Below are 68,435 nucleotides of genomic sequence, written 5' to 3' on the forward strand. Positions count from 1 at the left end.
GGAGCATGAAGCACTGCCCCAAAATGCCTGTTCTGGCCCCCTGCCACCACAATGTCCCTGTGTCGCCTTCCTCAAATACAAGCCTCTCCTCCATCCGGACCAGGTCAAGAGGAACTGGAAGAAGCACGGGGCCTCCACTGTCTGCCCAGCGGCCTCTGGACCACCATGCTCCTGCCCTCAGCCTGTCCATTTCCACAGGCCCGAGGCCACGTTCATGCCTCAGGAGCTGCAGCACCGCGGGGACCAGCTCGGCCCGGAGCGCCCATGCCAGCGAGCAGTGCCCTGGGAGGAGGGTGGCTGGGCAGCCCCAAGGGCTCACACACACTACACCAAGAACGGCTGGTGTAGCCACAGCATGGACACAGCTCCCAAGGGTGAAATTCTGAGGACGCCCTATGGGTTGCCGAATGCGTGGGCAGGACAAGAGCCCACCGCAGTCTACCCAGCCCTCAGGCCCGTGATCCAAACTACAAGCCTGAGGCGTGAGCACCGTCGGAAGCACCGCAGACACTTTGTGGGACCAGCCGCAGGAGCCCCACAAGGCCACTGGGGCAGCAGCAGCGAGCAGACCCAATGCTCTGACAGCAGCTTCCACCTCCGGGCTGCGGCTGTCCCTCAGAAAGGAAACACCAGTGCGGAGGTGAGCACGGCGTCTGAAACATCTGGGGCTGAGGCAGGCACCAGGGGACCTAAGTGGTGGCCTTGGAGGAAGAAGTGCCCTGGCAACGTCGAGAGCTCCCCAGATCGCGGGGCCTGCTCCCAGGGCACCGACAGCCAACAAAAGTGGACAGGCAGCAACCTCCCTCGGGGAAATGCACGGGCCAGGCCAGCTCCCAGCTTGGCCTCCACAAGAGCCCAGGAGCCCCATGGCTACTCCAGCTCGTCGTCTTCAGAGCACTGCAGTGCCCCCATCACCAGATACCTGTGCTCGTGTCACTTGCGCCAAACCTGTGGCACCCAGGGCACTGCAGCGGAACCAAATGGCAACAGCATCCGCTCGGTCTGGGATAGGATTTGCTGTCGGCAGCAGAAGATGTCTGCATCGCCGCAGAGCTCTACATCTGAGCACTGCTGCCATGCAGGCTACAGGAGAGGCAGGGCCAGCGTCCATGGAGCTTGTGATTTTCAAAAGCTCCAATATTGAAAATAAATAAACTTATTTGTGTAAATAAACTTATAGGTATGGGAGCCTTCCTGCATAGTGGGTGTTGGGATGAAGAGGGAAGGTGGGCTCAGGGATACCAGGGAAGGTGTGCTGTCCCACCAGAGGACAACCAGCTTTGGCGGGGAAGGGCATAAAACAGGGCTCACCAGAGAAGAGCCTGGGGGAACAATGCTGAAGCTGGGGGTGAGGCAGATGTCTCATCTGATGTGCATCTACACCAATGCACGCAGCACGGGCAACAAACCGGAGGAGCTGGAAGCGACTGTGTGACAGGCTGACTACGGCCTAGTTGCCATAACTGAAACATGGTGGGATCACTGCCACGGCTGGAGTACTGCGATGGATGGCTACAAGCTCTTCAGAAGGGAGAGGCAAGTTGGTGATGGCAAAGTTGAGAGCCTCTGGGTAAGGATTAGGGGACGAACAAATAAAGGGGATGTTGTTGCGGGAGTCTATTACAGACCACCTGGCCAGGATGACAATGCTGATGAATTAGTTTATGGAACTAAGAGATGCCTCGAGATTAACTCCCCTTGTCCTTATGGGGGAGTTCAACTTGCCAGAAGTCAACTGGGATCACCACACGGCTGACACGAGCAAGTCCAGGAGGTTCATAAAGCACCTAGATGATAACTTCTCGGTGCAGGTGCTAAGGGAGCCAACTAGGAAAGGTGCCCTCCTGATCTGTTGCTGGAGAACAGAGAGGGTCCTGTGGGGGACGTGGTCATTGGTGGCCGTCTCGGCCATAGAGACCATGAAGTGGTTGAGTTTAAAATTTTTGACGACAGAAGGAAAACTGTCACCAAAACTTCAGCCCTGGATATGGGGAAAGCAGACTTCAGGCTGCTCAGGGAACTAGTCAGCAAGGTCCCCTGGGAAACTGCTTTTGAAGGCATTGGCGTCCATCAGCGCTGGTCAGTCTTTAAGCACTGCCTCCTAAAAGCACAAGATCAGGCGATTCCCAAATATCGGAAGTCAAGCAGGCGGGGCAGAAGGCTGGCCTGGCTGATCTCCTACTGGAGCTTAGGCGAAAAAAGAAAACATACGGCTGCTGGAAGGAGGGTCAGGCAACGTGGAAGGAATACAGGGACACTGTTCGCGTCTGAAGGGAGAAAATTTGTGTAGCTAAAGCCCAACTAGAGTTGAAGCTGGCCAAGTCTGTGGGAGACAATAAAAACGTTTTTTTTAGATATGTGAACAGAAAAAGGAGGACCAAAGGAAACATAGGTCCGCTACTGGATGGGGAAGGTCACCTCACAGACAAGGACTTAGGTAAAGCAGAGACGTTTAACGCCTTCTTTGCCTCTGTCTTCAACAGTGATGATGGGCTTTGGGACCCAGGGTACCCTGAGCTGGAGGACCATGACAGTGGGAATGATAAACTCCCAACCGACCCTGAACGTGTGCGGGATTTGCTGCTCCACCTGGATCCATACAAGTCCATGGGTCCGGATGGGATTCATCCCAGGGTGCTTAAGGAGCTGGCTGACGTCATCGCGGGACCTCTTTCAATTATTTTTCAACGGTCTTGGGAATCTGGAGAGGTCCCAGCAGACTGGAAGCTGGCAAATGTTGAGCCAATTTTCAAGAAGGGCAAAAAAGAAGACCCTAGCAATTACAGGCCTGTCAGTCTCACGTCAGTGCCTGGTAAAATCATGGAGAAGATGATCCTTGAAGTTACTGAAGCGCACCTGGAGGACAATGCAGTCATTGGTCCCAGCCAACATGGGCTCACGAGGGGTAGGTCCTGCCTAACAAATTTGATTTCATTTTATGATAAGATCACCCATCTAGTCAATCAAGGGAAACCAGCTGATGTGATCTTTTTGGACTTCAGCAAAGCTTTTGACACGGTTTCCCACTGGACAAAATGTCCAGCATACAGCTAAACAAAAACATCATACGATGGGCGAGCAATTGGCTGACGGGCAGGGCTCAAAGGGTTGTGGTAAATGGGGCCACATCTGGCTGGCGGATGATCACTAGTGGGGTCCCCCAAGGCTCCATTTTAGGGCCAGTCCTCTTCAATGTTTTTATAAATGATCTGGATGTAGGACTAGAAGGTGTTTTGAGGAAATTTGCTGACGACACCAAACTTGGAGGAGCTGCGGACTCGGACGAGGGTGGAAAGGCCTTGCAGAGAGATCTGGACAGATTGGAGAGCTGGGCAATCACCAACCGCATGAAGTTTAACAAGAGCAAGTGCCGGGTCCTGCACCTGGGACGGGGCAACCCTGGCTATACGTACAGACTGGGCGACGAGACGCCGGAGAGCAGCCCCGCAGAGAGGGATCTGGGGGTTGTGGTTGACAGCAAGCTGAATATGAGCCAGCAGTGTGCCTTGGCAGCCAGGAGGGCCAACCGTATCCTGGGGTGCATCAAGCACGGCATTGCTAGTCATTCGAGGGAAGTGATTGTCCCACTCTGCTCTGCGCTGGTGCAGCCTCACCTCGAGTACTGTGTGCAGTTCTGGGCACCACAGTACAAAAAGGGTGTAAAACTGTTGGAGAGTGTCCAGAGGAGGGTGACGAAGATGGAGAAGGGCCTAGAGGGGAAGACATAGGAAGAGCGGCTGAGGTCACTGGGCCTGTTCAGCCTGGAGGAGGCTGAGGGGGGACCTCATCGCAGTCTACAACTTCCTTGCGAGGGGGAGTGGAGAGGCAGGTGACCTATTCTCCGGTATCACCAGAGATAGGACCTGTGGGAATGGTGTCAAGCTGAGGCGGGGGAGGTTTAGGCTGGACATCAGGAAGAGGTTCTTCACGGAGAGGGTGGTCGCACACTGGAACAGGCTCCCCAGGGAAGCAGACACTGCACCAAGCCTGTCTGAATTTAAGAAGCATTTGGACTGTGCACTTTGTCACATGGTCTAAAATTTTAGTCAGACCTGTGCGGTGCCAGGAGTTGGACTGGATGATCCTTATGGGTCCCTTCCAACTCGGGATATTCTATGATTCTATAATTCTAGGAAGGGTGGTGGTGGGGGCTCTTCATATTAAAGAGTGTTTTGATGTTGAAGAGCTTGGGGTTGGGAATGATAAAGTTGAATGTCTATGGAGAAGGATCGGGAGAGGGCCTGTAGGGCTGACATTTGGTGGGGGTCTGTTATAGACCACCTCATCAGGATGAAGATATGGATAAGGCATTCTGCGAGCAGCTCGCAGAAGTTACACGATCACCAGCACTCGTTCTCATGGGAGACTTCAACTTCCCTGATACATGCTGGAAATACAATACTGCGCAGAGGAAGCAGTCCTGGAAGTTTCCAGAGTGCGTGGAAGACAGCTTCCTGACACAGCTGGTTCAAGAGCCTACCCGGGGAGGTGCCCCACTAGACCTGCTCTTCACTGACAGAGGAGGACTGGTGGGAGGTGTGAAAGCTGGGGACTGTCCTGGGCAGAGTGACCATGAAATTGTAGAGTTTTCTATCCTTGGTGATGTCAGAAGGGATACTAACAAAACTGCTCTCCTGAACTTCCAGAGGGCGGACTTTGACCTGTTCAGGCTTTTTTTGCAGGGGTCCCTTGGTATCTCAGGGTACTTTACGCCCTGACCTGGAAGTCCCCTGTGATTGAGGTAGAGACTCACCCTCTGCGATCCAGAAAGAGACAGTCAGAGACCTGCTCCTCCATCTGGAATGTCACAAGTCCATGGGACCAGATGGGCTCCACTCTAGGGTGCTGAGGGAGCTGGCGGAGGTGATTGCCAAGCTGCTTTCCACCATCTACCAGTGTTCACGGTTGTCTGGAGAGGTCCCAGAGGACTGGGGGCTTGCCGATGTGACTCCCATCTACAAGAAGGGCCATAAGGAGGACCCAGGGAACTACAGTCCTGTCAGCCTGACCTCGGTTCCAGGGAAAGTTATGGTGCAAATCATCTTGGGTGGGATCACACGGCACACGTGTGGCATCCAGGGGATCAGGCCCACCCAGCACGGGTTCATTAAAGGCAGGTCGTGCTTGTCCAACCTCATCTCCTTCTATGACCGTGTGACCAGACTAGTAGATGAGGGAAAGGCTGTTGACGTAGTCTACTTAGACTTCTGCAAAGCCTTTGACATGGTCTCCCCCAGTATTCTCCTGGGGAAACTGGCTGCCTGTGGCCTGGACAGGTACACTCTTCTCTGGGTCAAGAACTGGCTGGAGGGCCGTGCCCAGCAGGTAGCGGTTAATGGAGTGAAGTCCAGCTGGCGTCCTGTTACAAGTGGTGCCCCCAGGGGTCGGTACTGGAGCCTATCTTGTTTAATATCTTTATTGATGACCTGGATGAGGGGATTGAGTGTACCCTCAGTAAGTTTGCAGGCGACACCAAGCTGGGAGGTAGTGTCGATCTGCCCGAGGGTAGGGTGGCCCTTCAGAGGGATCTGGATAGGCTGGACTCCAGGGCTGAGGCGAATGGGATGACGGTCAACAAGGCCAAGTGCCAGGTTCTGCACTTTGGCCACAATAACCCCATGCAGCACTATAGGCTTGGGGCACAGTCGCTAGAAGACTGTGAAGAGGAAAGGGACCTGGGAGTGTTGATTGATGCTCGGCTGAACATGAGCCAGCAGTGTGCCCAGGTGGCCAAGAAGGCCAATGGCATCCTGGCCTGTATCAGGAATAGTGCAGCCAGCAGGAGCGGGGAGCTGATCATCCCCCTGTACTCACCTTTGGTGAGGCCGCACCTTGAGTACTGTGTTCAGTTTTTGGCCCCCTCACTACAAGAAAGACATCAAGGCCCTGGAGCATGTCCAGAGAAGGGCAACAAAACTGGTGAGGGGTCTGGAGCACGAGACTTAGGAGGAGTGGCTGAGGGAGCTGGGGTTCTTTAATCTGGAGAAGAGGAGGCTCAAGGGAGACCTCATTGCACTCCACACCTTCCTGAAGGGTGGTTGTGATGAGGAGGGGGTCGGCCTCTTCTCTCAGATAACTAATGATAGGACTCGAGGAAATGGCCACAAGTTTTGACTGGGGAGATTTCAATTAGATATGAGGAAAAACATTTTCTCTCAAAGAGTGTGGTCAGGCACTGGAACAGCCTGCCCAGGGAGGTGGTGGAGTCATCGTCCCTCGCAGTGTTCAAGAAGCGCCTGGATGAGGTGCTAAGAGATATGATTTAATAGCTTAGTGGGTAGTATTGGTGACAGGAGGACGGTTGGACTTGATGACCTTGTAGGGCCTTCCCAACCCTGTGTTTCTGTGTTTCTATGATTCTAGGACAAGGTGATGAGGATAAGCCAGGGCAAGCCGGCTGCTCCTCCTGGAGCTCCTCCTCAGCCCTGCCCTGGCTGATGGCACCCATTGTCCTCCCTGGATGGGCAGTCCCCAAGCTCTCCCTTGGACTGGCCACATAGCACACGAGTGAAGAATTTGCGTCTCCTCTGTTTTTGCTGAAGCAGCCTCAAACTCGCAGTTATTTGGCAGGAGACATCTGTATCGCCGCAGAGCTCTACATCTGAGCACTGCTGCCATGCAGGCCACAGGAGAGGCAGGGCCAGCATCCATGGAACCTGTGATTTTCAAAAGCTCCAATACTGAAAATAAATAAACTTATTTGTGTAAATAAACTTATAGGTATGGGAGCCTTCCTGCATAGTGGGTGTTGGGATGAAGAGGGAAGGTGGGCTCAGGGATACCAGGGAAGGTGTGCTGTCCCACCAGAGGACAACCAGCTTTGGCGGGGAAGGGCATAAAACAGGGCTCACCAGAGAAGAGCCTGGGGGAACAATGCTGAAGCTGGGGGTGAGGCAGATGTCTCATGTGAAGTGCATCTACACCAATGCACGCAGCACGGGCAACAAACCGGAGGAGCTGGAAGCGACTGTGTGACAGGCTGACTACGGCCTAGTTGCCATAACTGAAACATGGTGGGATCACTGCCACGGCTGGAGTACTGCGATGGACGGCTACAAGCTCTTCAGAAGGGAGAGGCAAGGAAGGCAGGGTGGTGGTGTGGCTCTTCATATTAAAGAGTGTTTTGATGTTGAAGAGCTTGGGGTTGGGAATGATAAAGTTGAATGTCTATGGAGAAGGATCGGGGGAGGGCCTGTAGGGCTGACATTTGGTGGGGGTCTGTTATAGACCACCTCATCAGGATGGAGAGATGGATGAGGTCATGGCAGGCGTCCTGCAAGCGTCCTGCAAGCAGGAGCGCACAGTAACAGTTCATCATCACCTTACATTCCCTACTGCCCGACAACTGATTCCTCCCCTGTTTCCTCACTGGCTGAGTACTGCAGGTTCACAAACTTCTCAACGCCTTTCTATACCACATACGTACAATTTTATTTGACCAAATGTTAGTTTATCCTTTTTTTTTTTTTCTTTTTCCTTCTTCTCTCATGACTATAGATCCTGTGATTTGTGTTTTTACCGATTTCACACTGCTCGTCCTGTTTTTCCTAGCTATCCTCCTTATTTTGGGACGCCGGGACCTTCCTCTTCTCTGCTTAACAAACTCCCCACTGCTGTGCTGCTGTCGTGCCTGCACAATCCCTTTAGAATATGCAAGGTTAGTGGATTTCCCACCACAAAAACACCTTCTGTTGCAAAAGCACAGCTTTGTTTCTCACACCGGTGTCTGCGAGCACCGAGTGGATGCGCTGAGGACGGGAAGCAGCCCCGTGCTGCAGTGCCTGTCGGCATCTCAAACTGCAGGGCCCTTCGTGAAGTCATAGCGCCCTTTCATAAGCCAGGTGGTTGTGCTGGGAGCTCCGCCGTCACGCGGGACCAAAAGCAATGAAGAGTTCCTTCCCAGCTGTGACAGCGAATCTGTGTAGTGTGGCAGACTAAGGAGCTTGGGGTGGGGGACAGGAGAGGCTGTCGGACACAGCTGGAGCTGGGCAGTGGGCTGTGACCCTGGCCCCGAGCGAGGAGCCCGGCGGAGCCATCCTGGTCCCCCGCCTCCCCACAGGATGCAGCACAGGGGCACCGGCCTGCTTCAGCGTGGGCTGGGGGCTGTGACCTCACAGAGGCGTTGCCGTGTGCTGTCTGTGACCTCAGGGCCGTGTCCCTATAAAGCACCGGCCAGCACCCCACGTCTGCCAGTGCGGTCGTACCTGGCTGTGAGCGATGGTTGACGACAGCAGCGTTTTCCTTGTCCCCGGCCTCCTGCTTGTGGTGACCGGGCTCTCCCTGCTCTCCAGGGGCCGGCGCCAAAAGGTACATGGGGCTTGAGGGTGGGGGGACATGAGGCTGGGATTCCGGGGGCAGGGGGTGTCGGCAGTGGCCCCACGGATCCCTCCCCAGGTTGGTGACTGTGCTGTGCTCCTGTGCCCACAGGGTGACGGTCTGTGCTGGCGAAAGTGGGGATGGCGGCTACAAGCAGCAGCAGCGGAGCCTGGTGAGTCCCCTTTGGGTTGGCCTCAGGACCGAGCAGCCCATCCCGATGGGCCCGAGGTGGCCCTGGTGCCTCTGTCCCACCGCAACTCAGACTCCCTCCCTGTTTTGCAGGCACCAAGCAGCTGTGCGGGTCAGGGCGCTGCTGCCCTGGCTGTACGGCGTGCATCAAGGCCAAGCAGGAGCTGCAGCAGCTGGTGCTGTCGGCACTGCCCAGGTGTGAGGCTGATGGGCTGAGGCCTGACTTCTGGCAAGCGGCATCGAAGGACCTGGAGGGGCTGATGAAGCGGGGCAGCCTGTCCTGCTGTGGCTGCGACATCCCCAGGATCAAGAGCTGTCCTCGGAGCTGGAGCAACACCTCTCTGGAGCACGATGGAGGAGCCCCCACAGAGCCAGAGCCTCCGTGCCACGCAGCGCCCAGGAAGGAGACACATCCCGCAGACATCCCTGCAGAAGACCAACATCTGGACTCTGCCCTGAGCAAAACCAGCAGTGCGGAGGAGGCTGATGAGCTTCCTGGGAAGAGGCAGTGCCTAGAGATTCTGACAGCCCCCAGGAGCCCCAGGCTTGGGAAGCAGGCCTCCAAGCCAGGCAGCGGAGATGAAGAGCCACCAGCTGAGGTCTCCTCCTCCATGCAGCCACCAGAAACGGGGACGATCGTGCGTGAGAGTTTCCTTCGCCCAGATGAGGGGCGACAGCAGTGGGTGGAGGTGTCCCAGCAACCTCTCGGCTTGTCCGTGGACCTCTCAGCACTTCCCAGCCCAGCCAACACAGTGTTACGAAAAGACCAAGGCTGCCAAACCGACTTCGTCATCATCCTGAGACCACTGGGGGCTGATGATGGTAATGGGAACCAGCCCCAAACTGCAGCGCCTGTCGACATCTCAGAGCTGCAGCTGAGGCTTGAGCAGCACAGCAAGGCCTGCATGCAGACAGCAAGCGAAGAAAACCTAGAAAGCTCCTCTGGGACAGTGCAGCAGTCAACTGAAGAGGAGCATGAAGCACTGCCCCAAAATGCCTGTTCTGGCCCCCTGCCACCACAATGTCCCTGTGTCGCCTTCCTCAAATACAAGCCTCTCCTCCATCCGGACCAGGTCAAGAGGAACTGGAAGAAGCACGGGGCCTCCACTGTCTGCCCAGCGGCCTCTGGACCACCATGCTCCTGCCCTCAGCCTGTCCATTTCCACAGGCCCGAGGCCACGTTCATGCCTCAGGAGCTGCAGCACCACGGGGACCAGCTCGGCCCGGAGCGCCCATGCCAGCGAGCAGTGCCCTGGGAGGAGGGTGGCTGGGCAGCCCCAAGGGCTCACACACACTACACCAAGAACGGCTGGTGTAGCCACAGCATGGACACAGCTCCCAAGGGTGAAATTCTGAGGACGCCCTATGGGTTGCCGAATGCGTGGGCAGGACAAGAGCCCACCGCAGTCTACCCAGCCCTCAGGCCCGTGATCCAAACTACAAGCCTGAGGCGTGAGCACCGTCGGAAGCACCGCAGACACTTTGTGGGACCAGCCGCAGGAGCCCCACAAGGCCAGTGGGGCAGCAGCAGCGAGCAGACCCAATGCTCTGACAGCAGCTTCCACCTCCGGGCTGCGGCTGTCCCTCAGAAAGGAAACACCAGTGCGGAGGTGACCACGGCGTCTGAAACATCTGGGGCTGAGGCAGGCACCGGGGGACCTAAGTGGTGGCCTTGGAGGAAGAAGTGCCCTGGCAACGTCGAGAGCTCCCCAGATCGCGGGGCCTGCTCCCAGGGCACCGACAGCCAAGAAAAGTGGACAGGCAGCAACCTCCCTCGGGGAAATGCACGGGCCAGGCCAGCTCCCAGCTCAGCCTCCACAAGAGCCCAGGAGCCCCATGGCTACTCCAGCTCGTCATCTTCAGAGCACTGCAGTGCCCCTATCACCAGATACCCGTGCTCGTGTCACTTGCGCCAAACCTGTGGCACCCAGGGCACTGCAGCGGAACCGAACGGCAACAGCATCCGCTCGGTCTGGGATAGGATTTGCTGTCGGCAGCAGAAGATGTCTGCATCGCCGCAGAGCTCTACATCTGAGCACTGCTGCCATGCAGGCTACAGGAGAGGCAGGGCCAGCGTCCATGGAGCTTGTGATTTTCAAAAGCTCCAATACTGAAAATAAATAAACTTATTTGTGTAAATAAACTTATAGGTATGGGAGCCTTCCTGCATAGTGGGTGTTGGGATGAAGAGGGAAGGTGGGCTCAGGGATACCAGGGAAGGTGTGCTGTCCCACCAGAGGACAACCAGCTTTGGCGGGGAAGGGCATAAAACAGGGCTCACCAGAGAAGAGCCTGGGGGAACAATGCTGAAGCTGGGGGTGAGGCAGATGTCTCATCTGAAGTGCATCTACACCAATGCACGCAGCACGGGCAACAAACCGGAGGAGCTGGAAGTGACTGTGTGACAGGCTGACTACGGCCTAGTTGCCATAACTGAAACATGGTGGGATCACTGCCACGGCTGGAGTACTGCGATGGACGGCTACAAGCTCTTCAGAAGGGAGAGGCAAGTTGGTGATGGCAAAGTTGAGAGCCTCTGGGTAAGGATTAGGGGACGAACAAATAAAGGGGATGTTGTTGCGGGAGTCTATTACAGACCACCTGGCCAGGATGACAATGCTGATGAATTAGTTTATGGAACTAAGAGATGCCTCGAGATTAACTCCCCTTGTCCTTATGGGGGAGTTCAACTTGCCAGAAGTCAACTGGGATCACCACACGGCTGACACGAGCAAGTCCAGGAGGTTCATAAAGCACCTAGATGATAACTTCTCGGTGCAGGTGCTAAGGGAACCAACTAGGAAAGGTGCCCTCCTGATCTGTTGCTGGAGAACAGAGAGGGTCTTGTGGGGGACGTGGTCATTGGTGGCCGTCTCGGCCATAGAGACCATGAAGTGGTTGAGTTTAAAATTTTTGACGACAGAAGGAAAACTGTCACCAAAACTTCAGCCCTGGATATGGGGAAAGCAGACTTCAGGCTGCTCAGGGAACTAGTCAGCAAGGTCCCCTGGGAAACTGCTTTTGAAGGCATTGGCGTCCATCAGCGCTGGTCAGTCTTTAAGCACTGCCTCCTAAAAGCACAAGATCAGGCGATTCCCAAATATCGGAAGTCAAGCAGGCGGGGCAGAAGGCTGGCCTGGCTGATCTCCTACTGGAGCTTAGGCGAAAAAAGAAAACATACGGCTGCTGGAAGGAGGGTCAGGCAACGTGGAAGGAATACAGGGACACTGTTCGCGTCTGAAGGGAGAAAATTTGTGTAGCTAAAGCCCAACTAGAGTTGAAGCTGGCCAAGTCTGTGGGAGACAATAAAAACGTTTTTTTTAGATATGTGAACAGAAAAAGGAGGACCAAAGGAAACATAGGTCCGCTACTGGATGGGGAAGGTCACCTCACAGACAAGGACTTAGGTAAAGCAGAGACGTTTAACGCCTTCTTTGCCTCTGTCTTCAACAGTGATGACGGGCTTCGGGACCCAGGGTACCCTGAGCTGGAGGACCATGACAGTGGGAATGATAAACTCCCAACCGACCCTGAACGTGTGCGGGATTTGCTGCTCCACCTGGATCCATACAAGTCCATGGGTCCGGATGGGATTCATCCCAGGGTGCTTAAGGAGCTGGCTGACGTCATCGCGGGACCTCTTTCAATTATTTTTCAATGGTCTTGGGAATCTGGAGAGGTCCCAGCAGACTGGAAGCTGGCAAATGTTGAGCCAATTTTCAAGAAGGGCAAAAAAGAAGACCCTAGCAATTACAGGCCTGTCAGTCTCACGTCAGTGCCTGGTAAAATCATGGAGAAGATGATCCTTGAAGTTACTGAAGCGCACCTGGAGGACAATGCAGTCATTGGTCCCAGCCAACATGGGTTCACGAGGGGTAGGTCCTGCCTAACAAATTTGATTTCATTTTATGATAAGATCACCCATCTAGTCGATCAAGGGAAACCAGCTGATGTGATCTTTTTGGACTTCAGCAAAGCTTTTGACATGGTTTCCCACTGGACAAAATGTCCAGCATACAGCTAAACAAAAACATCATACGATGGGCGAGCAATTGGCTGACGGGCAGGGCTCAAAGGGTTGTGGTAAATGGGGCCACATCTGGCTGGCGGATGATCACTAGTGGGGTCCCCCAAGGCTCCATTTTAGGGCCAGTCCTCTTCAATGTTTTTATAAATGATCTGGATGTAGGACTAGAAGGTGTTTTGAGGAAATTTGCTGACGACACCAAACTTGGAGGAGTTGCGGACTCGGACGAGGGTGGAAAGGCCTTGCAGAGAGATCTGGACAGATTGGAGAGCTGGGCAATCACCAACCGCATGAAGTTTAACAAGAGCAAGTGCCGGGTCCTGCACCTGGGACGGGGCAACCCTGGCTATACGTACAGACTGGGCGACGAGACGCTGGAGAGCAGCCCCGCAGAGAGGGATCTGGGGGTTGTGGTTGACAGCAAGCTGAATATGAGCCAGCAGTGTGCCCTGGCAGCCAGGAGGGCCAACCGTATCCTGGGGTGCATCAAGCACGGCATTGCTAGTCATTCGAGGGAAGTGATTGTCCCACTCTGCTCTGCGCTGGTGCAGCCTCACCTCGAGTACTGTGTGCAGTTCTGGGCACCACAGTACAAAAAGGGTGTAAAACTGTTGGAGAGTGTCCAGAGGAGGGTGACGAAGATGGAGAAGGGCCTAGAGGGGAAGACATAGGAAGAGCGGCTGAGGTCACTGGGCCTGTTCAGCCTGGAGGAGGCTGAGGGGGGACCTCATCGCAGTCTACAACTTCCTTGCGAGGGGGAGTGGAGAGGCAGGTGACCTATTCTCCGGTATCACCAGAGATAGGACCTGTGGGAATGGTGTCAAGCTGAGGCGGGGGAGGTTTAGGCTGGACATCAGGAAGAGGTTCTTCACGGAGAGGGTGGTCGCACACTGGAACAGGCTCCCCAGGGAAGCAGACACTGCACCAAGCCTGTCTGAATTTAAGAAGCATTTGGACTGTGCACTTTGTCACATGGTCTAAAATTTTAGTCAGACCTGTGCGGTGCCAGGAGTTGGACTGGATGATCCTTATGGGTCCCTTCCAACTCGGGATATTCTATGATTCTATAATTCTAGGAAGGGTGGTGGTGGGGGCTCTTCATATTAAAGAGTGTTTTGATGTTGAAGAGCTTGGGGTTGGGAATGATAAAGTTGAATGTCTATGGAGAAGGATCGGGAGAGGGCCTGTAGGGCTGACATTTGGTGGGGGTCTGTTATAGACCACCTCATCAGGATGAAGATATGGATAAGGCATTCTGCGAGCAGCTCGCAGAAGTTACACGATCACCAGCACTCGTTCTCATGGGAGACTTCAACTTCCCTGATACATGCTGGAAATATAGCACTGCGCAGAGGAAGCAGTCCCGGAGGTTTCTAGATGCGTGGAAGACAGCTTCCTGGCACAGCTGGTTCAAGAGCCTACCCGGGGAGGTGCCCCGCTAGACCTGCTCTTCACTGACAGAGGAGGACTGGTGGGAGGTGTGAAAGCTGGGGACTGTCCTGGGCAGAGTGACCATGAAATTGTAGAGTTTTCTATCCTTGGTGATGTCAGAAGGGATACTAACAAAACTGCTCTCCTGAACTTCCAGAGGGCGGACTTTGACCTGTCCAGGCCTTTTCTGCAGGGGTCCCTTGGGATTCACTCCTGAAGGGTAAAGGGGTCCAGGAAGCCTGGATGCTCCTCAACACAGAAATCTTAAAGGCACAGGAGCAGGCAGCCATTACTGCTCTCTCTGAGCAGCCATTTTGGAAAGCAGTGGCAGGATGCAGGCCAGGGGCGCTAGCTGCCGCCAGCACAGGGCCGGGAGAACTTCCTGGGGACAAAGCCCACGAGGAACAATCGCCCAGCACCCTGCTGCTGGCAGGGCACAGGCAGCTTGTGAGGAAACAGCAGGGAGAGCCCGTGTGGCAATCCAGGTCAGGCTGTGTGAGAAGCTATCTCCTGCAGACTGCCAAAACACCTGTGCCAGTCACTGCTTACAGAAGGTTTACCCACCTTCCAGCTTACCGCTTCCCTCTCATGCATAGGTGTAGCATTTCCTCATGGAATATCAAGTACAGGCCGTGCGGGCCATACGTACATCTGCCCTCTTAAGCCTGGCCAGACAGTCCGTGCCATGGCTGCACCCAGGGAAGACAAGCCAGGTAGTGTTTCAGGGCTTTATTATGGTCCACAGTAACAGCAGGAAGGGATTTTTAAATATGTTACAAACCAAGATATAAGGAAGTGCAAGATCGACAAACAGTGGCATATTAAGAGAATACCAGGAGTGTGGCTTTGATTCAGGGTGACCGCAGTGCAGCCGCAAAGCCAGGGTGCCCCCAAGAGCCTGCAATGTCACTCGCAGCACATTCACAGAGTGGAAAGATGCTGAGACCAGAGAGTGCAGGCTGTGCTGCAGCATCTCCTGAGTGACCCAAGGCCAGAAGAATCCCAAGGCCCCGGCGGCGGTTCTCCGCACTCCCAGCTCTGCCATCACTCTGCCACAGGTTTCGCTTCCTTGGCTGCTTCCAGCTGCATCAGTATTTCATTCCACTGGACGAACTGCTTGGACAGAAGCAGGGTCTGGACATTACTCTTAAGGAAAGAGACGTAGAAACTTCAGGGAGGAAACCACAGAGCACAGCCCAAAAACCCCCTGGTAACCTGAGAGCACCATTACAATCCTGATTCCTTGGGAGACAAAAAAAACAACAAAAAAAAGGGTATGGGAAACCAGGGTGTACAAAACCTACTCAGACACAAACTGACAAGGCCTGGAGCCACCACACAGCGCCACATGTCAACTGCAGTCCCCAGCAACTTCCAAACACCACACAGCACTACATCTCAAAGGGCTTTCTACAGCATGACGGGAACACAAGCACCACCACACCAGAAAGGGCACTGGCCATTAAACCTGGGGCTGGGGATTGCCTGTTTCCAGCATCTGATTGGGGTAAGGTGGGCCAGGAGACAGGCAGATGGTTCGGTTTTGTCAGGCCCAGAGCACCAGCTGAAAGGATACCGTTTTGTTGTAGTCTTCAAGGAGCATCTTGACACCATCAGAAAACTGCTTGCACTGATCCTGCAAAGGAGAGAGCCTCAGCCAGTAAGCAGTAAATAAACTAAAAAGACATCTCTCCTTCCAGCCCCTGGCAGTACAGGGCCAATACTGGGACTAAAGCTCAGGCCCTGGCCACTCACTGCAGCTGAAAGCATTTCAGCAGACGAGAGAAAGGTTACAAAGGCACACCCCTATTCAGGAAGTGCCAAAGCACCTGTGCTTGCCATCTATCTGCTTTTTGTCAGCATCCTCAGCTTGCCTCAGAGTGAAAACCCACAGGGAAACACTGAAAGGAGGCATTAGGCAATGCCCAGGCTACTCATTGCCACCTCACGGAGTGCTCAAATGGGGAAGAAAAGGGCAAAGAGACAACGTGGCAGTATCAAAACCCCTCCAGAGACTGGGAGACTGAAAAAGCGCAACACTTCAGTGTCCCACTGAAAAAGGGAATAGCAGTTTGTTAAATCGACCGCAACTTATTGCATTCAAACCTTTGTTTTGAGTAGGCTTATCGTAGGCAAAGATTTTTGCCAATTCAGACTCAGTTACCAGAAATCCTGGCTAGTTCTCCCCCTGCAGTGTGCTTAAACCTCTTTAAAACTGCAGCACGAATACCCTGGACAAATGAAAATAAGTGGTCTAAACAAGCAGTTCAAACAATTGCAGATACAAGGGCATCAGTGCAGTCACCAACAAATGGCTCCTTCTCCCTGCTAGTCAAGACTGCCACGAGCATTCACACTACCTGCTGCTGCATCTGGATTTGGGAGAGTCGCTGCAGTTTCGCTGCGTGGTCAGGAACGGCTGAAAGCACAGAACAGACATCCATTTTGTTTGTTTCGCATCACGTGGGATAAGTTACCAAGACAAGGACCATTCCTTCTCCAAGGGCAAGTCACAGCAAAACTCCACTCAATGAATCCAAGCGCCACGCACCACAAACACCTTTATACCATAAAAAACCTCTAGCCACACTGTACGTTCAGCATCATTAAATTTGCTAATTACCTTCTGGGTGAGTTAGGGCTGCTGTCTCTAACCTGCTTCCTAACCCACGCCACCTCCCTCACCCTTGGTGCAGGAGCCACGTTCCCACCCGAGCCATGCTGGGTGACAGCTACAACGCTCTGCAGGACACCGTGTGCTTTCCAGCAGAGATCAGACACGGAACATGAGAGCTAGGTGAGGGAGGAGCCAACGTACTGCTGTGTTTGCACCTACTTTACTCACACTGAGCTGTGTGCATAGCTGTCCTCGCCTCAGGTCTGACACCCAAGAAAAAGCAAACAGCACAGGCAACAGCTCGGGGGTGGCACGTGCAGCTCAAACTTGCAGAGGAACAGGCATACCTTGGATAGAGGCACTGTCTAAGACGGGCTGGAGGTTCTTCACCTGCTCCAAGAGGGCTGCTCGGGAAGGAATGACCTGCTCCTCTGATCAGGGAGAGACAAGAAGGAACATCAGGAAAGGACAAAGCAGCATCTCAGCCCCCACCTCGCAGAGGGGCTTGTCCCACTCTGAACCGATCATCAGCTGGGACTGACACTTGTATTCCAGCTGCCCTGTTCCAGCTGACCCAGCTGTACAGAAAACGGCTTTTTTATAATTTTATTTAGCCTTTTGTGATGCTCACCAATGGATTCTCATTCACACTAACTTAAGTCAGGAGAATCTTCGCCAAGTTTCACTCCCAGACTATACCAAAAAAAAGGTTGAACCAAGGTCTTTGGAAGCAAAAGCGGACAACGCTAGAAGGTGTTTCATGTATATCCTAAACTCTGGTTTTGTTACAGTCCTCAGAATATGGGAAGTAGGGTAAGGAAAACCGTTCAAGCTCCAGTTTCTTTTCAACCTTTCATTAATTTAGGGTTAAACTGATCAATACTAAGATCAGAACTGGTAAAACTACATGGACATGCACAAGGGAGCACTAAGGGTGATGGACATCCTTGTAAGTCACATTTTGGGTAGCTCTAAATAGGATATCCTTCCAAATGTTTATAACTAAGCAAAAAAATAAGTCCATCCCAAACAACTTTATTTATTAAAATACAACTTTTGCAGTGCTAAAAACCTGTTCCTTCTCATGTGATGCCGTACCTGCCAAGATGAACTGCTGCTTCATGGTGTCTGGAACAGCCATCTTGTCAATGTACTGAGGGTCAAGGTATTTTATTACATCTTCAACTAGAGGAAAAAATGGTTTTAAGGCAAGTAGGAGAGATGTTATCGCTTTTACAAGTGCAATTCTCCCTGGGCTACAGAACAAACCTGCCCATTTAAGGTTGTTTTTGTTCAGATTCAGGGATTTCTGCAACGCTTGAAAACAGGTTACTTTAGAAGGCTACAACCAAGAACTTACGAATGAGTCAAACAAATAACTGCTTCATTACAGACACCTCCAATACTTAGCTTTTTGGCTAACGATACTAGAGGTGAATGAAGTCTGCCTCTTCCTAACCTTGAAATAAAACCTGAGAACTGCTCTCCGTCCTGATCCCTAAAGTCATTTACAAATACACAGGTTACATGTTCACACTCAGCAGCCACCGCAACCTTGCACCACACCAACACTCCCAATGCTGCTTCTGCGTTATGAAGCCACGAAACTCTGCCACAAGGAGGCTTTACGAGGCAAAGCATGACTCTAGTGCCTGCAGCTGATGCTCCCTGGTTCGGAGAAAGCTCCTCAGATGTGGCCACAGGGGGTGGTACGTGCTCCTCACCACTCCCAGCACACACAACGGGGACAGACACGTGGGCATGGTTAGCCTGAACATGCAAAAAGCCCCTTCAGGAGCTGTATTCCAGGCAGAGCACACAGCCGTGTATCGTTCAAGGCTGAAGGGGCCCGCTCCCCACCCCAGCACCTCTGCGCAAGAGGCACAAGCAGGACGACACCCCGCTGGGTTACCTGCGGGCCAAACGACAACCCAGAAGCACCGAGGAGGGGATTTTTGGGATCCGGGGAGCACCGAGACTGGGATTTTTGGGTTCCGAGGAGGGGATTTCTGGCTCAAGGCACGCCCCGCAAGCCGTCTCGAACCCCTCCCAGCGCACTCACTTTTCTTAAACAGGATCTTGACCCGCTCCCTCTTGCCGGCGATGTTGCTCAGCGCCACCTGCACCTTCACCAGCTCGTCCGCCACCTGCGGGGGCGCACAGGGAGGGAGCGGGCCCGTTACCTGCCGCCAGCGGCGGGCAGGGGGGCTCGGAGGCGGGGGGGGGGTGGGGGAGGGAATAAAAAAGGGGGTGACAGAGCGTGGCCCAGCACCTTACGAGGCTCGCAGGCCCCGCCGCCGAGGCGCTGCTCCAGCTCCTCCAGCCGCCACCGCACCCGCTCCAGCGCCACCGTCCCCGCCGCCATCTTCTCGACCGGCCCGGAAGCAGCCCGGCCTTCTCTTCCGCTTTCCGGCGCGCCCGCTTCCGGCCTGGTTGCCATGGCGGCGCGTTGCTAGGGGGGTGCCGTTGCCGTGGCAACGGGCAGGCCTTAATGGAGGCGGGGGGGGGGGGCTTTGGGTTTTTGGGGCCTCGGAGCTCCCCTGCGGGCGGCCGGGGCCGCTCGATGCTGATTTGCACTGCAGAGGGAGGCTCTGCCTTCAAGGGAGGTCGATAGCTGCCTCGCTGCTGCGGGCGAGAGGCGCTCGGAGGCATGAAGATGGGGCTTTGAAGGGCGGGGGGCTGCCGCAGGGCTGCCCCCGGCCCCCCATCGCCCTCACCTTCCCGCTATCGACCCGCGCAGCGGCGGTCGCCAAAGGGCCGATGGAAGCGGCAGCGCAGCTGGTGCTCGCAGTTATTGAGATCCCTCCGAGGGACGGGATGAGTTCACGGCAGCCACCGCATCCAGGCACCTTCTGGGATGAGGGGGAGAAGCCTGGGGGCCTCCGCAGCACCCTGAGGTGTGCCCTGCTGTGTGTCGTGCTGGGAGACCACGGTTGGCTTCGGTTAATCCCAGGCCAGGCTCCCAGGTCAAACCCGTCTGCTAACAGCGAGTGCCTCGTCAGCCGAATGGCTTTGGGGACCTTCCCGTGCCCCTTGCTGAGAGCAAAACCCACTGTGCGCTGAAAATCCTTGGTCCTTCTACATGTGCTCCTACAGGGAGCATCTGTACGGGGCCACCAGGCTGTAGGAGTGAGCTGTGGGACGGCCCCAGCACCCTGTGACCCCAAAATCTCCTTGGAGGAGCCGTGCAGAGGAGCAGGCTGAGGCCTCGTGCGCTCTGCCTTTCTTCCCAGGGATCGATAGCTGGGCTGTGGGAGAGGCGTCTTCAGAGGGAAGAGCTGTGCTTTGTTCCACAAAGGCGACAATTAGAAGCAGCCTCGTTAGCAGGAGTGTCTGGGGGCTGCAGCAGGGGCTGGGGGCTGTGCACGCAGCGCTGGGCTGTGTTTAGAGGGGACTGTCTCTCCCGCAGCCTGTGCAGCAGGGCAGGTGATGTGCAGGAATGCCCAAATCCCCGTGCTAAAGGGTCACCGATAACCCACCCCAAAATGGGGAAGAATTCAGGTGTTCCTGGGACTTGGGCACTGGGGCCGTGGGGTCACAGGAGGAGCCTGAAGCCACAGCACTGGCTGCGTGCAGCCCAGCATGGTGTGCAGTGAATCTGCCCCCACTCCTGGGCGCTCAGAGGTCTCTGTCTCTGTCCCCGTCCCCGTCTCCGCGGTGGCACAGCGATGCCACGGCCACCTGCCTCCAGCCCGCTGCTGAGGCCGGATCCAGCGCTCCTCCTGCCAGACCGGCTCATCCCCGCACCCCTCCATCTCCTCCCTCCCGCTCAATTACAGTCCCTGCGGGACGCGGGAAGCGGGCATCGATCGGGGCTGGTTACTCAGGTGACAGCAGCTGTGTCCCCGAGCCCCCCGGGGAGCGTGGCATCGCGCATCGCCCCCCGAGCTGCGTAACGAGGGGGGATGCGGGCCCAACTGCACCCTCCCGGCCCCCTGGGGCCCTGGCGCTCGATGTGCCATGGCCGGTGCTGCCCGGCAGTGACGGGGGACACGAGACCCCAATTAAGGCTGCATCGATCCCACTCTCATCCCCTCAGCGGGCCGCAGGAGCTCTGTGCTGGGGCTGAGCCGTGTCACACCCACACGACCCCGACATCCGCACCCCGGCCTGGTGCAAACACCCCATTGCCCAGGGGGCTGGTGGCTGCGCTGGGATCCGTCCCCATGGGTGCTGGGGGCCCGTGCTGAGGATTGCTGTTGGGAGGGGGTCCGTCCCAGCTCGGTGCCCACTGTAGGCACTGCTGGCACCCCCACAGCCACATCCCCTACCTGTGGGGATCCCCCACCTGTGGGGCCCGTCCCGCTCCAGCCCGTGTGTGGGAGCTCCAGCAGGGGGACACCGATTTGAACCCCAGGAGCGGGGGCAACTTTGGGCAACACTGCAGCCACCCTGGGATGCCACAGTCACCCCGCACCCCCGAGCTGTCCCCAGCCCGACCACGGGCACCCACGGCACCGTGTCGCCCTCATCCCCGGCTCGGTCCAGCAGTTCAGTTCCTTTAATAGTTACACAGAGCCGCGCTGCCGCGGGGTGGGGGAACCAAGCCCCGGACCCCCGCTGAGGTAGAGGCGAGCGTCGCCCCGCGCTCGCCTGCTTTGGCACCCAGGGGTGCGGGCAGGTAGAGGAGGCGCCACCCCCCCCCCCCGCCCCGACGAGGTAGTTTGGAGCCCCCCCACCCCCCAATCCCACTGCCCCCCACCCTCTAACTCCCTTGGGGACCCCCAAGGTATCCGGGTGGTCTGTTTGGGGGCCTCCCCACCCTGCCCTCCAGCAAGCCCCTCCCAGTGCATAAGTTCCTCCCAGCCCCACCCCGATAGCCCTCCCCCCCACCCCCCAGTCCCACCAGTTTCCCCAGTATTTGCCCTCCAGTCCTCCAGTGTGATCCCACACACACTCGAGGGGTGATCCTGGCGTGGCACAGGGCAGGGACAGCGTGGGGGGAGACAAAGAAGGGGTCTGCAGTGATCGCACTGAGTGTGCATGGGGGTGTGGGGGGTGTATAGGGGACGCAGAGTGTGATGTATGGGGGGGGACAGTGCGGGGGGGATGCAGTGCTTGCATTGCCAGCGTGTATAAGGAACGCAGCGTGCAATGAGGTGTGTGGAGGGTGTATAGGGGATGCCACATGTGCCAAAGTGGGGGGGACAGCGTGTGCTTCCAGGTGAGTATAGGGGCTGCAGAGTGCATCGAGGCGTGTACGGGGGATACGGCGAGTGCATCGAGGTGCCCAGAGGGGCTGCAGAGTGCAGGGGAGCCCAGGCCAGCAGGAGCTGTTCGGGGGGGGGGTGCCACAGACGGCATGTTTTGGGGGTGCATGCAGGCAAGGGGTCCCACGCCTGGGGGTGAGGGACAAAAGGGCCCCGTGGGTGCTCGGCCTTGCATGGCCACAGCTCCGCTCGGCACCAAGAGCCACCCTCCATCCCCCAGACCCCTCCGGGCACATCCCTGCCCCACGGCCCGGGGTGCAGCATCCCCACGCCCTCTCCAAGGACCCCGTGTGCTTCGGGGAGCATCGCCCCTACGGTGCGGCGTTGGCAGGAGTGTGGCTGTGCGAGGGGGCCGGCGGCAGCGGGTTCGGGGCGGCTGTGGGGTTCAGCCGGCTCTGGGTGCTCCCTCCACCGGGGGCCGGCGGGGCTGCGGGCCGGCGAGCAAACAGGACACCTGGGGAGCGAGAGAAATAGGGTTAGGGACCAGCACCGCCAGGGGCTTCAACCCCCGTTGCCCTCGGTGTCTCCCCCGGCTCCGCACTGCCACCCGACCCCTTGTCCCCCTATACAGCCCCCTGGAGTGGCCAGGGACCCTATGGCTGGTGGTCTCACGCACTGCTGAGCCCTGACCTTTCTGGCTCGTTAAATATTTACGTGCTGGAGGAAAAGCTGCCCGCTTTAATTGGGGGTGTCTCAGCGGGGCAGCTGGGGGGCATAGGGTGACCTGCTTGGCCAGCACAGGGGGCTGCATCACGGCGGGGGTCAGGGGTCCCCGTGCCCCATAGTGGGGTACGGGGCAGCTTTGGGATCATCCTCCCTCGGGCACCCACAGCTCCTCCTGGCTCCTCCTGCCGGTTCATGAGGGAGCCTCTGCTCCACCAAAGCACCCTGACACCGTTCTGTCTGCACCCTGCCTGCGGGGGGACGCCAAACCCCAAATCCCCATCTGCTGAGCCCAGGCTCCGTGCGGTGGGGATGCCCCAGGGCTTTTAGCACCTCTCAGCCCAAGTCTGTCCGTCTGCCATCTGTCTGTCCCCAGCTTCGGCCATTCTCTGCCAGCCCCTCCTGGGGGACAGCTGCCTGCCTCGCCGCCCCCCCTCCTTCACCTGCCCCCTCTCCCCAGGCCCTGCCACTTCATTACGATGGATTTTATAGTAAAGACATCAGATTGAAGGAAGGACTTGCTGGCCAGGCAGTGGCTATAAGTTATTGGATTTCCCGGCCGCAATTACACGGGGCAAGCGGCCCTTCTATTTACCTGTGTAGACAACTCCATTTATTTCTATTGACATGTTGATACTGCTAATGCCGTTGGTGGACAGGTTCAATGCGGTCTCCTGTCTGTCATCTGGGGGAAGGAAATACCAATATGAGCATCAAAAGAAACAGAAGCGACCTGCCGGAGCAGAGGGGCCCCGTCCTCCCCGGGCAGCTGTGTTCCTCCCCAAAGGCGCCAGGGTGGCCGGGCTGGGGGCTGTAGGGCTCTACCTCGGTTGGAGACCTTGATGTTCATGGGGAACTGGGAGGCCACGGCCAGGAGGTTGTGCTGCAGAGCCTGCTGCATCAGCCGCTGCTGCTCCTCCGCCGTCAGGGCCACCTTCTTCTCTGGGGGCTCCCCCGTCTCCAGCTTCTCCCGCAGCTGCTCCAGCACCGCCGCCTGCGAGGCCGCCGCTGCCGCTGCCTGGGCCGCCGCGAGGTGGTGTCCGGCCAGTCCCACCGGGATGGCGATGCGCCCGGGCACCGCCGGCACCGCGCCGTCCTCTGCAACGACAGGGAGAGCTCAGCCAGACCCCGGCCTCGCCGCCCCATCTCGCCATCCCCGCGCCACGGGGCCGGGTGGGCACGGAGAAGGGGCCGCCAGCTCTGTGTCAGGGCTTGGGCCCAGATCCCGAGCTGTCCCCCTCTCACCCCAGAGGGGACCAGACGAACGAAATCGTTCCTTCTTCCCACCTGGGAGAAGGAGCGTCCCCCCCATGGAGTTGCCCGAGGCGGGGCAGCCGTGGTCCTCACCCACCTCTCTTCACGCCGTGCACTTGGCCCATCTGGCCGCAGCCGTGCGTGGAGATGCTGAGGGCCGGCAGCGGCATTTTGGGTGAGCCCAGCAGGGTCGGGGTGCCGGCGGGCGAGTAGTTGAAGAGCGCGGCGCCGAAAGTCTGCCTCCGCCCCTCCCGCCGGTTGCTGTCGATGGCGGCCTGCAGCTCCCCGGGCGAGCTGAGCGCCCGCTTCTCGCATTCGTAGGGGTACAGGTACTTCATGTATCTGCGTGGGGAAGGGAGCCGGGATCAGAGCCGGTGCTGAGCACCTCCCAGCCAGCCCCAAACCAAGCAGGGACCGGGCTGGGGACAGCACCCGGGCACGGGGTGAGCCCTCTGTCCCCCTTGGGGACACCCTGGGTGCTCACTGCGTGCGGAGGGTGAAGGCAGCGCTGGTGATGGAGGTAGGTAGGTTGAGGCCCTTGGTGATCTCCCGCCAGATCTTCTTGTTGATGACTTCCACCAGGCCGCCCTTGTCCGTCACCAGCCGGTACAGCGTGTAGAGGTCCAGCACTTGCTTGGCCATGATGGGGATGCGGTTCACGGGCGTCCCTTCGGGCCGGGCGAGTTGGGAGAGAGAAGGGTGAGGGGTGAGCCCACGGGGACCCTCACCCTCCGGGGACATGGCCCCTGCCTTGTCCCCACGGCCACCGCGGACACTGGCTGCCCCCAGAAGCCGTCAGGGCTCTCAGCTGGGCTGTGGGGGCACAGCAGCTCCTCCAGAGCCCCTTACAGATGTCTACAGCCCCTATAACACTTGGAGCTCCCTACAGAGCACCTATACATCTCCCAGAGCTTCCTAGCAGGGAGGGGGGTGGGCCCCCAGGCCCCCCAGCATCACCCCCAACAGAGCCCCTGGGGCAGGGGGACCCAGGGTCCCCACACCCCCTGTGAGTTGAGGGACACTCAACAGGGCTCTGCAAGCCCAGCGTGGATCAGCACTGTCCCCAAAGCCACCAGGTCTGGCTACAACCCCCTCCCCGCTTCCCCAGCACCCCAAATAGCCCCGCGGTGCCTGGGGGCAGTGCTTCGGGCAGGCAGCGCCGGCAGCCACCAGGGGCTGCGGCAGGGCAGAGGAGGGATGAGCATCCCGTCCCGTCCCATCCTGTCCCATCCCACCCCGTATTTATTCCCTGCCGGGGTGCGGGTGGTATCGGAAAGCCATCCGTTTTGCCAGGGGAGGCTGTCACGGCCATGCTTCGCCCCTCAAACGAAGCCGTCACTCACCGCCGTCCTCCAGCATCCCTAATTTATGGCCCCGATATTGGCTCGGCTTCTTCGCATAAGCCTGAAAAATGAGCTCTTTTTATTCCTTTACTGAGTTCATTTAACTTTTTTTTTTTGTGTGTGTGTGTGTGTGTCTGTGTTGTTTGCTGGATCAGAAAGGGGGAGAGGAGTTTTTCCTCCTGGGAAGAAAGCAGAGATATCGACTTGATATCTGCTGGTGGTCCCTCACCAGCCCTGCCCAGCACCGGCCTCATCACCCCGATTTGGGGTCTCCTCATCACCCCAGAAGCTGCGAACGAGTTTGTGGGTGCCGGGGCCAGATCGATGCCCTCCGGACTTCTTCTCTCCCCCTCCCTGGCCGCGATGGCTAATGAAAGCGGCTCGCAATTAATCTCGGGGCCGCACGGAGCGGGCGGCCGCTGCCCGTCCCGCTGACAAAAGGACCTGTCTGCGTCCCGCAGAGTGATGGCCCCGGCAGTGGCCGGGTTGCGCAGCACAAAAGCCCGGGGAGGTGGCGGGGCCATTGTGCCGCTGCAATTAGCTACCGGATTGATTAATGATGCCGCGTTATCGGCAGGGCCCTCGACTCGGCGTGGGGACGGGGAGGGCGCAAACGCGGGGGGGATGCGCAGCCCCTTCCTAGGGCTCGCTGTCCATCCCCCGCCCGCTGCCACCCTGGGGATGCAGCCCCTTGCCCATGCGCCCCTGGGTGCCCCAGAGGCACCCACACAGGCTCTCGGCAGCACCCAGCTCTGGGGGTGCCCCCTTGCCCATCCCCGGAGCTGGGGCACCCGGCACCACCTGCTGTACCCCCCCAGGGTCACCCCGAGATGTCACCCAGCCTGGCGAGGGGACAGGAGCGGGACTGGGGAGCACCAGGCTCCCTCCCTCCTCCCCGCACCACCACCAGGCAGCTCGCTTAATTAGCCCCGGCCCCAATGGTGAGGGAGTTAATTAGCTCTGGAGAGAGAGATAATGAAGCCGCCGAGCAGCCCATGAATCTTGTGGCCCCAATGGATGCTGAGGGGGGGAGACGAGGGTCGCAGAGCACCGGTGCTCCCCCAGCTCCCCCCAGCCTGCCCCACAGCTGGGGGGCACCCACAGCCCACGGGGCAGCACCCAGACCCCATCCGCCTCCAGCCACGCTCTGGTGGGAGCCCCACGGCTGCAGCAGCCCCCGCATGGCATGAGTTTGCGGGGTCTCAGCCCCCTGAGAGCCGGGTGCCGCTGCCCCACGGGTGGGCACCCACCCTCACCGACACTCCCAAAAGCAGGCTCAGGGCCGACCGCCCCTTCCCACCTGCTCTCGCCCCACGCACAGCCAGCTCCAGCCCCCCTCCCCAAGCCTTCCCCCGTTAATTAGCTCGGCATTAACCTCTGCCTGGGGTTTACTGGCTATCGAGCGGCGTGTTCATTAATCCACACACCGGCAAAAGGCTCTAATTAATACAGCCGGCCGCGCGCCCGCGCCTGGCAACTTTTAATTGTCGCGGGCCCGTATGGGGAGGGCGAAGGTTAAAGCATTTATCGAGTCCCCGGGAGCTGGCTCGTCCCCGTGCCGATAGCAAAGATTTCCGATGGGGCCGGGTGGGCTGGAGGGCTCTTAACCCCTGGGCCCCCGCGCTGCTCCCACAGGCCCCTGGCAGCGCTCGGGTACGGCTCTGAGCACCCAAAAACTGGCATCGCTAACAGGGATTGCTAATGGGCACTGCTAACGGGCGTTGTTAATTGGCATGGCCACCAGGCATCGCTATAAGGCACTGCAAGTGGGCATCCCCGCTGGGTGACGCTGCTGGGCACGGCTAACGGGCATAATTAATGGGTTTTGCTAACGGGCATCGCCAAAGGGCTCTGCTGCAACCCTGCTGCGCCCCTCTGGTGGGCATCAGCAAGGGGCATCACCACCAGCCCAAATTCAGGGTCCCAGCCCCGCTGGCTGGCAGCACCCTGCTGGGGGCGTGTGTAAGCGCGGATTTGCGGGACGTGGTGTGCAGGTCTAACAGTGCACACCCGGAGAGGCGGGGTGCAGAGGCAGAGCTGAGCCCCGCGTGCGTGACAGTGGCCAGCGTGGCCCTGTCTGCGCTCGGCCAGCCTCGTGGGGTGCAGCTCGCAGAGACGAGCCCCGAACCGGCAGCTGGGGGGGGCACCCACCCGAGCCACCCACCTTTACCTCTCTTCTGCATGAAGCTGAAGAGGTCGTCCAGGAACTCCTTGCGTTTCGGGTCCTCGTCCAGTTCGTAGAGCTGGGGCAGGAGAGAGAGGGGTCAGCGCTGCCGGCACGCGCTGGGCAGGGGGACGGCAGGGGACAGTGCCGGGGATGGGGACCCTCCTGGCACCAGTACCTGGCATCACCCCTTTCATCCCCCCAGCTCGCCCCAAAGGGATTCCCCGACACATCCCTGGGCTCGGGTCTGCCGTGGGCTCCCCACCTGCCCTGCACCCTGGCTGCCTCCGTGCCTCAGTTTCCCTGCCCCGGATGCACGGCGGCGCGGAGCCCCGTGGCAGGGCAGGATGCGGCCGCGCCGTGCGGCAGCCGGGGCTCGCCTGATTCCAACACAGCGCCTCGGTGACCATGACAAATTGGAGACCGCCAGATCGATGGCCCAGCAGTAAAAGTCAGAGCACATGAAGGAAAAATTAGCACCAATCGAAGGCGCTATAGACACCGATTCCTCCCAGCGAGCCCGGCAAGAATTTAAAGCCATTGAAAAGAAACAAAACTCAGCAGTCCGGAATGGATTTCCAAAACATATACAAAGAAATGCAAGCTGGAAAACAAAGTCAGGCACAAAATAGAGTCGTTTAAAAAACAATTGTGCTGGGAAAGGCCGTTAAAAACCAATAGACAGGGAGCCCCCCCCCTCCGCACAGCACATAATTCACGGGCAGATAAAGGGAGATGTGAGGATGTGGGGGTGCGGGAACCCAGGGACGTGGGGACATGGGGACACAGGGACGTGAGGGCATGGGGACATGGAGATGGGGATGTGAGGACATGAGGACAAGAGGACACAAGGACACGGGGACAAGAGGACACAGGGATGTGAGGACACGGGGACGTGAGAAGATGGGGATGTGATGATGTGGGGATGTGGGACGTGGCTCTGCTCTCTGTTCCCACCACCGGGCAGACACTTCTGCACAGCCCTCAGCACCATTTGTGGGTGCTCCGTGGTGTTCCGCTGCTGTCCCTTCCTCCCCCTGTGGGTGCCACCTGCACACCCCTTGCACGCAGGAGCTCCCTGTCCCTGTCACCCCCCTCCCTGTCTCCTGCTCACGCTGCCAGCAACGGGCTCACGCTGGGAGCAGCGCCGTGGGAGCCCACATTTCCTTGCCTAGCCACCAGCCCAGCCCCCTCCATCCCTCCTGGTGTGGGAAATCAAGCCATGACCTTCCCAGGGGTCTCTCAGAGGCGGTGTCCAGCAAGACCCCCAGCTGCCCACGTGTACTTCTGCTCCCGCAAAGCCCAGGCGCGCTCCCCACCACCGTGCGCCCGCAGCCCCCAAACAGGTGTGACCTCCAAGCGCCGGGACCTCCTTTCCACCATACATTAACCTCTAACCTTTTATCTGCGGGGCAGCGAGACGCAAAAACACATTACATCAAGCAGGGAGCAAAGGTCGGCTTTTAAGAGGAGGCGAGAGCTGAGTGAGGAGCAGGGGATGCGCTGGCACGGCCCTTGGGCGCGTGGGGATGCGCCGGGTGTCCCGTGAGGTTTGGGGATGCTCAGGCTGGAGAGGAGGTGGGCTTGGGGGATTTCTGCTGCTGGGGGGTGGGCTGGGTCCCAGCCAAAGCAGGGTATGGGATCCATACCCTATGTGTGGGTGCACAGGGATGGCTTGCCACAACCTGTAGGAAAGGAGGGTCCCCCCCAGACACCCCCAGCCCCAGGGAAGGCACCATCTCCACCACCTGCCACTCACCCTCCTCCTGCTCTTGCAGGGCGGGCACTGCAGTCCCCTCTGCCTCCGTTGGGGAGCAGCCATCGGAGCAGCAGAGCACAACCCCACAGGGTCACGCACAATCCTGTACAGGTGCACACAACTGCAGACGGGGACACACAACCCCACACAGGTGTGCACAACCCCACACAGGCATACACAATCCTGCACGAGCACGCACAACCCTTTATGGGCTTGCACGACCCCACACAAGGGTGCACACAAGCCAACATGAGCGCGCACAACCACCCGAGGGAATGCACCCTGTACATCCCTGCAGGAGCACGCTCCAGCTCGCAAAGGCACACACGAGTGTGCACAACTCTGCATCAGTGCACACACCACCTGCACGAGTGTGCACAGCCCTGTACCCATCCGCAAAAACCTTACAAGCACGTACGGGCATACTAACCTAATATGGACGTGCATGGCCTCATAAAGGCAGGCGCAACCCCAAATGGGCACGCACAGCCCCAAATGGGCATGCACAACCCCAAAAGGGCACGCACAGCCCCAAACGGGCACAAACAACCCCAAACAGGCACGCACAACCTTTCATGGGTACTCCTACTCCCTATTAGCATGCATAACCCCAAATGAGCACGCACAGCCCTGCATGGGCGCACACCCCAGGTGGGCACAAAGACCCCGGAGGGGGACACGGACCCCCAGAGGGCCACCCCATCCCAGAGAGGGTCACCCCCAGCACGCCCTCGCCGCGCACCTCGAGGAGGGGGCAGTTGTGCAACACGAGCAGCGTCTCCTGCTTGCGGTGACCTATGAGCAAGGACCCTTTTAATCGTGTTTGTATTGATATAATTAGTAACTCATTTAACGCCATCGATGTAACTATATTCCTCTATAAACACAAGTATTAAACTGTCAAGCCTGGGGATCGATACCCCGCTGGTGCGCAGCTCTGCTCCGCTCTACCGACCTCGGGGACCCCGTCTGCGGGGCTTGGCCCCCAAAAAAAACCACGGCATCCCCAGTGCCAGCCTGGTGCAGCCGCTCGGGGTGTCCTCGCCCCCGACCCACCGCGGGTGCAGCTCTGGCCATGCCCGGGCACCCCGCTCGCTGCCGGCATCCCATCGCCATGGCGACGTCTTTATTCCTTAAGGGATGGGGATAACGGGGCTGGCCGGGCAGGTTAAAGGGCAGCGGGTCGAACATGGTTTATTAAAGGGATGTGAATAGACCTCGTGCCTCCCCCGCCGCCTCGCCACAATTAAATAACATCGTTAGCACACTTGCTAATCCTGGAGGTGCCTCTCCCGGCTCCGGGGGGCTTGCAGGGGTGGAGATGGGGTCTCCAGCCCCCCCATGACCCAGCTGATCCCACAGAGAAGGGGTGCAAAGCCCCTCCAGGCTGCCCCGAGGGGCCCCCCACAGCACTTCTAAGGGAAGCAATCGCAGCGGGGACCCCCGCAGCCCCGGCTCGGCTGCCACCTCCCGCCGGCAGCCAGGGCTCAGATCAGCAACCAGGATTTAATCCACTTAATACGGGCTGCATCGATCCCGAACCCTGCTCGGCTCCCCCCTGCCTCGCGTCCCCCCCAACCCCGAGCCGCTTAATATGCACCGCATTGATTAGCCGCCCTGCTAATTTTTCCATCCGGCTGCTGCTCACGCAGGGAGCCCAGGAGATGCAACTCCCCACATCCCCCCGGCCCCCGGCACACTGCGGGTGGCCGAGCACCGACGGGGTTCTTTGGGGACCTCACGCTCCTTTGGGGACCTTGCACCCCTCTGGAGCATCACCGCACCTCCGAGCTGGGGGTCCCTGGTGCATGGCCAGGTGCATGCACACCGAGTGCCCCCTGTGTCCCAAAGGGATTGGGGAGCCACCGGTGCCTCCATTTACCCACAGCCTCGCCACCACCCGGCCTGAATGCACCCCAAGGGTGAGCACAGGAGCTGGGGGCTCTGGGCCCCCCTCCTGGGGTCCCCCCCATCCCGTAGCTCGCTCCCTGCCGGGCACCAACCACCCCTGACCTTGCGCCGTTAATAAGTTAATGGTTACGGGACGGCTCTGCCCGGGTGCTGGCTGCATTTGCAAGCGGTGCCGGCTGGCGGGGGGGGCTCTGCCCTGATCCCACAGCCCCCACGGGGGCCACGCTCCCCCCGGTGTCCCCATCTTCAGCCCTGCCCCACCAGCACAGCAGGATACCCCATGCCAGAGCCCCCCCTAGCCCGCTCCCAGCGCCCCCTCCCCAAAACCACTCGCCGTGCTTAATATTTAACGGCGCTTTATAGAGCAGCAGGTTTAATCAGCGCTGATAGCGCGGCGGATCCGGCAGGCCATTAAAACCCCCTCCCTGCCGCCGCCGGTCCCTGCCCGGGGAGCTGCCTGCTGCAAACATTAACCCGGCTCGGGGCAAGGTGAGGGACTGTTTGCTCGTGGCGCCGGCCTTGGGACGGCAGCCCCCGGCCCTGGGGTGAGGGGGGACTCGTTGGGTCCCCAGGCTCCTCCTCAACCCATTTCACAGGAGGGGAAACTGAGGCACGAGGTGCCAGCGTGGCTTGCTCCAAGGGCCGGAGCTGTGCATGCGGAGGAAATGTGCTGCATGACGCCACTGCAGTCGCCATCCCCAGATCCCCACATCCGTTCATCCTGGGGGGGGTCCTGGCAAGCGCACTCCTCCCTAGCTCACTGCCTTGTTGCTTGTTCGTGGCTGAACAAGCAGGGAGCCAAGGAGGGATCTGCGCAGGTTAACCCCTGGCCACGTTGCCCCCTGTCTCCCTCATCCCCCCCCCCGGGCCCAAGGTGTCCCCCGAGGCGGGGACGTGGCCATGGGGAGACACGAGTGCATGCAGGCACGGACATACCTGGTGTATGCGCATAGGTGTGCACGTGGTGGGTGCCTTTGCGCACATGGGTGCACAGCTGGCGGGGCTGCACACACACCTGGGTTGTGCCTTGGGTGCCCAGTGACCCCCCCACACCTCCGTCCCAATCACCATCCCCCGGCTGGCTGTGGAGCAGTGATGGGGGAGGAAGGGCTGGAGCAGAAATTGCATGTTACTGCATCCCCAGTCACTCTCCTTTTGCACATCCCCCCCCCATTCACACTCTTCCCATGCACAGTCCCACGTCCCCCCACGCTGTCCCCTATGTGCACTCACCCCTGCGCTCGCTCCCATGCCCCCACGCAGCTGCACACCCCCGTGGGTGTCCCGGTGGGGCCGGATCCCACCTCCCCAGGGCTGGATCCCCCCTCCCCACCGCACCCTGCCCACCCCGCTGCTGGCACAGGGGCTCTGCTTCCATCATTAACCCAATTAGTGGATTATCAGGAGCCGGAGCCGGTGAGGGGGCACACACCTCCAAACCCACCACTCACATCTGATTACTGGGTGGCAGCTGGGGACAGAGCCAGGGGCAGCTGTGGGGTGGGGACCCCCAGAGGGGATGCACAGGGTCCTCCTGCCAGCCCCGGCACCCCTCCTCTCCCCACACTTTGTGCTGCTGGGGGCCGGGGGGGGGACACACTGCTGTCCCCATCTCTCCATGCGCTCATCCCCAGCTCCCACGCCAGCCCAGGCTGCTGTCGCTCCCCTCCCGCACGCAGCGCCTGTCTCCTCACACCCTTGATTAGTTTTTACACCTCTTCCTTGGAGCCCCGACGCAGAGCCCCAGGGAGCTGCGGTCGGGGGGCTGGGGCTGCGGTGGCCGCCGAGGCTCCCGGCACCCCCAGACCACAGCGGGGCTGGGGCTGGCACCCCCTGGGCACCTCGGGCTGGGGCAAGGAGGGGGGTCAGCCCCAAACCCTGCCCAAAACAGCCGTGAGTCCATATGGCTCCATACGTGCACGCACAGGGGTGCCTATACATGCCGGGGCACTACACGCGTCCCCAGACATGCTCACGCATGGGGGTCTCGCAGGGGTCCGTGCACACATGGGTGCTCGTGTGGGTCCACAAACACACGGGCTCACAAGCACGCACGCACAGACATTTGTATGGACCCATACACTCACATCAGTCCACGCACACACACACACAACCCCCACACCCGCAACACCCCCGTGGACACCCCCACAGGCACCCCGGGAGCCCCCCTGCTCGCTGCCGGAGCTGCTGCTCACCGGGGATTACCGCGCTGACCCTCGGCACCGCAGCCCCGCTCCCCCCGCAGCCCCCTCGCCGCAGGTGGTCCCGACCCCGGCTGAGCCCTGCCCGCAGGTCTGCGGTTGAGAAATCTGCCGGCAGCCGTGGCCAGGAACAAACACGGCGCCCGTCCCGCTGCAGTGTAACCAGAGACCCTCTAATTTAGCCCCGGGAGCCCTGCGGTTGTTGTTCCTGCACCTGGGTGGAAGATGCACCGGGAGGAGGGACGGGGCAGGGCGACCACCTCCTTCCTCCCCACAGGGATCCCCCGTGAGCTGCATCCGTCCCAGCTGGCGGGGACAAAAACCCAATGGAGAAAGCGACAAGGAAAGAGCAGGAGGGCGAGCAACGCCGGGCTCTTGTCAGCTACCTCCAAGACAAACTCGTGCCCTAAAACACAACCCGGGGGGCACCCCGTGAAAGGTGGCAGGGTGAGGGGGTCTCACAACCCTCCAGCATCAGAGCAGCCCTCCCAGATCAGAGCAAAGGTCCTACTGGCCCCCCAGATTCATGCCCCGGGGAACGTCCCCACGTATTTCCCCTGGGCGAAGCACATTTTGCCTTTTAACCTTCACCACCTCCTCCTCTGCCCCTTCCTCCCTCCCGAGCAGGGAACCTGTTCTCCAGGCTGGGCCAGACACAGCCCCGCAGCCTGGGGAGGGACCGGGGGATGTGTCCCCCCGCCAAGAAGATGACAGGGGTGGGACAGAAGTGACAGCCACCCTGCAGCCCCTGGGGCAAGCCGACACTGCAGCCTGCCCCAAACTGCCACCCGTATGGGGCAGCACCACGAAAAACTCCTTTCCATTCTCCCTGTCCCATCCCATATAAGCCATCCAGCGGCAATCGGTCCCTTTGTCCCTATGCACCTGGGGGCACCAAAGGTAAGGGACATGCCACTGTCCCCTGGCTGGCTGGGGTAAGCCCCCAGCCGGGAGATCCATGCACAGGACGAGGGGAGGAAGCAAGCAAGCTGCCAGCTTCACCCCAGAAACCTTGGCAGGATTTATCCCCCCACCCCGGTGTCCCCTCCGATCCGTCCCCTCGCATTTACACCGCGATTTGCTCCCGGCAGCAGATCTGACCAGGGGCAGGGCGCGGGGCGAAGGAGAAGAAATGCCTGGGATGCTTTCTCTCTGCAAAGCCTCCCCGGCCCCGGGAGCGAGGGAGGAGCCGCGTCCCACCTCCTGCCTGACCCCGGGAACCGGACAGTCAGCCTTTTTCTGCGCAGTGGGCTGTAACGTAACACTTCCCCGCCGAGATATTCGGCCTACGCAGCGCACCCACCCCGGGGGTGGCCGGGCTCCCCGGCACCACGGCTGCGGTGCTGAGGTCTCGGGGGGACCGGGGACCTTGCCGTGCCATGGGATGTCCAGGCAGTAAGGCTGGTCCCTGCGGCCATCCCCGTCCCCTCCTGATGGGGGTGAGCACCGCGGTAAGCGTCCCGGTCCCTGCAGCATCGGGTGGATGTGAGGGACGTCCTGCTGTCCCCCGAGCAGCGCCAGCCTAAAAAGCCAGGCAGCAGACACACAGGGACATCTCTGCCCGCTCCGTCCCTTCACTGCACCCTCCCTGCTGCGGGCATCACCCCTCTGTCTCGCCACAACCCCAACGCGCACACACCAGGAGCGCAAACCTGAGCGGTGCGACCCGTGCTCACCCCCCTGCACCCGCGGCGTGCACACCAGGGCTCGTGCACACATCAGGGAGGTGTCCATGCGAGGGGGCATGGTATTAAATACCGAGGCCTTTTCTCCACCCTACATATGAGCCCCACGGGCCCTGTGATCCCCCAGATCTCTGTGCCACGAAGGTCTCCCCTGTGCCCACTGGGAGCAAAGGGATGGGGTCGAGGTGCTGCTCCCTGCAGCCCGTATAAGAATTATAAGAAACCCAAATAAGAATCAGAGAATGCATCCAGCAGCCGCAACACACCCCAGCCCTCACAGAAACCCGGGGGAAGCTCAGCTCCTGGGGTGACCGTGCACCAGGACCCTTGTCACGTCCCCTCGGCAGCAAGACACAAGGGGAAAGCCGAATCCTGTCTCAAAACCAAGGCTGTCCCCGGGGCTGCTGCTCCACTTGCTCCCTCTCTGCCCTCTCCATCTCTGCCCGGGGACCATACAAAGCCTCCACAGACCGGGGACACCCCGTTTTACCACGGGGGACAGAGCCTGCCATGGGTGAGGGTGGGCATAGGGAGGTGCCTGGATGCTGGGCACCCCGTTGTGCCCCAGGGCATCCTCCCAGCCTCACGGGGCAGAAAGGGCTGGGGCTGCCCAAGCTGCTCTGCACAGCGGTGCCGGAGGCGAGCACGGGGACCTGGGGGCAGGCAGAGGGGATGGGGGGCAGGTAGGGGGACAGGGACAGGGTGCGACAGGGTTTAGGGTGTGGGGGGGAGATGGAGAGCACGAGAGGATGCCTGTTGGGGTGGGATAAGGGACAGGGGCGATGCAGAGCATTTGGGGGTGCCCATTTGGGGCGGGATGGGGCTGCAGGACGGGGGTGCTGGGGCGCACTGGCTGTCTGGGATGTGGTTTGGGGGCAGTGGAGGGGGATTTGGGGGGGGCATCCCGTTTTGGGTGGCATGGAGATGATGTCTGGGGGCAACGGGGGGTGGGGGATGTTTCCCTGGGGCAGGACTGGGACGGGGGGTAGGGGGCAGCGGGGACGCCTGGTTGGGGTGGGCTGGAAACGGGGCGCGGCGTCGGGCGCTTCTTACCTGCTTGAACTGCTCCTCGTAGGTCCACTCGTGGTGCGGGGGGGGCGGCGGGTCTCGGGGCTCCCCTTCCTCCTCCTCCTCTTCCTCCTCCTCTTCCTCCTCCTCCTCCTCCTCCTGCCCGCTGGCGGAGGGCGGCGGAGCGGGGCCGGGGGCCGGGCGGCGGCGGGGGGCGGCGGGGGGCGGCGGAGCGGGGCCGGGGGCCGGAGCGGGCTCGGCCGGGGGCCGTCGGGGCGCGCCGTCGGGGCTGCGGGCCAGGCGGGCCGCCTGCTGCCGCTGCAGGCTCTCCATCACCGCCGCCAGCCGCAGCCCCCCCGGCGGCCCGGACCCCCGCGGTGGGGCGGCCGGCTGCGGGCACAGGGCACGGCCTCAGAGGACGAGGAGGAGGAGGAGGAGGAGGAAGGAAGGGAGGAAGCACCCCCACCCTCTCTCCCCCCCCCCCCTCCCCCCCAGCCACCCCGGGGGCCGTGCACCAAAAGTTGAAGGAGCCGCCGCTGCACGGTTTGGGGAGGGGGTGAAGCCCCCGGGACCCCTCCCCGCGCCCCCCCCCCCCCCTCCGGGGGTCCCTCCCGGGTGGGCTCCGTACGGGGACCCCCGCCCCGCTCCCACCCGCGACCGCGTCTTACCGGGGACCCCTCCCCGCCACCACCCCCAAGCCCCAGCCACCCCCTCCCCTCTTTCCCCCCCCCCGGGGGGCACCGCGTCCTACCGGGGGAGAGAGGGGGGACCCCCTTTCCCACCGGGACCCCCCCCATCCCGGGGACCCCCGTCCCGTCCCCAACGGGACCCCCGCGCTCCCGGGGCCCCTCCGGTCCGTCCCGTCGCGGGGTGGCCCTCACCGGGGCGGCTTTGGCCACCAGGCTGGGGGTCCCCACCATGCCGCCGGCTCCCAGGGCTCCCCCCGCCGTCCCGGGGGCACGGCCGCTGCTCCGCCCGGCCCCGGGCCGCCGCTCACATGGCGCCGCGCCCGCCGATATTTCTTTTATTCCGCAGCAGATGAGAGAAGGTGGGAGGGATTTTTTTTTTTTTCTTCCCCCTCTTTTCTTTCTTTCTCTCTTTCTTCCTTTTTTTTTTTTTTTTTTTTTTTTTTTTTTTTTTTTTTGCAACAAGTGGCAGGCGGGCAGCAACACCCCTCCCCGCTCCCATTTGCTAGCGCACGGCGAAGGGAGGCATCCGGGGAGGGCCCTGGGGTCTGGGGAGGGGGGGCTGTGTGTGCACGAGTGGGTGTGCACGCGTGGGGGTGCCCGCACGCCTAGGTGGGCGCTGGGAGCGTGCGGTGCACGTTGCACGCGTGTGGCTGCGTGTGCAGAGGGGCTGCGCTTGCACGCACACATGTGCTGCTCGTGGGGAGGTGTGCGTGTGCTCCGTGGGTGCACGCCGGGTGTGAGCACACGTGTGCTTGTGCACAGCGAGGGAGGCGAGCACCTTGCGTGGGTGTGTGTGCACGCAACGGGGGTGTGTGTGTGCATGCAACGGGTACGTGTGTGCATGCAACGTGTGTGTGTGCATTACAACAGGGGTTTGTGTGCGTGCAGCGGGGGTGTGTGTGCATGCAGTGGGGGTGTGTGTGCACGCAATGTGTGTGTGTGCATGCAATGGGTGTGTGCATGCAACATGTGTGTGCATGCAACAGGTTTGCACTGCACGCATGTGTGCACACGTGTTTACGGCATGCATTTGCCTTGGGGAGAGGTCTGTGCACACGTCGTGCAGTCACTCGCACGCTCACGCACACATGCAGCTGTGTGCATTGCTGGAGGGGCCAGGCATGTGCGTGTGTGCGTTTGCACGCTGCTGGGGTCAGAAATAAGGGTTTACGTGTGCCTGCCGGGGCTGGGCGTGTGCGTTTTGTGTGCTTACCTGTAGGCGTGTGCAAACGGGGCCGGGAGCGGTGCGGGTGCGCTGTGTGCACAGGCAGGTGTGTGCACGCGTGTGTGGTTTGGAGTGGGTGTGTGCACCCGCAGTGCCTGTCCCTGGGTGGGTACAAAGGGGAGGGTGAAGCAAGCAGCAAGCACCGAGCCCTGGCCTCTGTGCAAGCCCTGCGTGCGGGCTGGGGCCAGGATCATCGGGGGGTCCCAATGAGGGGGGCTGTGTGCATCCCCCAGCCCTGCAGGAACACGTATTTTTGGCACAAACCTGCCCCCCCCTTACACACACACGCGCATGTGCACCTGTATATGCAGCATCCAGCCGGGGGCTGATCCTGATCATGAGGCCCTTGTGCCGGTGGTGCTGCCTTGCCCTGTGTCACCACGTACAGCTGGGTAAACTGAGGCACGGGGGGGTGGCATCAAGCAAATCTCCGCAGCACCGCGATGTCCTGGGTGGGCCAGGGCCGTGACAAAGCACGGGGCTCGGCCCTGCTGGGGGCATCCCCACGCTCCCCTTCTGGCTGCCTGCCTGCCAGGTTTTTGCTGCCCAGCTCCTCTCTGGAGGCAGCTTTGGCAGGAGGCGGAGGAGCTGCCTGCTCTTCCTGGGGCTTTTTCGTCTGGAGCAGCTGCAGGGCTTGCACAGGTCCCCAGCACCTCTGGGGGACGAGCACCAGCAGCGGCACCCAACGCCAGGACACAGGGGACAGAGACCTTTGTCCCCACGCAGCCAGGGAAAGCTTGCCACTGAGCTGGGTGTTGGCAGCACGGGGTGACAGGAGCTCTGTCCCCTCCGGAGCCACCTGCCTGCCAGCAGCCGCCCCACCACGCAAGCCACCCCGGAGGCAGCCACATTTTGCTCTTGGGCTCCGCAGGCTGGTCCAAGCCTCTTTGCTGCCCCTTCGCTGCTTCCCTTTGCAGGGAAAAGCCGCCGCTTCGGGTGCCCACCCGGCTCCTTGCACCCGCGGGGCTCGCGCAGCACCGTGCTGTGGCTCTGCAGGAAAACAGCCCCTTCCTGCAGGAGCGGGGCAGCATCCGACCCCGCAGGGCCCCCGGGCGCTGTTTATCTTTGTGCAGGAGATAAAGCAGCTGTCGGCCATCCCGTGCCGGGGCTGGACAGCTGGAGCTCGCCCCGGCCCATCTTCTCCTGCCGTGGCAGCGACCTCCCAGCACTTGCCAGCCCCCCCAGGCACCAGTTTATGGGCTGATGCTCCTGCACGATGTGCCTCTGGAATCTACACCCCAGTCTAGTTTGGGGGGGGCGGTGGGACCGCAGGGCCAGCAGCCCCCCAGGGCTCGCTCTGCAGGTCCCCATGGATCTGGGCTGCACCCAAGGGTGCTGGGTTGCGCCCATCCCCTGCGTGTAAGGAGCTAAGGATGATTTATGGGGTGCAGCATCCCCCATCACCCCAGGTGAGGCCACCACGGGGACCTGGCCCAGTTGTCCCTGGCAGGGCCGCGTCCCCAAAACCCTCCCGCTCGGCATCGTTGCGCTGCCGGGGCCCGGTGAAGCTCCTAGGTGGAGAGAAAGAGAAATCCCCCAGACAAACGGGTATCGACGGCCGCGGTGGAGGCGGCGCGGATAGATACTGTAGGTATAGACGGGCATGGCAGACAGCAGAGCAGATTGAGAGATACTCGGAGCAGAGAGATACCGCAGGAAGAATCGGGAGATAGATCCTGCGGGCTGATCAATACCTGCTGCGTGCGGAGGGATGGCAAGATAGAGCGGGCTGCGGGGGGAAGGTGTTGGGTGGGCAGCGAAGTGCATTTGTCCTGGCCATGGCTCCGGGGAGCTGCTGCTCCAGCTGGAGCTGGACCTGCGTGGCTGAGTCTCCTTGTCCACCTCTGGTCACTCTTGTTGTCCTGGGGTCCATTAAGGTCCAGATCTCCCGCATGTGCTGGTCACATCCTCTGGCCCCGTGGGGATGTCCAGGCCACCCGTGGGCATCTCAGGAGCCACTGGATGCCTGCATCGGGGACTGACCATGAGCCCTGGCCCTGGGACAGGAGCTGTGCTGGAGCTGGGTGTCAGTGGGTGAACGCCCACCCCACGCCATGCCTCAGTTTCCCCATGTGAACCAAAACAGGGCAGGCTGCAGGGAGCTGGGTCAGGCTGGCACGGACAGGTCCCAGTGAGGACACGTGGGGACGAGGAAGCAGACCCAGCAGGAGCCTGTGGGACACAGCATGTCCAGCACCCACCTCTTGCCTGATGATCACTGGGGACATCCAGCTGCTCAGCGTCAGGCTGCCCTGAAGGAAAGGGCTGCTTTTGGTGCCCTGGCACTGCTGGCACTGTCCCCATTCAGCACGGGGATGGGGACAACCCCTCCTGCTGCAGCGGAGCTGCTGGGGCTGCTGGCTCCCAGCCCAGCCCCGTACCAGTGGCACTCACCTAAGCCCCCTGAGCTGCCCACTTCTTCTGCCAGGCACATCGGGGGGGGGGGGGACAGGGACGAGGGCACCCCCAGAGCAGCCCCAGGCCCCCCGAGCTGAGGAGGGAACCCCCGCCCGCGATGGAGTTATTGACACGGGCGCTACGGAAAACACTGCTGAGATTGTTCACACTAATGTTATTTAGCAGCAATATTTCCGTAATAAAAGAAATCAATGGGCAAGAGAAAAGACCTGTCCAGAGCTTTGATTTTCTCATTTTAATGGCATACTTATTTACTCCCACCAGCGTGCCCATCGGATTTTCATTACGCGGCCTTCGCTGTAAGTGGAGCGGTATTGATACGAGCTGCTGAGTTAGCGCCTTCCCGCGCGGGGCGGCGCAGGATCACTCACGTCCCCCGACAGGCCCGCAGGAACGCTGGCACGCACATAAACACACCCCTGTGCACGCACACACACACAAACACATCCTCCTGGACTGTGCACGTGTGCACCCTACAGAGGCACGCACACTGCTCTATGTGCACACACACAGATTTGTGCATACGTGCCCAACGTGCGTGCTCACGCTCGTCCTCACCGTATGGATTGGTGCACAATTGCTCTACATATATCCCAGTGTGTGCACGCACGTCCTGACCATATCCCCTGCCAGCCTTTACCTATATGTACACCCACACCTGTGCACGCCCAACCCACGCACACCCCCTGGTCCTGCTTGCACCTGTGCACGCACACAGCCTGTGCACCCACCGAGTACCTCCTGTGCCCGTCTCACACCCATGCACGTCGCCCTGCTCTCCACGTGCCCGCCCCTGACCCACAGCACCCCTCTGGGGACACCCGGCTGTCCCCAGGACCCGGAGCCGTCCGGACCCTGCCCCACGCCCCGTGGCAGGGGCTCAGCACGCTCCAGAGACTTCCCAGGCGGGTGGGATGAAGACGTTTATTACTGACATCTCTTTTTGGGTGGCAAATTAAGACGTAGCCCGCGTGTGGGGCTGCCGGTCGGCGGGACAGGGCCAGTATGGGGAGCGGGAGGAGGGACATGCTACAGGCCTGGTGGCCAGGACACACTCACACACACACACAAACACACACACACAATTTTGGCAACAGCACGGAAGTGACAGCCCTCCACCGAGCAGCGAGCCCGCGCGGGTCCGGCGTCGGGCACAGGGCTGTGAGCGGGGTCCGCACCCCAGCTCGGCCAGGGACCCTGACGGGCCTCGGGCAGGGGAAGCATTTTGAGGGGCAAAGTCCCATCCTGAGCTGATTCGGGGGTTCGGGCACCCGCAGACACTAGGTACGTGCACAGCCTGGAGGCCACGCTTGGTTAAGGCGACAGACGGTGGCTGTCCCCCCTAGGGGGACAGCAGGGGGGTGTGTGGGAAAGGGACCCTCCTCCAGCCCCCGTATCCCCGGGGGAGATGGCACACTGGGGCCAGGAGCCAGCCCAGGACGGCCCTCCAGCGCAGAGGCTGGGCATCCCCTGGCCGCCTGGGGGTCCCGGCGCAGAGCCCCCCGGTGCCGTGGGGACACCGCGTGCTGCCAACCCATGTCCACGGGGACAAGAGCCAGGGCAGGAGCTGCCAGCTGGACGCTGCGCTCTGCGCTGACTGCAGCGGAGGCAGCTCGCCAGCCCTGCTGGGACACAGGGAACCTCCCAGCCGACCTCTGCTGAGGCTGCTCAGGGCTGGCTTTCCCCGTGCACCCTGCCCCGAGGGGCACAGGGCAGCCCGGCTCGCGCCAGCATCCTCCTCCCCAGGTTTTGGGACCTGCGGCCTGGAGAGGAGGAGGAGGAGGAGCAGGGAGGAAGGTTGGCAGGGAAGCCCAGATGGCCGGGCTCAGCACCCCAAGGTGCTGATGAAGGCGCTGGCTTCCAGGAGCAGGCCCTTGGTGTAGACGCGCAGGGTGTAGAAGAGGGTGAGGAAGTCCTGAGTGCTGAAGAGGGTGTCAGCCAGGGCGAAGGCGAGTGTGGAGGGGATGAAGCCCCGGCCGTACTCCACCATCCAGGTGCCCGCGCTCCACTGCACCGATGTGGCCTCTCCTGCCTGGTGCACGATGGTATCCCCTGCCAAAACACACACGCGTGTGGCATTGCTGCCAGCGGCTGTCCCACATCGAAGAGGAGATGTGTGGGGCCAGGCCCTGCTCCATACACCCCTGCCCCTCCCCATCCTTTCACACCGGGGCTACCAGCCGCTTTTTTATTACTGGCACCCAGTACGGTGCTGGGACGCGTGCAGGGGACACGGGGCGCCCCATCCCAAGCTCCCGGCTGTGCCAGCTGGAGGCAGGAGGCTCCATGACAGCCCCCTCCGTGTGCTTACCGGGATAGTAGATCTCACTCCTGGTGGTCCCCTCCTTCCACTGCCGGAACGTGCCCGAGATGACGGTGTCGGAGATATCCGCCCAGTACCGACCTGCGGAGGGCACAGCACCGGCTCTGAGCATCCCTGCCAGGGACGGGAGGGATGCCAGCCCCGGGGGAAGGATGCTGCCAGCAGGAGCAGGGCTAGCAGACCTTGGAGAACCACCCTGTCCCCACGTACCCGAGTGTCCCCCGGTGTCGACGGCCGTCCCGAAGAGCAGCACGTACTCGGTGAGGGAGGCGTGCAGCAGGCACATGGAGCCCATCCAGCCGCCCGCGTTCACGAACACCCACTGCAGGTCCTCGTCGGGCAGGATGTGGCCCGGGTGCTTCTTCCGCAGCTCCACGATGATCTTGGAGAAAGCCAGCTCATGGTCCAGCCCTGCGGCACCCGGGGGGAAGACGTCAGTCCCCGGCAGCGAGCGAGCTCCGACAGACCCCCCACTGCGACCCCATTCCCAGCCGTGGGGTCCCACCGTGCCCCTCGGGGGGGGTCTCCCTGTGCCAGACCCCCCCAGGCCCCGCTGTTTGGTGCAGCACCGAGCCCTACACCGCCTACAGGGCAGCGAGCGGGGCCCCGGCAAGGCGACATCGACCCGACCCCACCGATATCCACCCCCCCCCAACCAAGCCACGACCCCACACCCGTGCCCTACGGGTCCGGCCCTCCACAGCCCCTTCCTGGGGTTCCTCTTCCCCCACCCCCACGTACCCGCGTGGTGCCGGGCGAGCTGGGCGATCTCTGCGGGCTGGAACTCGTACCTCTTGCAGGCCAGCCAGCCCCGCAGGCCCTGCAGCAGCAAGGCCAAAGCCCCCAGAGCCAGCCCGGCCCGCAGCGCCCACGGCCCCGGCACCCCCATGGCTGCGGCCCGCTCCGCCCCGGGACCGCCCCGGCGAGGCCCCGCCGCCCCCCGCCCGCCTGCGCCGGCGCGGAGGGGAGGGACCGGGAGGGACCGGGAGGGACCTGGCGGGGGGGGGGGGACGGGAGGGGGAAGGGACGGGGCCGCCCCGGGGCAGGGCCCGCTGAGGCTTCCGGGGGTGGTGGAGGCATGGAGGAGGCCGGAGGGGGACGGGGGTTCAGTGCCAGCGGTACGGCGGGGGAAGCTGGGGGGGGGGGGGGGGGGGGGGGGCCTGCGGGCTCCGCTCGTGCCCCCCCGTGTTCCGCTCGTGCCCCCCCGCATCCCCACGCGTGTCCCCCCCACCCCGCTCGTGTCCCCTCATGCCCTACTCATGTCCCTCCGCCCCACTCGCGTCCCTCCGCTCCCGATGCACGTCCCCCAGCACCCCGTTCATGTCTCCCCCCACCCCACTCATGTCCCCCCATGCATGTCCCCCTGCTCTCCATGCTTGTCCCCCCACACCCTACTCATGCCCCCTGCACCCCACTCATGTCCCTCACACCCCACTCATGTCCCCCATGCCCCACTCATGACTTCCCGGCCCACGTGTCCCCTCGCATCCCCACTCATGTCCCCCTGCACCCCACTTACGATCCCCCACACCCCAAAGAGTGTCCCCTGCACCCCGTTCATGTCCGTCTGCACCCCACTCACGCCCCTCTGCACCCCACTCATGTCCCACACGTGCCCCTCAGTGCCCCGCTTGTGTCCCCCTGTGCCCCATGTGCTTCCCCCCGTGCCCCACTCGCGTCCCCCCCACACCCCACTCGTGTCCCCCATGCCCCTGTCACCGCGGGTGACCCTGCAGCCCTCCCCTCACCCCGCAGAGCACCAGCACTGCCGCTACAACCCGCTGCGGGACGAGTGGGTGCTGGTGTCCGCACACCGCGTCAAGCGGCCCTGGCAGGGGCAGCTGGAGGAGCCCCCCGCCGAGGACGTGCCCCGATGGGACCCCCGCCAACCCCCTCTGTCCCGGGGCCACCCGGGCCAACGGCGAGGTACTGCTGGGCACCCCAACACCCGCACCCCATCCTCTGCCTTGTGTCCTCCCCTGTGACCCCCATTTCCCCCCCCCCTCTGCAGGTGAACCCCCACTATGAGGGCACCTTCGTCTTCCCCAACGACTTCCCCGCGCTGCAGCCCGATGCCCCCGCACCCGGTAAGTCCTGGGGGGACAGCGGGGTGTTGGGGACCCCCTGGTCCTTAGGGGCTGGAGGGGTGTGGGTGCTGTCCGGGGCCCCTTCTCCCTCCCTGCTCTCTGTCCCCCCCAGGTGACAGCGACCACCCCCTGTTTCAAGCAGCAGCCGCCCGGGGTGTGTGGTGAGTACTCGAGGGGACATGGCTGTGACATCCATGGGACGAGCAGGATGGAGCCTGCTCCCTTTTCCCTTGCTTTTCTGTGCACGTCTGCTTGGATTTCTGGGGAGCTGTGCTTCCCCGGCAGGGCCACGGGGGTCCCCAGGGGTCCCCGGGGTGCCCCACGCGTGTCTTTTTTCCGCAGCAAGGTGATGTGCTTCCACCCCTGGTCCGACCTGACGCTGCCCCTCATGTCGCTGGCAGAGATCCGGGCCGTAATCGATGCCTGGGCAGAGCTGGCGGCCGAGCTGGGGGCCTCCTACCCCTGGGTGCAGGTCCGTGGGTGCCCCTCTCCCTGCTCTGCGGGTGGGTGCCCGCGTAGCTCCTGGGGTTGGGACCCCGTGGCTGGGTGTGGGTGCCTTGTCCCCACTTTGCCACCCCTCCCCGAGCCTCTCCAGGTGGCTGGGGGCTCCGTGCCCCTGCCATGCTCTTCCCGGTGTGCCGGGGACACCGAGGTGGCTGGCAGCGGGGACACGGGTGCTGGCACCTGTCCCCTGCTCTCCTCCTTCTGCAGATCTTCGAGAACAAGGGGGCGATGATGGGCTGCTCCAACCCGCACCCGCACTGCCAGGTGAGGCTGTCCCCACGGCGTTCACCCTACAAGAGCAAACCCCTGGAATATGCGACCACAAACCTCCCTGAATTGGGGTCCCCCCCAACCAGTGCCTGATCTGACCCCTCTCCTCTGGGGACCGTCCCTTGCTGCCACTCGTCACACTGCCCACCTGGTGGCAGCACGGACCTGCAGATGAGCAGGGTTTGGGTTTTCTTTTGGGGAGAGGTGTGAGCCCAGAGCGCCCGGGAGATGTTTTGGGGTTTGTGGGTGGGGTGCTGGAGCAGGCTGGTTGGGGACAGGTGACACAGCCCCCCCGTGTCCCTGCCAGGTGTGGGCCAGCAGCTTCCTCCCCAACGAGGCGCGCCTGGAGGAGCGGACGCAGCGGCAGTACCGGGACCAGCACGGCGTGCCCATGCTGCTGGAGTACGCCGAGCAGGAGGCGCGCCGCAAGGTGAGGAGGTGGCTGTCGCCCCGTTGTCCCCTGCTGTGGGATGTCCCCGTCCCTGGGTGGCTCCCTGGAGCTCCGTGTCCCGCAGGAGCGGCTGGTGGTGGAGAACGAGGACTGGCTGGTGGTGGTGCCCTACTGGGCCACCTGGCCCTTCCAGACCCTGCTGCTGCCTCGCCGACACGTCCTCCGCCTGCAGGACCTGCGTGACAGCGAGAGGGACAGTGAGTGGCCCCGACATCCTGCCCCACATCCCCTGGGCTCGGTGCTTTTGGGGAGAAAGGTCCATGGGTGCTGGCGGGGGGGTCCATCCTCCTTTTTGGGGTGATGAGGGACGTGGTACTCCATGCTCTCGGGATGCTGTCTGCACGGGTGGGGATCAGGGAAGTGGCCTCCTGCTTGTCCCCAGTGTCCCCACAACCTGGGGGGGGCGTTGGCCTGGCCATCTGGGGGTGTGACACCCTGCCCACCCTCCCCAGGCCTGGCCTCCATCATGCGGAGGCTGCTCATCAAGTACGACAACCTCTTCCGAGTCTCCTTCCCCTACTCCATGGGCTGGCACGGTGAGCGTCCCCACCCCTGCGCCCTGGGGGCTGCGTCCCCCTGCGCCCCCGTCCCCTCGCACCGCCGCTGACCCCCTTCCCTCGGCAGGAGCCCCCACGGGCCCTCACCTGCAGGAGGACTGCGGGCACTGGCAGCTCCATGCCCACTACTACCCGCCGCTGCTCCGCTCCGCCACCATCCGCAAGTTCATGGTGGGCTACGAGATGCTGGCGCAGGCGCAGCGGGACCTCACCCCGGAGCAGGTGAGCGTGGAGGGGGCCCGTGATGGGGACTGTCCCCAGGGCTGGTCACTCACTGAGCCTCCCCGTTTGGTCCCCGCAGGCTGCAGAGCGCCTGAGGAGCCTCCCCGAGGTGCACTACAAGCAGAGGCCCCAGGAGACGTCGTGATGGGGGCCAGCAGGGGCTCTGAGGCTGGGGCGAGGACCCAGCTGGGAGTGGTGGGAGCTGAGACCGGTGAGCTCGTGTCACTTGTGAGCCTTCTGGTTTCCCTGCTGAGGTGGCTTCTGCTGAGTTTTGGCACGGCTGGGTCCGGCTCGTGGGTGACTTTTACCTGTTTGGGTACCCCGGCCCTAATCCTGCAGCTTCCTTGCACGAGTGGTGCAGTTCCTACTGCTTCCAAAGCGAAGGGCTCACCCTCCTCCCAGTCCAGTCTTACTGGTGGGACTGGGAACGATGCCATGGGGCATCTCCAATAAAACCCATGAGCAAAGTGCCTCTGCCTGTGCCCTGCTGGCTCCTGGCGCTGTGTGGGGTGTCACAAGTGCCTTCGGGGTCCCCCTGGTGGGGACCCCCAGCTGTTGGGGGGATGATGCTGGGGTCTGCAGGGGAAGTGCCTGCAGCCCTGTGCTGCTCGCTGCTGTCTCTGCATTGCCTCCTCTTCCTCCCTGGGGGGAGCTCTGAGCCTGTTTGTGCGCTGCAGGTTGGGAGGAGCGGGAAGCAGGAGGAGGTTTGTGCTGCCCAGGGCACATCCACCTCGCAGGGCAGGGCTGAGGGATGGCAAACTTGCTGCATGGATGCTCCCCTGCAGCTGCTGAGCCAAGGAGCTGCTCCTCTTCTTCCCCCTCCTCACCACCTGGGGCTGCAGCCCTCATCCTGCCTGGGTACCAGGGATGCTGTGTGGGGATGCAGCGAGGGGCTGGGAGGCTGGCTCGGTGTGGGGCAGCAGCACCCGGTGCCTGGGGTGGGCTGGGGGATGGTTCAGGCAGCTCCGTGCTCTCCACTCCCCCCCGCAGCCCCTTGCCCTGGGTAAACCCCTGGTCCTGTGATGCCCCACGGCTGATTATGGGGTTTGCCCCATGGGGATGCTCGGTGGACGGGTCCGAGCACCACCTGCCATCACATCCTCGCACAGTTGTTTTTTTTTTAAATCATCACCAAAGAGCCATTCTCATAACTCCCTAACGAGGCCCGTATTGTTGTGAAGGCTGAGAGTGGTCCCGTGGGGGCCAGAAATCTTCTGTGAGCAGGGAGATGTTCTCCTCCTCAGGACTGATTTGCTTCCTCCAAGGCAGCAGCTCGTGGGAAGGGACGCGTCCCTGTCTGTGCTGATGATGTCCCCATCCCATGACACATCCCCCACACCGACCCTCAGGTCCCCAGTGCCCTGTAGGTCCCCAGGGTTTTTGGGAGGCGGCGATTGGGGTAACCCCACGACCGCCTTCATCCCCTCTCCTCCTCCTCGCAACAAGTGCATCCGCAGCCACCTCGCACCTTCCCGGCTCTTCGCTGGAAAAGTGGCGACGAATCGGTTTAAGTGTGGCGATCCAGATTGGGGTAATTAGCCGCTGAACCGGTTGTAACGAAGCTCGTCATCCCCCTGCACGCGCAGTTAGCTCTGATTTAATAGCCCACCGGCTCCCAGCCCGGGCCGCCGCGCGTCAGCCCGGGGCCGTAAATGAAACTCGCAGTAAGTCAAGCGGTATTAAACTTTACAGTCGCCGTCTTTAAAAACGAGACGCTTTCTCCAATAAATCACGGCGAGTGGGATTGTAAATATCAAGGCAGGATCCGTATTGCTTAATTAAACAGCACCTAATGAACAGCCTGTTTGTTGTGTTGTGATTTAGGATGGGAGACGGGGCGTGCCGAGGAGCAAAGCCCTGCTCGCAGGTAGCGACTGCTGAAACAGCACTGAGACACTGCACGGGCTTCCCTTGGTTTAATTTCAATTTTTTTTACCCCCCAAAATGTGAAAAATTCAGCGGGGAAGTCAGCTGTAAGCGGGGATGCTCCTCGTACAAAGATCCCATGGTATTTGTACCCATGGATGCTCCTGGTACAGATATCCCAGGGTATTTGTACCCTTGAATGCTCCTGGTACAAATACCCCTGTATTTTTAGCTTGTGTGAGGGGGTGGAAAAGCCTGGCAGGGAGAGACGGAGCCTTTCCTGCGGTGTAGGGAGGCGGGGGGGCCGGTGCAGCCGGGGATGCAAATGCCCTGCAATTTGTAGGAACCGTCGCTGCTGCGCTATAAAGCCCCGGAGCCTTTTTATGTTTCGGTAGTTGCAGTCTGGTTGTAATCAGAAAGGCAAAGACGTGATTTGTGGGGAAGAGATGAAGCTGGGTGCGGGGCTGCGGGGTGGCTGGCTGCCCCTGGGGGCTGTGGGGACTGCTCGTGGCCTTGGGGACGGGGGAGACCCCCAGCATCGCCAGCTCCCTCCGAATCCCACAGTCCTCTGTCCCCAGGGCTCTGCTCATCCCTTTAGTGCCACCTCCTGAGCCCCAAATCCTGCTGCTCCCCCCCATCTCCTCATTGCACAGGTGAGACAATAAATAAGGGAAGTTAATCTGTGATCGGAGCGTTTTAATCAGGAAAAAAAAATGTATTAGTGCAGGCCTGCTGGCTCCTGCCAAGTGCACTTTTACTGTCCCTCCTGGTACCGGCTTTATGGCTGTCATTTCATTCCGGTTTTAGTGTTGTTTTTGCCCTTATTGTCGAGTTTCTCCTTGCCTCCTGTTGCCTGTGATTGGATTGATGGAGACAGGGGAGGAAGGAAGGGAGGGGGAGAGGAAGGAAGAGGAGGAGGAAGGGAGGGAGGAAGGCCCCGTTGCTCCTGGGGGAAGGGAGCAGCCCAAATCCCCGTGTTCCTATCCGAAAGGCACCATCAGGTGCTTAACATGGAAAACAATTAAAAAAGATTTAAGCAGATGCTAAACACCCTCGTGCCCTGCAGCAGGCAGCTCTGTGCTAGTTGGAAACTGGGATGCCAGGGGAATGAAAAGCGAAAAAAAAGAAAAAAAAAAAATTCCAGAAAACAACTCCGTTTTAGCTGTTGGCACAGCACCCAGCTTGTCCTGGGCAGCCTGGAGCATCGGCCCCGGGCTCGGCAGCTGCCTTGGCAGGGGCTTGCCAAGGGGCTGAGACCATTTTGGAGCAATTTTGGAGGTGACTTGCCCGCGTCTCTACCAGCTGGTGTCTTTTCCTGGGCTGCTGGTCCCTGAGACCTCCCCATAAGGGATTTCCAGAGACTTGGGGACGGTGGGACTGCAGCTGGGTGTCCGGGCTCTGTGTGCGCTCCAGCAGCCCAGCCCTGTGGGACCTCGTTTGTTATCACCTGAGAGCTGCAGGTGATTAAACAGCATCACACTGCAGCATCCACGCGGTCAGTAAGCGGCGGGTTCCCCCCGTCACCCCCAAATGTCCTCTGTGCCCAGGGCTGGGGATGGGCAGGAGCCCCCAGGGGTGGCACCCTCATAAATCCCCCCCCCTGCTTGCTTTGTGACCCTTTCCACCCCATCTGCAAATCCCCCCGGGGATCAGAGATGCTGAAAAAGCAACTGCCCGATTCCGGCTGCTTCCGCAGTGTTTCGGTAACAGCAGGACCCCGCTCCATCCCAGCCCCTTAGAAGTTCCCGAAATATTGGCACAGGAGGAAAGAAATGACCCCCAGCCCATAACCCGCCCCCTGTCCCCCCCGGCAGGGACCAGCAGGCGCATAGGGGCCTCGCCGTGATTGTGATAAAACCTGCGGGACACCAAGGGCATCGCTATGATTTGTGCTGTCTAAATGTTAATCAGAATAATAATGCCTATTGAGACAGCTGTTTTAAAAGGCTGTGATGTCGGAGTAAAAATTCCAATAAAACTCTATTAGCCCTTCCTCGTTACACTAATGGTGCCTGCTGCTAAAAGCCCCCCGCTATAGACACCCGTATTAATGGGCTTATTACAGGAAATAAAATCCGAGGCTGAACATTACAGTGAAGCCTGATTAATTCAGCAAGGTAATCTTTTTTTTTTTTTCCCTTTTTTTTTTTTTTTTTTCCCTCCTCTCTCCCTTTTCTCCCCCCCACCCTTTAGTTAATGAATGTGCTCCTCGAAGTGCCAACTGTGGAGCTTGTCTTGGAGTTTGGCGATGCTTTTAAACTTATTTTGTTGGTGCAGAGGAAGCTCTGTGCTGGCCCCTGGTGTGCGTGGAGGAAGGGCTCTGCAGGGACATCCGTCAGACCTGGTGAGAGAGGAAGAGGAGGGCCAGGAGCGAAGGCCCCGCAGTGCTGGGGAAGGGGACAGGGGCTGTCCCACAAGTGGCCCTGGCTTGGTGGCCAGCCCCTTGCTTGTCCCCGGGGCTGTCCCAAGCTGCGTGTGGCAATGCACACGGCAAGAGGCAGAAATCCAGGACGGACACACCGCTGCTCGTCCAGGCTATAAATAACTCCCATAAAATCCTCTTCCCAGCCTTTTTGTTTGCAGCCAAACCCTGCCAATGGGAAAGGAGACGGCATCTATTTTACGGGCGGCTGGAAGCCGGCTTTGCATTTTTCTGGCTCGTGTAATCCCACAGGTACCCTCGTTTCTTCTCTTTTTTTAACAGCCTTTTGCTTCACGTGCCTCCCAGCCAAGTTTAATTATGGCCTCGGCTCCCACTGCCTGGGGAAGGAGAGGGAAAAAGCTGGGAAGGAAGGAGGGGAGAGGGATGGAGGGATGGAGGGATGGAGGGATGGAGGGATGGAAGGAAGGAAGGAAGGAAGGAAGGAAGGAAGGAAGGAAGGAAGGAAGGAAGGAAGGAAGGAAGGAAGGAAGGAAGGAAGGAAGGAAGGAAGGAAGGAAGGAAGGAAGGAAGGAAGGAAGGAAGGAAGGGATAAAAGGGAAGAGAATAGAAGAGAAGAGAAAAGGAGAAGGAGAAGAGAAGAGAAGAGAAGAGAAGAGAAGAGAAGAGAAGAGAAAAGAGAAGAGAAGAGAAGAGAAGAGAAGAGAAGAGAAGAGAAGAGAAGAGAAGAGAAGAGAAGAGAAGAGAAGAGAAGAGAAGAGAAGAGAAGAGAAGAGAAGAGAAGAGAAGAGAAGAGAAGAGAAGAGAAGAGAAGAGAAGGAAAGAGAAGGAAAGAGAAGGAAAGAGAAGGAAAGAGAAGGAAAGAGAAGGAAAGAGAAGGAAAGAGAAGGAAAGAGAAGGAAAGAGAAGGAAAGAGAAGGAAAGAGAAGGAAGGAAGGAGCAGTACAAGTTTGTGCCCACCCTGGGAAGCCAGGAGCAATGCTTGGGTCCCAGCCTTGCAGAGATGGCATTTATCAGCCTCATATCAGCCCTCAGCATCAGTCCCCCAGCTCTCCCTGCCCGGGGATTTGCTGTGATCGCTGCCCATCACAACCTTTTCTGCCCCCTTGGGGGGTGAAGGTGATGGGTCCCCATGGGAGGATGGGCTGTTGAGTGGGCAGAGGAAAATACAGGGGAAGGAAGGAAGGGGAAAGAAAAAAGGAGAAATCAATTTAGCTGCAATAAAGCCTCTTACTGTATTAACTGCTAATCCACAAGTACACAAACACACAGAGGGAGTCCTTGGAATAAAGGCGTTTAATTAGGCTGTTTGCTCAGCGCTGGCTCTGAAGGGTCTGGCGCGATGGGACAGCGGGCACGGCGGGACCGGGGCGACGCTCGCTGGGGCCACCGCTGACCTTCCCCTTTGCTGCAGGCCACGATGCAGTGCTGTCCCCTCCACGGGGACACGGACCACCCCTCCGGCCACCCCTGGGTCCCCGGGGGTGCCGGGGGCTGAGCGGGTGCCCCCAGGCCGGGGCAGGACGGCGGGCATCGCGGGGCCGCTCGCTCTTTCTTCCTCTCCTTTTCTTGCCTCCGGGCGGGGAGGGGGCTGCGGGGGGGGCTATAACTCTTCTCTGCTCCTGTTTGATCTGCCAGCGGGCTCAGCAGGGGGAAGACCCCGTCTCGGCAGGCTGCCCACGAGATAAAAGGCATAGAGGGCCCAGCCAAGACATTTTTTCCACTGCTCCCCCCCCCCCCGTTCGCCCCTTCCTCCATCCCCCCGGTTTTCTTGGCAAAGGACGAAACGGGAAAATGAGCGTACGCCTTTCAAAGCCCTTCTTCTTTCAATATTGAGCGGGGCCTGGATCCCCTTCTGGATGCCGGATTGCTGGCATTCCCGCTCCCCACGCAGCCTAAACTGTAACAGCTGGGGGCTGGGGGTGACGGCCGGGGGCTGCCAGCACGTGCCCCAGACGGGGGCGACCTGGGGGGGGGGGGCAAAGCATGAAGAAGTGGGCTGCCCAAAGCCAACAGGGCTCTGCTGTCCCGGATGTTCTCTGGGATTTGGGAATCCCATCCTGCCCCAAGCAGGGATGCCGAGCACCCCGGGAATCCACAGGCCTGCTGCTCTGGGCCCGGCCGAGTGTTTAACATTTTCCAGAGATTTTTCTTCTGATTTCACCCTTTTCTGTTTGATTTTGTTTGAAGATGATAATGATCTTCCATTTCCAAATGAAAAGTCATTTGGCACCCATGGGGGGAAAAAAAAAAAGATTTATTTTTCATTTAAAGCTGTTGAAACAGGATAGTTAAACTATCACATGTCTTTTTTTTTTTTTTTTTTTTCCCCTCAAGGTTTTTGGAAAGAGAAATTCCTCCGAAGTGACCTTTTCTTGGGAAGTGTTTTGATGAACTGGCGCTTTTCGGATGAAAAAGCATTTCTGTCCAAAGCGCCTGGTTGTTTCTGAGGCAAAGGGCAGGAGCGGAGGGGCCTGGGGCGGTGGAGCGGTAGGGAGAGCGGTTGGTGGAGGCAGGAGCCGGATCTTGGGATTTCTCCAGCCCCTTGGAGAGGGTGATCCTCCTGGAGGCTATGCTGAAGCACGCGGAAGGAGGTAGGTTGCCTTCATCAAAGGCAAGTTATGCCTGAATAATCCAGTAGCCTTCTATGATGGAGTGGCTGCGTCGGTGGACCAGGGAAGAGCTACTGGTGTCACCCACCTGGACTTGTGCAAGGCCTGTGGCATGGTCCCCCACGAGACTCTTTCCACTGAACTGGAGGGGTATGGGTTTGATGGACGGACTGTTAGATGGATAAAGAATTGGCTGGATGGCCAAAGTTACAGTTATGGCTCAATGTCCAGGTGGGAACCAGTAACAAAAGGTGTCCCTCAAGAGTTTGTGCTGGGGCCAACACTATATAGTGTCTTCAGCAATGGCATAGGTAGTGGGAGTGGGTGTTCCCTCAGCAAGTTTGCAGATGGCACCAAGCTGAGTGATGCAGTTGTTAACTTCAGAGGGAAAGGATGCCATCCAGAGGGACCTTGAGAAGCTGCAGAGGTGGGCCTGAGCGAAACTCATGGGGTTCAACAAGTTCAAGGGCAAGGTCCTGCACCTCAGTCGGGGCAATCCCAAATGTCAGTACAGACTGGGTGACGGGTGGATGGGGAGAAGCCCTGCGGAGAAGGACTTGGGGCATGGGCGGGACAAAAAACTGAACGTGAGATGGCGACATGCACCTGCAGCCCAGCAAGCCAGCCGTGTCCTGGGCTGCAGCAACACAGCGTGGGCAGCAGGGCAGGGAGGGGATTGTCCCCCTGTACTCTGCTCTCGTGGGACCCCACCTGGAGCCCCGCACCCAGCTCTGGGGACCCAGCACAAGAAGGACACGGAGCTGTTGGAGCAGATCCAGAGGCCACGAGGATGCTCAGAGGGCTGGAGCACCTCTGCTGTGGGGATGGGCTGAGGGGGCTGGGGGTGTTCAGCCCGGAGGAGAGAAGGCTCCAGGAGACCTCACTGCAGCTCTCCAATCCATAAAGGGAGGTGAAAAGAAAGATGGAGAAAGAAATGCTCCCTGAGGGGCAGCTCCCCCTTCTTTAATTGCATTTGGGCGTCCTCACTTGCCACTTCCCCACGTGCTGCATGTGCCACGTCACTGCGCTGTTGGTTCGGGTTTATTAACCGGGGTGTCAGGCAGGGGCAGATCAAATGGCTTACGAGGGCCTAAGTGCATCACAGCAACGCCATTATCCCTTGCCACCGAATTCATAATCTCCGCAGAAAACTAGAGCAAGCCAATCTGAGAAGCCCTATTCTCCCTGTGCCCCCGTGAGCAGGGCCCTAATTATTTTACCTTTCTTTATAACTATTAATCCCATCCTCACCAGCTGCCTGTGATTTTACCTGGGATCTATACAGTAACAACACGGGCTGGCTGCACACATGCTTTTAAGCTCCCCACAGCGTGACACAGCTCCGGGGGTGCTTTTTGGGGCGTCCCCTTCCTCATGGGGCCGTGGTGGCTGGGGACCCTTCCTGCGGTACCCAGCAGGTGGTGGTCATGTGTAAATAATTCCTCCCAGCCTTTTCTTATCGGAGGGCTTTAATGGTGTATTCCGTGGCAGGTGGGCATTGCCCGTTGATCATGGGCACCTGCTGCCTCGTAAGACATTTCCTTTAACATTTCCTGGGCTGGGTGCAGGCGCTGGCTTCCCTTCTGCTGCTCTCCGGGCCATGTCAGTGCCAGACAGCAGCAATCATCTGGAGGGAAAACAGGCGAAACCTCTTATCACGCCTGTGAGTCCGGTTGACACAGTCTTTCCGCTCTCTGATTGTATTTAATACCTTTCATTTCACATCTTTCAGCACTTCACAATAGGACCGACAGCCGTAATATCTGTAATAGCGCCTGCTCTGAAGGGACGCGCGGAGGTGGCAGTGTCTGGAGGAAGAGGGCAGGCGCAGGCTGGACGTAGGATGTGGGGGACACTGGGGCAGCGGGGGGCTCGCTGCTGGGGGATCAGCACCCCCAGGGTGTCCCCCCCCCCTCCAGGAGATGGGGACTTGAGCTTCAGCTGAAACATTTGGGGTGCCGTGAGATGCTGGGATGTGTGGGGGTGATGCTGTTTGGGGTACGGGGCCAGAGAGGAGCACGGGTGGGCTGCGAAGCTTGGATGCCCTCTCCCACCTCTGAGGGTGTCAAACAGCCCCGAAGCCCTAACCCAGCACCTTCTGGGTGGATTTTGGGCCAGCTGTTGGCATCTGGGGGAGAGACTGGGGTAGACCTGGTGAAAACTCACTGTTTTTCCCTGCTGGAGCTGCTGCTGAGCTGAACGCCAAAGAAACAAGAGCTGCCTGCTGGAGCTGGAAGAGGAGAGGTCAGGAGCAGGGCTGCTGAAGTTTTTGGCTTCAAGCAGCCAGGATGGCCAGAGATGAGGCAGATGAGGGCTTGTGGGCTTGGGGAGCTGCAGGGATGGGGCCAGCAGCCACCTGCTTCCCTACAGAGACCAGGAGGAATTCCCAAATTCAGCATCCCGAATGGCTGGCCCTGACACCATTGCTTTGCATAGGAAGCAACTGCTTCCTCTCAGCTTTTTACTCCTCGCCACATTTACGTCCAGGTGTTTAACTCTGACCTTGGATCAATTTCTTGCTTAAAGTTATCCATTTTCCATGACAGGGGCCTCGGAGATGATGAAAAATTGACATGGTGTAATAGCAGAGAAGTGCCTCTGGATTTGCAGCCAATCTCTCCTGCGGCATGGAAATAAAGCGCTCTGAAGGCTGCAGAATAGCTGAGCAAATCCAATAGTCTCATTTTATATAGGTGTATATATATGGGTATGTATATGTGTGTAGCTTTATACATATGCGTATTAATATTCTCCACCCATTTCATTGCAGCACCTGGCCCTCAGAAATACGGCTCCTAATGCCAGGGGCTAATGGGAGATGTTTTTATTTGTCCTTGTTATAAAACAGGTATCTCCGTATTAACTTTGCAGGGCATTATATTGATGTACTGCAGTAAACTTTATGGCAGATTTCACAACCCTGTTAAGTGCATCGTCTTAGGCAGTAATATCCAGCCAGGAAGAACAAGAGAAGTCCTTGCAAGTGATACGTGGCCAGGGGAGCAGGGAGAGGTGATGCTGATACTTGCATGGTACCTGCCACGTGTAGGATGCTCCCCACATCCCAGGTGAGGGTTTTCTCCCTTTTCGGCTGCTGCCAAAGCCTCCCGGAGCTGTGCAGTGATTGCATCCCCTGGTTTCTGGCTGGCTGCTCTGGCTGCTGTTTGCTCTCCTCTCCCCCCGCCTTCCTCCCCCCCCAGTAAATCTAACGTGATGCTCACGCATCCGCCGGTCACAGATAACTGCTTAGCTTAAAACCTGTTCAAATTCCCTTCACTTATCTGCTAAATGGGATCTCAGTTATAAATAGAGTCCTGTGGTCATGGAGGCTGATTTGGGCAGGGGCTTGTTTGGCAAGGAGTTTTACAGAAATCCGAGCAAATTGCTGGGAGAAGCTGAGAGATAATAACAAGGAAAATGATATTAAACTGACTTCTCTGCTCGCCCCTCATCCCTCGGCCATTAGCAACCCATCAGGAGAGCACAGTCCCCTGGCAGACAAGATGGCACAGGTGAAAGCAGATCAGGTGCAGAGGCTGGATCAGGATCCCAATGCTTTGGAGGCTTTTGGAGCAAGGACCAGGCTGGGCAGTGGCTTAGCAGGGCTGGGGCTGTAATGGGGCGGTAGGATTAGAAGAAAGGCCCTCAGTTATGAGTTCAGCATCTGCAAAAGGCAACTGTCCAGAGGGGCTGCTTGGGACCATAGGTGTGTGCGGGAGAAAAGCCCCGTTGATGCTCCATCCCTCCAGCATTGCACAGACACTCAGAGTATCAAAGGAACCCCTCAAAATTAATTCACTTTGATCTTGGCATAGGATAAAACTCGCATGGGGAAGTTAATCCATTGGGTAGGACTGTTGGTCACCGGTGGTGATGGGAGTCCCCATCACAAGGGTTCTTACTGTGGTGTCTTCGGCTGAACCAGGAGAGATGCTGCAAAATGTCTCGTTTCGTACAAACCAGCCAGCTGCCACCCTACCTGAGCCCCAGCACATGCATAATTCAGTGCCACTGGCACACCTCAGCTACATGCAAAACATCCCTTAAGCATCCTGACAGCACCAGCCTGCATCACCACTGCTGCAGGAGCAGATCCTATTGACCTCCTCCAAACATCATCTCTGCACTACGAGGCCACTTCTGCAGCAGGGACACTTTGGAACGTGCCACCCGGGAGATAGATCCGCACCTTCAGGCACGCAGATGGAGAGGAACACCCAAAATTCCCTCCTGGAGGGCTCCTATTGCAATTAGTCAGGTATTTAATCGTGAAGGTGCCACGGGGAGCTAGCAGTAGGTCCTTTCTCCATCTTTTCGTTAGCAGGGCTTGGGGCAGTTCCCTCCAAGCCCCAAGGGGGTGGGTGGGAGAGGGACCCGGTGGCAGCCCGAGGTCGCCTTGGCCCAGGAGTTGTCCCGGGGACAGGGTGTGGAGCACTTGGGAACACGGGAGGAGGTTTGACAGAGGGCAATTTGGGTGAAACAGCATCGGGAGTGTGAGAGCAGATTTGTTTCCAATCTGGAAAACACCTCCACCGGGAGCGCGAGGAGCCTACGGAGCTGTTACTTTTGGACGAGGGAGGCAGAGAACTTGATCTGCAAACAAACGGGAACTGGCAAAGCCGTCAGCTTTTTGCTCTGGTTTCTTTGTTTCCTCTGAGCTGGGCTCTGCCTTTTTTTTTTTTTTCTCCTTTAATTTTTTTTCTTTTAATTTATTGAAATTCTCTGGATCCCGATTCACTTTCTTTGCTCTTTATTTCTTATTGCTTTGGCTGAAACATTAAATCCCCAGTACGACTGGGATCAGGGCACGAATAAAAATAGCCCGTGGAAAAACAAACCGAACCGAGGAGGAGGCGAAAACAAGCCTTGGCGTGGCCGATCCTCGGTTTTGGTGGCAGAGGACGGGTGACACCCAGGTGCAGGACAGGGACAAGGGGATGGCAGCTGGTGACACGAAGGGTTGTTGCTGGCCCTCGCGCGATGGGGTGGCCAGATGGAACCGGTGGGCTCCCCCTGGCTCCCAACAGGCAGGGTCTCTGCTAAAATTGGCCTCCTGCCTCGATGGGCAGGATAAGAGGGAAATGTCCCTGCCAAGGGGTGAGGCCGGATGTTTGTCCTGCGGTGCCGAGGAGGAAGCCTTGCCTTGTAAAACATCCCTGGGTAGCCGCAGGGGCACGGCGGTGGCTGCCAGTGACCTCCCCGCCTGCCCGTGCCTCTGCAGGAAACAGCACCCTTTGCCACGAGGGGGGAAACTGAGGCACGGGGTGATGGCATCGGTGGTGGGGAGGGCTGGGGACTGCTGGGCACCGGCCCCTTCCCTCTGCGGAGGCAGCCTGTGTAGTCAGCGTGTCAGGCTGCTCCCCCTTCATCAGCCTGAAACTACCATTTGAAAAATAAAAAAAAAAAAAGGAAAAAAGGAAAAGGAATCCAAATCTTCAAGAAGTCACTCAGGCTTTTGTCTGGGGTTTGTTTCAAAAACAAAAAAAGGAAAAAATCAAAGAAACAGATGTTTCTTTTTGATATTTAAAGGGGTGCGTGGCTGCATCCTGCTCTTGCTTCCAGCGCCGTGAATCCGGAACAAATCCACAGCGAACCCAGAACCCAGGCCTGTTATCTCAGTGGCTCCACGGGCAGAGTCTAGCCCCCCAAATTTTGGGGAAGGGGCTTTCCCCTCTTTCTGTGACACCTTGCTATTCGTGAGTATAGGAACAGATGCAGCTGCTGCCTGCCTGCTGTGGTGCTGCTCTGGGAACGTTTCTCCTCCCTGGTGTCTCGTCTACCTTGGAGCAGGGCCTGCTGCTGCCTTGATAACTGGATGGAGAGGCTGCTGTCCTCGTGCTGCAGCCCCCACATGTTTTTGGGTCAGCTTCTGATTAAATGGTGCTTTTCTAGCACCCTCCGTGGCTGCGCCTCGAGGAGACTGCTCTTGTCAGCAGCAGGCAGAGGCTGCTGTCACAGGACATGGGCCTTGTTTGCATTTCAACTGCAAAGGAGCTGGAGAGAAGCTATGTCCCCTGCCAATCACCTTGAAGCACAGGGCCAAGAGCTGAAACACCAGGCACGGACATGTTCTGCCGCCAGGGTTTGTTTCTGCCATCTACGGTCTCTGGTCTGTGTCAGAGCTGGGTTTGGCTCCTGGTAAACGAGCTGAGAAAGCTGGAGCTCGAGCTGTGCAGGAATCTGGTTCCTTAGAGCTGCAGCTGGTTCCTGCCTTGCCCAGAAGAGATCATCGCTCTGCAGATCACACCAGCTACTGGCATCTGCTCGTGGGCATCTGAGCTGAGAAAGGAGCTGTGATGAGCCAGCAGCCTGTTAGCCACGGGGCTCAGCAAGGCCGGGGCTTCTCACCGCTGCCTCCCTGGGGACAGCCTGCCCCCAGAAGGTAAAGGTGCACCCCAGAAATGCCTCGTCCTGCACCCAAGATAGTGCTTGTCAGCAGCAGCTGGAGGTTTCTGCGGCATTTCAGGGGGGGATTTCTGTGTTTCTACCACCAGGTTTAACTCCTGGTCCGGGAGAGATGTGCTGCCCATGAAAAGGGTGGGTACTGCACCTGGTCCCTCTGCAAATGACCGTCTCCACCCCTCTGGCACCGCAGACATCCTAACAAAGCCAGAACAGCTCCGTGAGGATGCTGGGCACTTTTCAGAGAAGGTTTTGCACTCCCTGATCAATACCTGAAGCCTCCTGCTGCTCCGTATTAGGGCTGAGGTTCAGGGACCGTAGCTGATTAGGCACAGAAGAAAGCTCTGGGCTGGATCAGAGGCATCCAAGATGTCAGATCCTCTTTACTCATCAAAATACAAAAGCAAGAATCTCATCTGGCTGCTTGGCTGTGCTGAAATAATAGCTCATTCAGGAGGTGGAATTTAAGCCTAAAAGCTAACATTTGTGGTGTGTATTTATAACAGGCAGGCACAGGGAACCTATCCATACTCCATTTAATTTCTTTCACAAGCTCCTTTGATCCAGGCATTATTGTCCAGGCAAAATTGGCACAAATTTCATTGCAGACATCACCAGCCGTGCTGCTGTGAACTGCCCAGCATCAGGGCTGAGAGGAGCTGCATTATAATTCATTTTAATTGAGCACTTGGGCTAGCCACGCCAGCCAGCTCTCCTACTTCATCTGGTCACCGTGAGCTCGTTACCTCCAAAACCCAAAGGTTTGCCAGCCTCGTGGACAGGAGACAAAGAAATTGTGGCACTTACCTGGCATCTGCTGTGGGTCTCAGTTGTGGTGCTTTGGGTGGTGCCGGGGTCAATGAGGCACCTGCCCTGGCTGGGAAGGACCCAGCAGGTATTTGTGGAAGCTGCTGGAGGCCCGTGGGATGTGTGGGGTCAAACCGTTGCAGAGAAGGGGATGGACTCTGGGTTTCCGGGAGGTTCTCACTCTGCCTGCCCTGGGGAGAGCAGGACCTTGAGTCCTGGTGAAATTGGGTGTCTGCTTTCCTTTGCAGGCAGGGAGGTGACTGCTGGAGACAGCGGTCCTGCTCCAGCCTCTCCCCGCAGCCCCTCAGGCTTCAGGATGCAGTTATTCTTGCAGAGTGAGGAGGTGCACTGCTGTTGGCTGCTCTGGGCTCATCGGAGCCAAGATGACCAGAGATCCAGCTGGGAGAGGAGACAAACCCATGCCCTGGGCTTCTCCATTAGCCCATGCCTATCCCATGCCTATCATGTACCCAGCAAAGCCTGGTCCTTCCCCCAGTAATATCCCAGCCCAATCCTGGGCTTGCTGGAGCATGGTAAGTTCACCTGATGACCTCTCCTTCTTGTAGTAATGCACAGTGAAGAATATGTTTATTTCTTCTGTGCTTTCCCCATGCCTTTACAGACTTTTATCCTCCCCGGCTCCACACCATCCCTTGTCCAGGCAGCAGAGTCCCACCCAACCCAGTTGCTACTGATGCAGAAGCTGTCTCAGACCTTGGGCCACCTCTCTTTGGTCTTTCTGAGATGGGGGAGCATGCTGTTCACAGGGTGCAGATTTACACTGCTGCATGGTGATGTTTTCTGTTTTGCTCTCATTTTGGGACCACCTTGGTGCTGCTCCCTGCTGGGCAGAGCAGGCGCACCCAGCTCACAAGCCCAGCACGGATCAGTTTATTTCCTGAGAAACCAGCCTTGGGCTCTTGGCCCATCTCTAACCAGGGAGAAAAACTCCCTGCTCTTCTGCTGCCCTCCTTTAATGACCATTTAGCTGCTTGCCTTTGGGTTTGTTTTGAGATGGGCCATGAAGAACACCTCTAGGGTGGGAACCTTCCCTAAGCTGCTGGCAGTGTGCTTGGATAAACGCAGTGCCCTGCTTTGTCCTCATCCGATCAGCTCACGGTGCTGCAGATCCTGCTGCTCCTGTGGCTGCCAGAGGAACCCTTTTTTTTTTGTAAGTCTTCAGCATATTCATCTTCAAACTCTTTTCTGGCTGCTTTACTGTGTGTTTACGTTTAATCTGCCTGTTCTCTTTTTTAATTCCCCACTTGGACAAGCCTTCAGCATGCAAAGACCATCCCCTTTCCTTCACAGCCTCCTTTGCCCTGCTGTTTAACCAGGATGCCCTTTCAAATGCCTTTTTCTGCAAGGAGGAACGTGTCTGTGCTTGGCCTCCAAAAGGGCATCTTTAAACCTGCCCCGCGCTGCCCACACACGTTTCATCCTTTGGCTCTTTATCTTCTTTAGATCCTTTTTAATGAGCGCCCTCGTTGCAATGTCATTCCCTTTTTCCAAGTAAACACTGGCAGGGTGGATTTTTGCTGTCCCTGAACGTATGTAACGGTCACATCACAGGCAGGTTTTGGGTACCACTGGCTTGGAGGATGCAGGAAGGTGTTAGGGATCCTTTGTGGGCTCAGAGACCGACTGCTCTGCACAAAGACCTCGCTGGCGCCAAAAACCTCATCTCAGCATCACATGGAGAAAAGCTCTACACTAATTTGGTTTCAAAGAGCCACTGAAGCCATGGTTTGGAGGGACCCTGGAGGTGTCCTTCAAGCTGGAAATGGGCAGCAGTGTTGCCTCACTGCTTCCCACCCCTGCTCCTCCCCTAAGAGAGGTGCCTTGCTTTCCTCTCTCAACCCACAGCTCGGAGGCTGGCTGATCCCACACCCCAGCAGAGCCAGCATACAGCCCAGCTCGGTCAGAAGAAAGCTGATGTATCCACCTGGATCCAGGAGATCACTTTCCATGGTTGTTTTGGGGATAAACATCTGTCCGCCCTGCAGAAATGATTAGTGAGCAGGGGAGGAAGCACATGCAAGGCCTTTTTGAAAATTTTTCTTGCTATCAGCCTTCACTTGTGCAACAGCTAGTTGTCCTCTTCATTAAAATATATTTTAAAAAAAAAAAAAAGAAACCTTGCAGCTCACAATGCCAACTGCCCATGTTTGAGCCTGTTTGCCTGCTCTGGGCAGTCACCACAACCAGCCAAGCTGTGCCAGGAGCTATGCCCCAACACCGATGCGTTATTTCATGCTTGCAGCAGACCCATAGCTCAAAGGGAAGAGGTTTTTCATGCCAAGCTTCAGCATGACCACTGGGATTTACTGGTTTGTTCCTCAGGGATGTTTCCTCTGTCGCTGGTGCTCACACCTCCGTTGGAAACATACCACGGGTGGAGAGACCCAGGGGATGGGATGGGCTGGGAGACCCCCGGGACCCCTGCCCCGCTGAGGCTCCCCGTGTCTCCCCGTGCCCGGATTCCTGTCCCAGTGCTGTCTGGAGGCACGGCGCATCGGGGCCGGGTGAGGAAGGCCAGCGGGCAGAGCTCCAAGCCCCGCAGCTCGCTAGCTGCCTCTGTCCCACCGCTGAGCTCCGCGGAGGCCGAGCCGGGGAGCCTTTTGCACCGGGATCAGCCAGCCGAGCGGGGGGCTTGCAGTGTTAATTAAACATCTGGAGAATCTGGCAGGCAGCCCGCTTAATTATTCCTGGTGCTCGAGGATGCTTTCAGGAGTCCTCCCCGTCCTGCACCTCCTATCATGGCTTCTTCCTGCCTGCACGTCACCGTTTGCATTCCCAGCAGAGATCTTCTCTCTTGGTGCTGGTGGGGAAGTGAGCGTCCTTTGGCCATCAGACGTGCTGCCGGCACCACAAAGTGCTGGGCAAAGGGGGCTGAGGAGCACTGCCATCCTCCTGTGGCCCTGCTGCATTGCCCAGAGCTGCCTTTGGGCTGTCCCAGAGGGAAGCTGCACATCTCTAGCCAAAAGCAGTGGTGAAATATCTCTGTGGGGTGCCCAGACAGCACCTCCCAGGCTCAGAAAGCAGCTACAATTCTGGCCCTGTGCTCCCAGGCTGCACCCAAGCCTTGGGCAAGCAGCTGTCCTTGGGGCAGGACATCCAGCCGCCTTGTCCTTCCCTTAGCTGCAACATCTTCAAGCCCTCTGATGGAGCTGGGAGGGCAAAGGGATGTGGTATGGATGCAGAGAGCTCCTTTCTGAACCATGAGTACCACTCACCAAAAGGAGGAGGGCCAGTCCCCACTTGGAGGGCATGTGCATGGAAAATGCTAGCAAAATACATCTGCTGCCTGGATCCTTCCTGAAAGTTAAAATGCTACTGGTAGGCTATGGGAAACAGTTATTTTGCAATTAGTACATGGGAGGCACAATGAGATAATTAGCCACCAGTTAACAGGATGAATGTAACGACCACATTCCCTGCTTACTGATGTTTGGCTAATTTGCCATCGGTGGCCTTGTTAAGCTGCTGTGAATTACGCAGGAGGCACAGCGAGTTGGAACGTGCTAGCAGGGGTGCAATGGCGCGTGGCTAGGGCTGGTGACATTTATTGCTCCGCAGGGCGACAGCCCCCGTCCCACGTGGTTATCCCAGCTCCTGCTGATCCCTTTCCCCACCAGCTTTGACGGCTTTTCCAGGGCTCTGTGCTGGCTTTGTCCCCAGATTCGGCCAGCTTGGAGATGCCCCCTGGACCTTGGTGTCCTCTGGTTGCTTGTGCCCGGCTTGGCAGGTCCCCACATCAGTCATGGCAAGGAGGTGAGGAGGGGAGGGAAATGAACAATTTTTGGGTGGAGTATGACCAGACTTGAGTCAGGCAGCGGTGGATGTGCCCATGGAGGCAGCCATGTGGCCGGGCAAGCGCTGTGCAGGGCCAGCCGCTCACCCCGCAGTGAGCTGGAGGTAATTAGCCCGAGCCCAGCGTGACGCTGCCAGTGCTTTGGGAAGATGCTGCCTGAGATATTTCAAGGGCACGTGGCTAAGCAACCTGTTAAATGCTCCTACAAATCTAACAAGATAACCAGCCCCCCGGGAAGCTGAGCAAACAGTTGTATTTGCACTCGGAGGAGGTGAGTGACCTCCACAGACGTGGAGCTGTTCGCTGGGAGCCCCAGGGGCAGCGCAGGAAGAACTCCCAGGGGCCACAAAATGGAAACTCTCACAAAGCAGCTTGTCTTCGGCAATTTGCCTCTTTTCTTCCTGGCTTGAAGGAGAAGCTGCAGAGACAGCATGAAAATGAAATATAACCAGGAGGGATACCCATTTCAGTTCTCCTGCATCTCTTACAGCTCCCTGTGGTCCCCGCTGCTCGTCTGCAGAAGTCCATGGCAAAGTGTTATTGAGCTGCTAGAGCTGACTGATTTTTTTTTCATATCCCTGAAGGGCCACAGTGACGAGTGCTGCTTTGAACGAGAGAGGACATCGTTAGCCAGTTGGCAGACCTTGTCCTCACGAGATCCGTGCGATGCCTGGCCGGGGCTGCTGAGTGAGTGGGCAGCAGGGCCAGCTCTGCGCTGCCAGGTGGGAAGTGGTGCAGGTATTTGGAACAAGGATGGAGGCTTAGATTAAACCTGCCTCGATACCGAGCTCAAATAATACTCATATCTCCCGCAGTGTCTCTGTGCCCCAGGTCTCTTTTAGAAAGGACCTCCCTGCTGCCCTGCTGCTGTTATCCCTCCTGAGCTCAGGCTCTTCCCTGGCTCTGCACCGCAGGCAGGAAGCACGAGGGCTCCTGAACCTTGGGGACGGGGGAGAAGCCTTTTGAGCTTTTGCAGCTGTTTGCAGAGCACAAGTCCATCCGTGGCTTTCGGGCTCTCTGTCATGTTCAACAAGCTGGCTGAGACATGGTCTGCAGTCCTCTACTTCTCGAGGGGCCCCATCCACGTCTCTTTATCTTTCTGCTGGATGGTGCTGCCCCACGGTCCATGCACAGGGATGTCCAAACAGGGCGTGTGTCTGCTCCAAGCCAACACTTCTCAAGCCAGGCATGGAGATGGCCCCGCCACTGGCTTTGGTGACAGCAAGCTGAGCTGTGAGCAGGGCTGGCTCGGGAGCACACGTCCTTGCTGTCCAGCTAACCCCACCAAAGGGAGGAGCAGCAACCTGGCTGCTGTAACCTGTTTCCACCTCCCCGTTGCAGTCCCTGGGGGAAAGCAAGCAAGCTCGGGCCAGCAAGGCAGCAAGGAGGATGCGTGAGCTGAGCTGAGAAGCCACGGGCAGGGAGGCTGGCGGTGGGGCGGGATGGAGCACACGGGAGCTGGGTCACAACAAAATCTGCCGAAGGGCAGTGGCAGCTTGTACATCCTCCTCCCTGTTCCTTGGGAGCGGAGAGAGACCTCGGCTCCGCATTTCTGTGGTTTCTTTGCTCATTATAGGAAAAACGAAGGGTGAAGACAGGTCAATGAATCATTACTGTTTGGTTTGGCTGCGCCACTGCGCCGTGTTTAGGAATGGCTGATTCTTTTTCTTCTGTGAGTTGTTCTCTCTTCCCCTGCTCCTTCGGGTTTTGGGGTTGTTTTGTGGTTTTTTTTTTTCTTTTCTTTCTTTTTTTTTTTTTTTTTTTTCTCCCCACGATTATCCTGAATTATTGCAAGATGGTGAAACAGCAGAGATCTTCTTTTCCTTGGGTTGGCTTCCCCTGCAGCAGATGTCAAATAAAAGAGCCCGGCTTTTGGATAACTCATCCCCAAAGGGGGTCGGTGCATCCTGGATCCTTCACCCATCCCATGCTGAGACATTGCAGGGAGCCTGAGGCACGGCCCTCAGGCTCATGACAGCACTTTCCAGGGAAGAAAACAAAGTAAAAACGAACAGAATTCCTCTATCTGTTCCTGAAGTATGTATTTGTTCGGGTCCTTGCTGGAACATCTGTTCTGCATTTGCGCAAGAGACACTAATATCTCTAGATTTGTTCCTTCCTTCGCTGCTGGGACCCTGGGGTTGCACGGCGAGAAGGGTGCACAGAGCAATGCACATGGGGACATGGGGAAACCCTTCCTCGATGTTTAGGCATGGTGGAGGCTGCTGCAGGGGCTCTACGTGCCTTGGGGCCATGCAGGACCAGGACACCACAAACCCAGCTCCCTCCTGCCGCGACACACTCAGGCTGGAGGGTAGGCAGGGGGCAATTTTCTCATTTGAATCTCTGCTGGGTTATAATTTTCCCTAATTCCCCGCCTGTCATGACAGAGGAGCTAGGAAGGAGAGCTCCCTCTTACATGTCGCTGTTTGATTACACGGTGTCAGAAGAGCCTACCCAAAATTATACCGTGGAGGTGGCACTGTCTGGACTGGGACTTGGCGGGGAGCCACGTGCAGGGCTCGCAGCCTGTGCAGCTCTCCTGGTGGTGAGGGATGCTGAGGGGGCTGGGAGGAGGAGAGCCCACTCCTTTGAGTATCCCGACACTCCCAGGAGTCAAAAATCAACGTTAGGATGAGCCGGATGGGAAAAGGCAAATCTCCCCTGGAAATTTGAGTAACGCTGTGGTCCAGATGACTTTATCCATGTTTTGGCTCCCTCTGTCCCCCCAGGCTGGGTAGGGAGGGTTGCAGAGCAGATCTACGTACTGATGGAGGCCAGGCTGGAGAGCTGTTAACCACCCAAAACGGCACAAGGATTGTCCTGGGGACTGCAGCAGACAGCTGGAGGGCAGATCAGAAGGCAACCTGCTGGTGGTGTAGTCAAACTGGGGGGAGACTGCTGCGACAATTGGCTGTGACATTGCAGAGGGGGAGATGCTTGCAGAATGAGGGATGCTCTCTCCGAAGGAAGGCAAGCAAGCAGCCAAAGAGTGGCAGTGAGCCTGGCTAGCAGAGCCCAGCTCAAGGACATGTGTTCTGGGTGAGGTTCAAGACTTTTCTTCCAAAATTGTCCACCCTAGCAAACAATTTGATTGGCTCTTCAGGAAAAGCAGGTCTGTGTTCCTTCCTGAAGATGCAGCAGCACAGCAGCATACACTGGGTGAGGGTCATGGTGCGGTGCCCTGCCCTGGCGCACCCTCCATCACCAGCACAAGTGTTGGAGAACCTGGACTGCTGAGCTCAAGGATTACACTTGCCCAGCATGAAGAGCTTGGCTCACTCGTCTGAGGTCTCCAGGGGCTGAATTCCCCCCCTCCATCTCTTGTGCATGGGTTTCCTGACTGAGCTCGAAGCAGAGGCTGGATGCAGAGACCTTGGGGCTGCTGGCTGGGGTCTGCAGAGAGCTGAGGCACGACTCAGCAAAGGTCTCTGATCCTCGTGCTGGCCATGACCAGCCCCAGGCTGTGCCCAGGGCAACTGCAGGATGGGATCCGATGTGGGCAGTGCCAGGAGAAGGGGCTGGTGCAGATCACTGTGTGTGACAGCCAACGGGGTCCGTTCTGTGGCCTGAAGTGAGGTGGTGCCTTCAGCATGGTTTTGAGGAACAGGTGCCCAACCCCAATCCCAACAGGCACACGGCCCTTTTCTTGTTCTCTGTGAGGTCTGGGTGCTGCTATAGCAGTTTTACTTTATGCCCCTTTACTGATGAAGGTGAAGGGGTGTAGGGGTTTGCCCAGATTTGCCCTCCAGCTCATCTCCTGGAATCACCTGGAGCACTGCTGTTTTGTGGGGCTGAGCAGCGCTTGCCGTGCCTTGACATGGGATGCCCAGGGCTGTGCTTGAGCTGCTGAGGAGAGTTAGCTGGTCCTGATGCTGTCAGAGAGGGGTGTTTAATGTAGTCCATGCAGGCCATTGAGTTCCCCTTCCCTGTTCACAAGGACCAGAGCCTGATGATGGATGTGATAGGAGAGCATGAATAGATAACGTAACGGGTCAGGAATAAATTAGCAATGGGCAGTGCCTCACCC

General features: G+C 58.9%; 4 protein-coding genes across 4 annotated transcripts; 1 reads left to right on the forward strand and 3 right to left on the reverse strand.

The window, feature by feature from the left end:
- Positions 1-14,677: 14,677 nt before the first annotated feature.
- On the reverse strand, positions 14,678-19,008 carry DCTN3 (dynactin subunit 3). The gene is made up of 7 exons (XM_080572544.1): positions 18,853-19,008; positions 18,643-18,727; positions 17,679-17,765; positions 16,928-17,011; positions 16,324-16,382; positions 15,540-15,599; positions 14,678-15,097 (listed from the first exon to the last, which is right to left on the reverse strand). The coding sequence occupies exons 1-7, from the start codon at positions 18,943-18,945 to the stop codon at positions 15,008-15,010; spliced, it is 558 nt and encodes a 185-aa protein (XP_080428670.1). The 5' UTR covers positions 18,946-19,008; the 3' UTR covers positions 14,678-15,007.
- A 2,410-nt stretch (positions 19,009-21,418) lies between these two features.
- ARID3C (AT-rich interaction domain 3C) lies at positions 21,419-36,899 on the reverse strand. The gene is made up of 8 exons (XM_080574472.1): positions 36,660-36,899; positions 35,824-36,168; positions 27,221-27,293; positions 24,192-24,375; positions 23,805-24,049; positions 23,279-23,551; positions 23,049-23,138; positions 21,419-22,244 (listed from the first exon to the last, which is right to left on the reverse strand). Exons 1-8 carry the CDS (start codon positions 36,696-36,698, stop codon positions 22,102-22,104), a joined length of 1,392 nt encoding a protein of 463 aa, XP_080430598.1. The 5' UTR covers positions 36,699-36,899; the 3' UTR covers positions 21,419-22,101.
- A 4,121-nt stretch (positions 36,900-41,020) lies between these two features.
- SIGMAR1 (sigma non-opioid intracellular receptor 1) lies at positions 41,021-43,322 on the reverse strand (the record flags this gene model as incomplete). Its single annotated transcript, XM_080574474.1, has 4 exons — positions 41,021-42,162; positions 42,422-42,514; positions 42,644-42,844; positions 43,175-43,322. The coding sequence occupies 4 exons, from the start codon at positions 43,320-43,322 to the stop codon at positions 41,936-41,938; spliced, it is 669 nt and encodes a 222-aa protein (XP_080430600.1). The 3' UTR covers positions 41,021-41,935.
- GALT (galactose-1-phosphate uridylyltransferase) lies at positions 43,321-48,319 on the forward strand (the record flags this gene model as incomplete). The annotated part of the gene is made up of 11 exons (XM_080574473.1): positions 43,321-43,551; positions 44,189-44,359; positions 44,445-44,520; positions 44,633-44,681; positions 44,863-44,992; positions 45,232-45,288; positions 45,602-45,724; positions 45,810-45,942; positions 46,198-46,281; positions 46,370-46,524; positions 46,604-48,319. The coding sequence occupies 11 exons, from the start codon at positions 43,321-43,323 to the stop codon at positions 46,667-46,669; spliced, it is 1,275 nt and encodes a 424-aa protein (XP_080430599.1). The 3' UTR covers positions 46,670-48,319.
- Between the last annotated feature and the right edge of the window lie 20,116 nt (positions 48,320-68,435).

This window comes from Anser brachyrhynchus, assembly GCF_964034855.1.
Source record: "Anser brachyrhynchus genome assembly, chromosome: Z".
In the NCBI taxonomy this organism is placed as follows: Eukaryota; Metazoa; Chordata; class Aves; order Anseriformes; family Anatidae; genus Anser; species Anser brachyrhynchus.

What these genes read in the sequence shown, in the direction of transcription:
- ARID3C (XM_080574472.1), bottom strand. Translation starts at nt 36,698, where the DNA reads ATGGTGGGGACCCCCAGCCTGGTGGCCAAAGCCGCCCCG. An exon ending in CAGCTTCATGCAGAAGAGAG is followed by an intron (nt 24,376 to 27,220) that starts GTAAAGGTGGGT and finishes CCCGGCCCGAAG; the next exon opens with GGACGCCCGTGAACCGCATC. An exon ending in CATCAAGGTCTCCAACCGAG is followed by an intron (nt 23,139 to 23,278) that starts GTAGAGCCCTAC and finishes TCCTTCCCCCAG; the next exon opens with ATGACAGACAGGAGACCGCA.
- DCTN3 (XM_080572544.1), bottom strand. Translation starts at nt 18,945, where the DNA reads ATGGCGGCGGGGACGGTGGCGCTGGAGCGGGTGCGGTGGCGGCTGGAG. An exon ending in AGACAGTGCCTCTATCCAAG is followed by an intron (nt 16,383 to 16,927) that starts GTATGCCTGTTC and finishes CTGTGCTTTCAG; the next exon opens with CCGTTCCTGACCACGCAGCG. An exon ending in TTGAAGACTACAACAAAACG is followed by an intron (nt 15,098 to 15,539) that starts GTATCCTTTCAG and finishes AGTAATGTCCAG; the next exon opens with ACCCTGCTTCTGTCCAAGCA.